Source organism: Triticum aestivum, chromosome 2A (assembly GCF_018294505.1).
Source record: "Triticum aestivum cultivar Chinese Spring chromosome 2A, IWGSC CS RefSeq v2.1, whole genome shotgun sequence".
NCBI classification, from domain to species: domain Eukaryota; kingdom Viridiplantae; phylum Streptophyta; class Magnoliopsida; order Poales; family Poaceae; genus Triticum; species Triticum aestivum.
In genome coordinates, this window is record NC_057797.1 from 351,283,327 (window position 1) to 351,355,415 (window position 72,089).

A 72,089-nucleotide genomic window follows, 5' to 3' on the forward strand; every position below is an offset into this window, starting at 1 on the left:
TGGTCTAAAAACTGCCTAGCCAGAATTTTCTAGACTTAGTTTTTTTTTAAACTGGAACTATTTTTCTACTGCGGGTAGCACGGAAGTTGGGGAGTCCGACTCTATCACGACTCGGAGTATGGCGTGATTTGGGTATCCAAAGCAAAGCAACAAATACTGGACTCGGACTAGGACTGGTGGCGGAGATGAATCTGGTGGAAACTCGGACTGGTGGCGGATATATGTAGGGCGGTGCAACTCGGACTGGTGGCGAATCGGTGATAGAGGTGGACTCGAATTATCGTGATGGCGGTGGATATGTGGTAAAGGCAGTGGTGATGACGATGGTGGTATATGGCAGCGGTGATGACGATGGTGGTATATGACAGCGGTGAGGACGATGGTGGTATATGGTAGCGGTGATGACAAATGGTGCGGCGGCGGCGTGACAACTTGTGAACAGAACTCGAAACTCTAAAGGACTAGACACTAAGACCAGCAACTAGACACGACGATGCAACCGCAAATTCAAAAATGCAAAACCCTAAAAAGATTATGCAAAGGCTCAGATTGGTTAGGATATGATGAACTAACCCTAATTTTTTTGGCTTTTTCGTGGACTGTAGGTATGAAGACTAGACTCGATCTAAACTACGAAAAATTGTAAAATCTCACCGAGCAACCTGGAAATCTGATACCACTTGATAGAGGCAAAGGTGTCCCGATGTTTCGATGAGATAGATATCATTTTATGTGGGAGTCCACTTTGACGATCCGACTACGAACGTGCGAAGATGTCTCACCTTAGCAATCGCTAAACCAACTTCCGAGAGTTATTGACCACGCCGGAGCACGATCAACCTGACCACGAGGGTCTATTTACTGCGATCTAATGAAGAACAAGAAAGAAACTGAGATTGCAATCTGGATATTGCGAATTAAAGAGGAAAGCTTTATTAATGAAGGTGGGGTTCTGTGACGTCTTGGTCTGGTCGTTGGACACAAACGAAGTACCCGAAGTTGCAGCTATGGTGAACTTTAGAATCGTTACTAAGAAACGAAAGTACCTGATAATTCAATTCGCGTGCGCGAGCTCTAGTAATTGGTCTAGTATGTATAGCAGCAGGGGCTGTGGGTGTAACAATGGTATTGATGTCCTCATCAGAGCGTGACAACAATGGGAATCCTCCACGATAAGAGCAACATGAGGTTGTGATGCGGAGCATCCCATGTTCATCCCCATGTACACTCTGACTACTCTCCAAGCCCCAAGAGGACATATGACGAGACCTCGAACATATGCCATTGGACACAAGGTGAACTCGCTCCTCTCCGAACTTTCACTTTCTACATGTGAGACATGGCTACTACCTCCAACATGTGTGCTATGCATGATCAGGTACTTAGAGGAAAGCCACGGAGCCACCACATCCAACGGACGAGCTAGCGAGGACGCCAAGTACAAGGACCAAGAGAAGAAGCTCCAGCCACTAGACGACCGGTCGGGACCGGATGTCCGATGCCAGAAGACCCACCGGACGACCAGCCTGGACCGGACGACCGGCCCGGACTGGACGACCGGCGATCCCGCACCCGAGCCAAAATGAGCGGACGTCCGACAAGTCCCGGACGTCCGACACAGTCCAGCGTCTGGACGTCCGACCATCCCCGGAAATCTGGCGCCACCTCAACCGAGCCAAAACACTGGACGTCCAACAAGTACCGGACGACCGGACCCTCGCTAGCCACCGGACGTCCGGTACCTGTCGGACGACCGGCGCCTGTCCGCTGCCATGTGTTGGGCCGCAGCCCATGTACCCCCCACTTCACCCCCTTTTGCACTAAGACTATAAATAGACCTCCTATTCATCCTAGCTAGAGTTAGCAAAGGGTTAGCTCATATTTTGTGTGAGAGTTTGCTCATCCACTTGGTTACCTTCTCCTCGGAGATTCGAGCCTCCACCGGAGAAGATCCCCTAAGCGGATTCAAGACCCCTTTTAGGGAAGAACTCAAGACCTCCTTATGGAGAAGACCGGCTACCTATGTATCATCCCTAGTCGATCGTGTATCATGTATCTTCCTTTGTATTCGAGGATCTAGCAGATGTGTGACTTGTTCATTTTGGTTTGAGTGTTCATCTCGTGTTCCTCTTGTGTTTTCCCTCGTTTCCCTCCTCGTGTTCTTCGTGTTCATCGCGGGATCCGCTCCTTTCGTGAAATATCGGCCGATTAGGGTTCCACCCTATATCATCTTGGTATCATGAGCCACGTTGATCATGATTTCGGAGCCTCTCCGTTGTATTTTCTAGCCTAATTTTGTTGTGTTCTTCCCCAATTTCGGAAATCCCCACCAAAAATAGCCTCAGATTTTTTTGTGATTTGTTGGTTTGACGAAGTTTTGTTGGATTTGATTATAGATTTGCTTGGTTTCAAGTGGATCTAGCATCTCCCCAATTTTCCCCACTTTCCATCCACGAAATCTCATTAATTTTGACCCCAAAATCATCATTTTCCGCCCAAAATCGTGCCCCAGATCTCGCATCTCGCGCTGACCCCGTCCCACCGGACGATCGGCCCTTTACGGACGTCCGGAGCACCTGGACCGACCAGACATCCGACCTTTTCCGGACGACCGGAACCCCGAACCCGAGCTTAATTTACGGACTTCCGAGCCCGCCCGGACGTCCGGCCCCGGACATTCGACCTTGTCCGGACGTCCGTAACCTGTAGATATCACTTTCGGCTGATTTTTGTTTCGGCCATAACTAATTCATCCGGAGTCCGATTTTCACGTTATTTAGCTCGTTGAAAAGATCTTGACATCCCCCTTCCCACAAAAATACCACCAACATATTTTGACTCCATAAAATTTTGTGAACTTTGGCATCTTTTCCTAGGGCTTCCACCACATCATCCACTAAACCACCACCGACTTCCGCAACCTAACCAATCTTGATCCCCATTTGTATATGTGGTTGCTTGAGTAGTGATTCGAGTCTCCTAAGGTATTTTGGCTACTTAGGGACGGTAGCTTCCTCATCAACCACCACCACCACCGCATTGGCTTACCCACCATAGACTTCCGCCACCCCAACTTGACCCAATTTTGTTTGTGTTGTGAGTTGTGTCTCCAAAGGTGTTTCGGCTACTTAGGGACCGCGCTTCCATCTCCGACACCGTGTATAGTCCACCACTTTACCCTCCATTTCCACAGTCCCATTGAGCTTCCGCCAACACCACCGCATTCCGCTACCACCACTTGACATTTGAGATTTTGAGTTCGCGGTTTTTCCGTTTCCTAAGGTGTTTCAGCTACTTAGGGACGAGTCTCCATCATCTTGGTATCTCCATCAAGATCATCGCCACTCATCATCGTGAAGGACGGTAACCTCCATATCATCTTGGCATCGTGGTATCCCTCCATTGTATATTCCCTTGCCATTGCGTTGATAACCCCTAGCCCATTTTGTGTTACTTGCCTATCGAGACTAGCCATTTGAGTATTGTCGGCAACGTTACTTGTGCACATTAGTGATCTACACCATACATTGCATATATACCATATCATATCGGTATCATATCATCCCTTGTGCCTCAAGTTTGTTCCCGCATAGACACAATTACTATCTTGGTTTGTGCATTTCGCAAAGTGACCATACAAAAAAATAAGCTTTTTAAGCAAAGAAAAAGAGAGACCAAAGAAGCTTGTAAGCAAGTGCCATAGCATCATACCACATTTCATAAGATTGTCATATCCGACCATCTTCGATCATACTACCGGAACATCATACATAACATACTTGGGATAGAAGTCGTTGCATTTTTGTCTCCTATAGGTTGTGCACAAGTCGTATCCGCCGATTGAGCAATTGTGCTAGCGTCTCTCTAGAGTTGTGCAACAAGAGCATTTTCCGTGGATTCCACATTTTGAGCTCATTCCTTGGTTGCACGACCCCATTTATCTATCCGTGTGTGTGTTTCCGTGTGCCACATATTGCTATTGGTCTACTTGTTTCACTTGTGAATTTGTGAATCTCTTTCAACATTATTGACTCTTGCTAACATTTTGCATTAAATTTTTGTGCCACTATCCTCACCGAGCTCCACCATAAGCCGTACTTCTGTAGGTGCGAGAAACCGATAAGAATTGGTACCAATTGTGCTATTTCCTTGTCCACATTGGAGTGATCATTGATCCACTTTCAACTTCGGTCAAGGTACATTTGGTATTCATTCTTCTCTTTCTACCACTCACATTTTTCTCTTCGAGTGATGGATAGACAAGGCATTTCATCTCCAGTCTTCAACAACAACGACGGCGTGAACAACTACATCACCAAAGCGTCAATCTTCGATCTACAACGACAAATGCAAGGCGCACAATCACGATTGCGAGAGCGCATTAGAACCTCTCCATCGACATTCGTCACTACGAAGCTAGGAGAAGGGACTACATCGACAACAAGATTTCCGCACAAAAGGAGGAGCAAGATGCAAGGATGGAGGAGATTCGGACCTTGTTGATCAACCGTTCTTCCCCTTCAGCATCCTCAAGGCGGTGACGCTCAAGTCACAAGTCTTCGGAGCGCAAAACTGAAGCAAGCGCAAGTCGTCCATGTCCACATCTCCATGGAGACCAACATCACGTTCGTGATCCACATCGTCATGAAGGGAAAGTCACCTCCAAGCATCATGTGCATGACGACGACGAACACCATCAAGCTCAAGAACAACAACGACAACATCATCATGAAGATGCTCGCCAAGCGCAAATGCACAAATCCCAACAAGCCCTACTTCACACCAAGTCCAAACTTCATGAGCACAAGAGAAGACCGCGAGACAAGCACCACTAAGATGGAGCTACGGCTACACCAACCACTTTGGTATCTTCACCAAGTGCCATCAAGGCATCTTCGCCTTTGGACATACGGCATCTTCGCCAACTTCCCATGAGTTCGCCTACATCGACATCTTCAACAACAAGGCGACCACCTACGAGCGAGGGCGACACTTCCATCTTCGGAAGCCCCCCAAGGAAGATGGACGAGCATGGGACATTCCCTTCGGTCATGGAGACGAGCTACAAGGTGCCACATCATATGGGCCTCCTATAACAACACGGCGACAAGAAGGTCGAGCAAGGGGCATCCCCTTCGACCACGATGACGCGCACGAACCTCTTCAACAACATGAAGACGACGCCCATATTGGACTCATACTCCGAGTCAAGTTACGAGACCGCACATGAGACCTTACCTTTGGTCTTAGAGGAGAGTGATGATGTGCCATTTTTGGCCTTCATCCACGGCTACGACTACGACATGATTAAGCATGGAGACATTTGCACCTACATCTCTCCGACACCCACATATGTTGAAATGCCCCAGTTGCCATGTGAGGAGATCCACCACCACATGAGTGACATGAGTGACTCCACCACACGTGACATTGAGAGCATTTCCTATGAGAGGATGAGTGTGACCACCATTAGCCCCACACTTCAGAGCATTCCACACATCCTATGTGAGGTTGAGAGCCATTTGAGTGACTCCACCAACCATATGAGTGAGAGCATCCGAGAGGGAGTGAGTGAGCCACAACACTTAGTGAGTGAGGTAGTTGACACGGCACGTGAGGCCACTATGATTTCTAACGACTTAATCTCTACTCCGAATGTGTTTTCTTCTTTGGTGCTAGGTCTCCTACATGACGACATGCCTATCCTCGATGAGTCCATGCCTCCAATGGAGACAACGATGGCCATGGTGGACGATGATGCACCCCCCACATGGTTCCATCATGATGAAGATGACCACGACTCGGTCTTCGACACCTCACCTACAACACATGAGCGATGCTCCAAAGGTATCATAGGTGATGGTGCTTCTCTTATTCCACTAGTGGACTATTTTATGAATGATTGCTTGCATGATGTTGACACACCTATTCCCATGCTTCATGCTAGTGCCACTTCTTCATGTCATGACTTACTCATTTATGATGAATATGATGATGAGCATGTTGATTTGCCTAGTTGTGATGCCATGCTACATATGATATCATGTGAAAATTCTTTTGGTCACATCATGTTTGACAATCCATTAACCTTGCCATATTCTATGAGTGAGATCTCCCATATTCAATCTCAACATAGTAACTATGCATGTCCCATTAAAATAAATCCTATTTGCACTTATGGCATAGATGACAAGATGATGGTCATTGGCTTTTATTTTCCATGTGATGATATTGCCATGCTTCCTTTACATGATTTGCACAATTCATCTACTATGCCATGCCATGATCACATTGTTCCAAATATGCATTGTTTTGGATGTTGTCAATATTCTTCATGTGATGTTTCCACTAATGATCATGAGGAGACTCCCATAGTTTCCTCATACATATTAGGAGATTTTGATGCATTCCAAACTTTGCATGTTTGCCATCATTACTTGCACCGTATTCATTCCATGAATAACAATGCTCTACATATTTCTTGTGATGCATTACACAAGTTGAGTATCTGTTATGCTATACATAACAACAAACCTATCATGATGGATGACATGTTTCTATATCATGCACCTCATTTATTTGAGCATTGGATATTTTGTGCTAACCAACACAAGCACGTGCGCATCATGATGGATGATGTGTACATCTACCACGCACACACAATTTTCCCTTTGTCTTTGTTTTGTGTAGGTACTCACGTATACTCGTCAACCTCTCAATCCCAAGGGTTGATGAAACGAGCTCTTAAGAGCAAAGATGACTTGGGATCCCGTGAACTATCCCTCCCACCGCCCTCTTCGCGCAATGACTACGTGCACCTCTCTCACTTGGCTCTCACACGACTATGGGCTATATACCGCTTATCGCTTCATGCTCATTTTACCGTGTTCACTTTGGATGCTATGCTTGCTTCTATGCCTTTGCCATGCAATAGTGACCCTTGCTTGCATCTACCCATGATCACAATTATGCTACTCCTATGTGTATTTGCATGCTTGGTGGAGATCCTTGTTGCTATTTCCATGTTTATCATGTGCCTCATGCTATTGATGCTTGTTGTGTTGGGAGAGTCATGATGTCCCATTGCTATTTACATATGGCCTCTCGCCAGTACATTGATGATATTTTGCTCATATCTTGCTTTCATGCTTGTGATATGTCTTGTGCATTATTCATGACTACCATTTGCACACATGACATACTTGACATGATTCCTTCTATTACGTTGCATCTTCGCACTACTAGCTTGCTTGCCTTGATTCATATGATTGCTTGCTTTGTTGCATCACCCATGTTCCATTATTACTTGCTTTCTTGGGTTGATGACGTATATGTTCATGCCTCTCACATGATATATTTTGTTCATTGTCGCTTGCCTCCAACTGTTGCATCTATGATTATTGATCGTGGAGACTTGGACACCTTACTTGTGATGCATGCCTGCTTGATTACGCTTATTCTATTAGGTTGTTCTCACATCATATGCCTCCATACTATGAAATGCTCCCTTGTCCTTTCTTATGACGAGCATGATGCATAAACTTGTTGGGTATCTTACCACACGAATGATAGGTTTTGCACTTCCGCTAACTTCATTTGTTTTTCCAAGTGTTTGTCATGTTCTTTCATTTTGGAGGATTCACAAGGCGGTGCCTTTATGCGACAACTTGGTCATGCGAAGGCATACACGATGTGCAACAACAACATTTGCGATAATCTCCAAAAGGTGACCTCCTTACCTTTGAGCCATCCTCACATATGCATATTGGATGGGTCATTCTTTCGTTGTTGTTTCCTTTTTGTTGTCTACATGGCACATCTCACGAACGGAGGAGCGACATTGAAGATTGGCTCTAAGGACCTTCACATTGAGGAGCGCTCGGACTTAGTGGATGCACCTTCGAACCTCCACTCATGCCTTGATGTCGAGCATTAGTACACCAACACCTCCATATTTGTTGATTATGCTCACACATGTCATGATCAATGGACATATCATACACACGAGAAATTTGCATCTTATGCATGGATTGAATCACATTATGATTGTCTCGTTACATCTTGTATTCCCATGTCATCCGTGATATATGAGCTTGTGCATTTCCTTAGCAAAATTTTTGTGATCTTTCTTGAAGGCATATTCTTACATCATGATCATATTGCCTATCATCAATTGCATGATCACATAGTCACATTGAGCACCAATTTCCATATTCATGCTATTGATAAACCATCTCACTATGACATCATTTTGCACTGAGGTTGCATTGATCATATTCACGACACATTCGTGTGCACAATGATTGCATTTGCCAACATGAATGCTTTACATGTCATTTTACATCATTTGGAAAAGCATCTTGTGCCTTGCTATGAACAACTTCATTGGACGACATTATGCTTACTTGATGGACACCTTTTGAGTGCTAACTATTGTATTTCCGAGTGTCGTTTCTGTTTGCTCTTTTTGCATGTATATCACTCTGGCGACACCTTGGAGTACTTGGATTGCGCCATGTTTTCAACTCCATCCAACTACAAGTTCGTCCCTGACAACCGTTTCAATGGTGATGAGTATCACGATCCATGGTCGGATCTTTCCCAAGGGGGGGGAGATGATGCGGAGCATCCCATGTTCATCCACATGTACACTCCGACTACTCTCCAAGCCCCAAGAGGACATATGACGAGACCTCAAACATACACCATTGGTCACAAGGTGAACTCACTCCTCTCCGAACTTTCACTTTCTACATGTGAGACATGGCTACTACCTCCAACATGTGTGCTACGCATGATCAGGTACTTAGAGGAAAGCCACGGAGCCACCATATCCAATGGACGAGCTAGCGAGGACGCCAAGTACAAGGACCAAGAGAAGAAGCTCCAGCCACCGGATGACCGGTCGGGACCGGACGTCCGACGCCTGAAGACCCACCGGAGGACCGGCCCGGACCGGACGACCGGCGATCCCGCACCCGAGCCAAAATGAGCGGACGTCCGACACACTCCAGCGTCCGGACGTCCGACCGTCCCCGGAAATCCGGCGCCACCTCAACCGAGCCAAAACGTCGGACGTCCGGCAAGTACCGGACGACCGGACCCTCGCGAGCCACTGGACGTCCGGTACCTGTCGGACGACCGTGACTGTGCGCTGCCATGTGTAGGGCCGCAGCCCATGTACCCCCCCCCACTTCGCCCCCTTTTGCACTAAGACTATAAATAGACCTCCTATTCATCCTAGCTAGGGTTAGCAAAGGGTTAGCTCATATTTTGTGTGAGAGCTTTCCTCATCCACTTGGTTACCTTCTCCTTGGAGATTCGAGTCTCCACCGAAGAAGATCCCACAAGCGGATTTAAGACCCCTTTTAGGGAAGAACTCAAGACCTCCTTACGGATAAGACGGCTACCTATGTATCGTCCCTAGTTGATCGTGTATCGTGTATCTTCCTTTCTATTCGAGGATCTAGCACATGTGTGACTTGTTCATGTTGGTTTGATTGTTCCTCTCGTGTTTCTCTTGTGTTTTCCCTCGTTTCCCTCCTCGTGTTCTTCGTGTTCATCGCGGGATCCGCTCCTTTCGTGAAATATCAGCTGATTAGGGTTCCACCCTACATCAGGTTGACAACCTCCTCGCCAAGAGCAGAACGAGTTTGACAATCATCAACAACATGGGCGTCATCATCCTCGACCCCAACACAATGAAGAGAAACGCTACGGCAAGCTCAAATTCACCATGCCCAAGTTCAATGGAAGCAGCGATCTCGAAGAGTACCTTTCATGGGCATTGAAGGTCGACAAAATCTTCTGTTTGCACAACTATGAAGAAGAGAAGAAGATCGCGATGGCATCTCTTGAGTTCCAAGACTATGTCCTCATTTGGTGGGAACAAGTAATCGAGCGCTGTGAGGCAAGAGGTGAACCACCCATTACAACTTGGGCGCAAATGAAGGATGTCATGAGAGCATGCTTCGTGCCTACCTACTACAACCGCGACCTCTCCAAGAAACTTCAACTACTAAAGAAAGGAGCCAAGAGCGTTGAAGAGTACTACAAGGAGATGGAGATTGCCATGATACGATCCAATGTCACGGAAGATGATGAGCAAACTACGGCACATTTCTTTAATGGACTCAACCATCCTATCAAGAAGATCGCTGACTTCCAACCATACTTGAACCTCATCGAGCTAGTGCATCAAGCTACCAAAGCGGAACATCAAGTGCAAGACGATTACAAGTATGCCAAGTTCTCATCCAAGTCATGGTGCTAGTGCATCAAGCTACCAAAGCAGAACATCAAGTGCAAGACGATTACAAGTATGCCAAGTTCTCATCCAAGTCATGCCAAGTTCTCATCAAAGCGGAACATCAAGTGCAAGTCCACATCGGATCTACTCCACGAGAGAGACCGCGGCCCCTCTTCGGAGAAGATCCCTTTGGATTCAAGACCTCCTTGCGGAGAAGAACATCAAGACCTCCTCACGGAGAAGACCAGATAGCTTTGTATCGTCCCTAGCTATCTGTGGATCGTGTGATCTCTTATGTACTCGAGGATCTAGCATATGTGTGACTATTTTCTTGTTGGTTTATTGATTTTCTCGTGTTTCCACTCATGTTTCCCCTCATGTTCTTCGTGTTCTTCGCGGGATCCGCTCCTTTCGTGAAGATCGGCCGATTAAGGTTCTACCCGACATCACTGGGGCCATGCGAGTGTTTTCGGCAAGGAGCCTTATCGGGGCCTAGGGGGCATCCTCATCAAGGGGGCTTGTGATTGTCTTGTCTTCTGGTCATAGTCTAGTCTTGTGGGCTCTTTGTCTTCACAAAGATTTGCATGTCACCATGGAGGTGCCTCCCGAGCCTTGGTTCCAATGTGGTTGATGGTGTTGGAACCCTTGGGCTCAAGGGTGGCGCGCTCTGCTGGCGTTGGGCAAGTTGCCTCGGCAAGGCTCTTGCTGGGGCTGCGGAGGCTGCCCCGGCAAAGGGTATTGCCGGGGGAGTCCACCTCGCCCTCTTGCTCCTTGTGTCTCTGGTCTTGGCGTTGTTCTGGTTGTCTTGTGCTTCTGCTTCCTCTGCCCCCGATAGGTATGGCCGCAGGCGCGGCTCTAACTGTCCGCGCACAAGTAAAGGGGTACAAAAGAGAGCCCCTACTTTTGTGCACCGACAAAGATATACTAGAGATGCTGTCCATTTGTTATTTTTGGTGGATGCTAACCCTGTTGTACTTAACACGCCTTTCCATGTACTTATGCAGGGCCATAACGGGCGATGTTTGTGTTTGCCATTGAGGTTAGCTGCATCCCATGTCTTACAATATTTTACATCATTTGTGCAATTGGAGTTTGGCTTCTAACATTTACTTGCTTCTTGTAGGTACACATGTCGGCGGCACTGATCCACGCTTCGACCCAGAGGAAGAGCTCGCCTCCGCTGCCGTTGACTTTGGGCAGGCTCTGGCCAACATGAAGTGCCCAAACAACTACCTCTCAGGACTTACCAAGTATGAACTCACCAGTTCAATCTTACAAATACCAATTGCAATTAATGGCTATGTTTTGTACGGGCGATGTATTAAGCATGTTCTAGTAAACATGCCTAACACATTTTAGCTATTTTCTGATGTGGAGCATCCCAAGATCATCACCATGGACGCACCTACACCTCCAACGACACCACTTGGACCAATGACACGAGCCCGAGCCAAAGCTATCGAAGATAAGGTGAACTCACTCCTCTCCGAACTTCCACTTTCTATGCATGAGACATGGCTACTACCTACGTCCGATGTGTTGTGCATGATTAGGCACCAAGAGGGACCTCCCGAAGATGCGCATGAAGATGTACAAGTCCCCAAGTCCACGGATGAGGAGAGCCAACAGAAGGAGCCAAGAGCATCTCCCAGGCCCCGGACATCCAGCCCCGGCAGCCCGGACATCCGAACTCTCCCGAGCCCCCGGACATCCGGCCACCGGCCCAGAAATCCGGCCCCTCCGAACCCGAGAGCAGCAAATGCCACCACTCCAGCCCGGACATTTGGCCCCCCAGCCCGGACATCCGGCCCCCAGCCCAGACATCCAACGTCGTCTGAAAGCCCAAACATCCAGCCCGACCAGCCTAGACATCCGGCCTCCCCTGTCTGCACACAGTGAAGGGCCGAGGCCCGTGTATCCCTTCTCCCCCTAGACTATATATACTCCACCCCGTACAACTTTCTAGGGTTAGAAAAGGTTTAGCTCATGTTTGTGTGAGAGCTTTGCTCATCCACTTGGTTACCTTCTCCACGGAGATTCGAGCCTCCACCGGAGAAGATCCCCCCAAGCGGATTCAAGACCCCTCTTTAGGGAAGAACTCAAGACCTCCTCACGGAGAAGATCGGCTACCCTTGTATCATCCTTAGTTGTCCGTGGATCGTGTATCTTCTCTTATCTATTCGAGGATCTAGCACTTGTGTGACTTGTTCTTGTTAGTTTGAGTGTTCCTCTTGTGTCTCCCCTTGTGATTTCCTTCGTTTCCCTCTTTGTGTTCCTCGTGTTCTTCGCGGGATCCGCTCCTTTCGTGAAAGATCGGCCGATTAGGGTTCTGCCCTGCATCATCTTGGTATCAAGAGCCACGTTGATCACGATTTCAGAGCCTCCCCGTTGTGTTTCTAGCCTTGTTTTGTTGTTTTTCGTCCTTATTCGAAAATTCCCCACCAAAAATAGCCCCAACTTTTTTGGTGATTTGTTGGTGTGTTGAAATTTTGTTGGTTTGGATCCGTGGATTTGCTTTGTTTTGAGTGGATCTAGCTTCCCATCCTTTTCCCCCAATTTCCATCCACAAATTCTTCCGAATTTCGCCCGGATTTAACCTCTCCACGCGGTGTTCATCCCGTTCGTCCCCGGATCCAAAGCCCGGACATCCGGCCCCACCCGGACATCCGGCCTTCCACCCGGACATCCGACCCCTGGCAGCAACATCTCCATCCACCACCCCGTTTTCCGCCCAATTTCCACCAAATTTTGTTCCGGTGCCCAACATATACCATATATACTTCCGCATAGCTCCACCACTTCTGCATAACCCAACCATTTTTGGACCGTTTCGCTCTCCGACACATTTGCTACTTCGAGGTTTGAGAATTTGAGTGCGGCTCCTTATCCTTTTGTCTTTCGGCTATCTAGGTACGGTTCGACATCGACATCACCGCCGCTCATCTTCGCCACGGATGTGTCCTACATCATCACTATCGTCCTACATCATCATCAACAACGACCACCTCAACTACATCTTGGTATTCGTGCCACCATTTTGACACCATACTAGAATCAAGACCGGTAACCTCATCTTGGTATTGGACATATCACTCTTGCCATTACATTGATAGCCATCATAGCCTTACTCCTTTGCGTTGCTTACCCATCGAGACGAGCCATTAAGTATTGTCGGCAACGAGACTTGTGCACATTAGTGATCATACTTCCCATAGCATACATACATCATTGTTGCATATATTGTTATCATCTCTTGTGTCACAAAGTTGTCATCCCATTCTCATTTGCTATCTTGGTTCATCAAGCATTGCATGAGAAAAGAGCTCAAACATCAAAGAGCCAAACAAGCTTTTAAGCAAAGAGAAATGATAAGCAAAGAGCTTTTAAGCAAGAACCATAGCATCTTACAACATTAAGATTGTCATACTCGATCATATTGGATCATAACATAGCAACACCTTGCATAAAGAAATATTTGGGATAGAAGTCATTGCATTTTTGCTAAGTAGGTTGTGCACAAGTTCTTGTATCCGCCTATTGTGCAATCGTGCTAGCGTCTCTCTAGTGTTGTGCAAGAAGAGCATTTTTGTGGATTCCACATTTTGGCTCACCCTTGGTTGCACAACCCCACTTATCTTTTTGTGTGTGTGTTTCCGTGTACCTTATATGCTTGGTCTACTTGTTACATTGCATCTTGCGAATCTTTTCCAACATTATTGAAGCTCACTTACAATTGCATCAAATTTTGTGCCACCATCCTAACCAAGCTCCACCAAAAGCTTTTACTTGTGTAAGTGTGAGAAACCGACAAGAACTAGTAGCAATTGTGCTATTTCCTTGTCCTACGCTGGAGTGATCCTCGATCCACTTTCAACTTCGGTCAAGGTACATTTGGTACTCGTTCTTCTCTTTCTACCACTCACATTTGTCTTGGAATGATGGATAGGCCAAGTACTTCTACCAACCCACTCTTCATGGAGAAAGACGACGACATGAACTCCTTCGTCACAAAGAGTCACCTCTTTGGTGCACAAAGTGCTTTGCATCAAGAGCAACAAGCTATGAGTGAACGCATCAACAACCTCGCCGCCGACTTGCGACTTTCCGAACAACGTACAAGGGACTACTTCGACCACAAGCTCGAAGATCACAAGCAAGAGAATGACACAAGGATGGATGAAATTCGTGCTTTGTTGCTCAACCACTCGTCTTCCACTTCAAGAAGGAGCCGTTCAAGCCGCCACTCCGACTTTACCCTCTCTGGCTCAAGTACACCGACATCGAATACCCTTCGCCGAGCCACGCGCACCAACCGTCAAGCAAGCCTCAATCCCCTACAAGACACCGACTCTCAAGGGCGCCGACAACGTCAAACTCAAGAGGCCTTTGTGCTAGCACGAGAACGGCAATGACAATGCCAACATGAAGAGGAAGAGCGAGCACGTCTACACCAAAATGATCAAGATGCCGAGGCACAACATCAAGAACAACAACTCCGTGACGCTCAAGCACTTGCGGCGCAACAAGCTCTACGCGATTCGAGTCGAGCCATAGCCGACCGAAGCCGATAAGCCTGTGAACAAGAGGAAGCACTTCGCGAAGAAATTCATGAACGAAGATTTCAAGCTCGCGTGCATCGTCAAGTTCCTCCTCGAGCTCGACGAGCTCCTCCACAAGCTCGCCAGGAACAACAATTCAATCCAGAGCATGAAGACAATGGAGATCCTCCACGACAAGAACAACATGACGATAACAACCCTCCGCGCCAAGAGCACCACGAGTTGATCAATCATCAACAACATGGGCGTCATCATCCTCGACCCCAACACAATGAAGAGCAACGTTATGGCAAACTCAAGTTCACCATGCCCAAGTTCAACGGAAGCAACGATCCCGAAGAGTACCTTTCATGGGCATTGAAGGTTGACAAGATCTTCCGTTTGCACAATTGTGAAGAAGAGAAGAAGATCGTGATGGCGTCCCTTGAGTTCCAAGACTATGTCCTCATTTGGTGGGAACAAATCATAGAGCGCCGAGAGGCAAGAAGTGAACCACCCATCACTACTTGGGCGCAAATGAAGGATGTCATGAGAGCACGCTTCGTACCTACCTACTACAACCGCGACCTCTTCAAGAAACTCCAACAACTCAAGCAAGGAACAAACAGCGTTGAAGAATATTACAAGGATATGGAGATTGCAATGATAAGAGCCAATGTCACGGAAGATGATGAGCAAACAATGACACGTTTCTTGAATGGACTCAATCATCCTATCAAGAAGATCGCCGACTTCCAACCATACTCAAATCTCATCGAGCTAGTGCACCAAGCTACCAAAGCAGAACGCCAAGTGCAAGATGATTTTAAGTATGCCAAGTTCGCATCCAAGTCCTACGGCTTCTCCAACAACCAAGCTTCAACGATTCCAACACCGACTATAAGACCTTCTACTTCCAACATCGACAAGTCAACTTCCAAGAAAGCTTCGTCAACTACAAGCCATCCTCCTACGAGCAACTTCAAGCCGAGAGCTTCATCATCATCAACCCCAACCGATGAGACCATCAAGACGAGTTCCTTCAAGTGTTTCACTTGTGGAGGCCGAAGCCACAAGTCCTACGAGTGCACCAACAAGCAAACCATGGTATTCAACGACGATGGCACTTATGACTCCATGAGAGAAGGCGAAATGGAAGCCCTCGAGCAAGTCGCCATGCACCGCCAAGTGAACAATGAAGAAGAACAAGTCTTTTGTGATGAAGACTCAAGTCCCGCACTTGTTGTCTCCAAAGTCTTGACTCTCCAACATCACCAAGAAGAAGACCAACGATGCCACATATTCCACACCAAGGCCGGCATCAATGAACGATCCATCAAGGTCATCTTTGATGGAGGGAGTTGTCATAATCTCGCAAGTGAAGAACTTTGCTCCAAGCTCCAATTGCCCAAGACGAAGCATCCACATCCATACAAAGTGCAATGGCTTAGTGACTCCGGCACCATCCAAGTCGAGAACCGAGTACAAGTCTCGTTCAAAATCGACACCTACGAAGACACCTTGGAGTGCGACGTCATTCCAATGACCATTTGTCATCTTCTCCTTGGACGGCCATGGCAATTCGATAGAGGAGTCGTCCACAACGGCTGAACGAACCACTACATCTTCAAGATGAAGGGCAAGGAGTACGTCCTCCGTCCAATGTCGCCAAGTCAAGTGATCACCGACAAGCAGGCCACCCATCGTGGAGATCATTGTGAGAGAGCGAGCCACCAAAAAGAGAGTGAGTGCCACAAGCCAAAATCGAGTGCCTCCACGATGAGCGAAAACAAAAACCTAGTTCTATTTGGCACCAAACGTGAGATAAGAGAAGTGTGTGAGAACCCACCTAGTGCCCTACACTACGTCCTCGTGTGCAAGGGCAATGCACCACAAACTAACACTTCTCACACTTTTCCTCTAGTGTTGTCTTCTCTTTTGCAGGAATTTTAAGATGTTTTCCCCGATGAGCTACCTCCGGGTCTACCTCCTCTACGAGGGATTGAGCACCGAATCGACCTCATCCCCGGAGCACCTCTTTCGAACAAAGCTCCATACCGTGTCAACCCCGACGAAACAAAAGAAATACAAAGGCAAGTAAAACATCTTATCGACCATGGACATGTGCGTGAGAGTTTGAGACCTTGTGCCGTCCCGGTCATTCTTGTGCCAAAACATGACGGTAGCTTTCGCAAGTGCTCCGATTGTAGACCTATCAATGCTATCACCGTTCAATATAGGTACCCCATTCCACACCTAGATGATATGCTTGATGAGCTTAGCGGTGCCACTATTTTTGCCAAAATTGATCTTAAGAGTGGTTACTATCAAATCCGCATACAAGAGGGTGATGAATGGAAAACCGCCTTCAAAACCAAGTTTGGTTTGTATGAGTGGTTAGTCATTCCTATGGGTCTTTCGGAAGCACCAAGCACTTTTATGCGCCTTATGAATCATGTATTTCGCCCTTACATTTGTATATTTGTCATGGTTTACTTCGATGAAATTCTTGTGTTTAGCAAATCTATCAAAGAGCATGTCACCCATGTCTGCACCGTTTTGCAAACTCTTAGAAAATAGCGCCTCTATGCTAATATGGAGAAATGCCTTTTTGGTGTTGATAAGCTCGTTTTCTTGGGTTTTGTTGTTTCTTCTAAGGGTGTTCATGTTGATGAGTCCAAGATTGATGCTATTAAGACTTGGCCACAACCAACCAACTTGCATCAAGAAAACTAGTTTTCTTGGCCTTGCGGGTATCTATCATCGCTTTGTGAAGGATTTTAGCACCATTGCTTCGCCTTTGCATGCTTTGAGCAAGAAGAATGCGCCTTTCGTTTGGGGACCATCCCAAGATACCGCTTTCAATGAGCTTAAGAACTTGCTTACTCATGCTCCCGTGCTTGCCTTACCCAACTTTGACAAACCTTTTGAGATTCATTACGATGCTAGTGGTAATGGCATAGGGGGTGTGTTAACGCAAGATAAGCGCCCCATAGCTTACTTTAGTGAGAAACTTTCCGGAGCGCAACTCAATTACCCCATCTACGACAAAGATCTATATGCTTTAGTCCGCGTTTTGCATGAATGGGAACATTACCTTCGTCCCCATGAGTTTATCATTCATACCGATCATGAGACCCTCAAGTATCTTAAGGGTCAAACCAAGTTGGACAAGCGTCATGCTAAATGGAGTGAATTTATTGAGTCTTTTCCTTATGTCATCAAGTACATCAAGGGTAAAGAAAACATAGTAGCGGATGCTCTTTCCCGCATATGCATGCTTGTCATGCAACTTGAGTTAGATGTCATTGGCTTCGAGCATATCAAAGACTTGTATGCGCATGATGCAACTTTTGCTACTCCTTATGCCAAGTGTTTGTTGAATACATCTTGGGAACGCTGTTACATCAAAGATGGCTATCTTATGAGAGCTAACAAACTTTGCATCCCCGAGTCGTCTCTTTTTTGTTGCTTTTGCAGGAATCGCATGGAGGAGGCTTAATGGGACATTTCGCCACACTCTCGAAGAACTAATTTTGGCCCAAGATGTTTCGGGACGTCAATTGTTTCACCAACCGATGTTCTACATGTCGCAAAGCTAAGTCCAAAGCTCAATCTCATGGCCTCTATATGCCTCTACCAATTCCTTACCAACCATCGGAAGACATTAGCATGGACTTTGTACTCGGTTTACCTAGGACTCGAAATGGGAAAGATTACATATTTGTCGTTGTGGACCGTTTCTCAAAAACGGCACATTTTATTCCTTGCAAAAAGATAGACGATGCTTCACATGTTGCTAATCTCTTTTGTTGGGAAATATTGTGTCTCCATGGTGTGCAAAAGACCATCGTCTCAGACCGCGACGTCAAGTTCCTTAGCTACTTTTGGAAGACCCTATGTGCCAAACTCGGAATCAAGCTACACTTCTCCGCGACGTACCATCCTCAAACCGACGGCCAGGAGGTGACAAACCGCACAGTCTTTGCTCTACTTCGAGTAATCATCAAGAAGAAAATCAAGGAGTGGGAGGAGTGTCTACCCATCGCCGAGTTCGCCTACAACCGAGCAAGACACTCAACAACCGGCAAGTCCCCTTTCGAGGTCGTCGACGGATTCAACCATTTTTAACAATTGGATATTCTCCCTCTACCACTCCAAGAGCGTATCAATTTGGACATAAGTGCACGAGCGAACCATCTCAAGAAGGTGCATGAAGATACAAGAAACACCATCGAGCGCCAAGTGCAACGCCTTGCGACCAAGCTCAACGTCGACAAGCACCCTATGATATTCGACATTGGAGACCTCGTGTGGCTACACCTTCGCAAGGACCGCTTTCCCCAAGAACGCAAGTCCAAACTTCGAACACGCGTGGATGGACCATTCAAGGTGCTTGCACGTTACAACAACAACGCATACAAGATTGACATCCCTCGTGACAAGTACTCCGTGAGCGACATCTTCAACATAAAAGATCTCTCTCCCTACCATGGTGATGAGGATTTCGATCCGAGGACGGATCTTCCCCAAGGGAGGGGAGATGATGCGGAGCATCCCAAGATCATCCCCATGGACGCACCTACTCCTCCAACGACACCACTTGGACCAATGACACGAGCCTGAAGCAAAGCTATCGAAGATAAGGTGAACTCACTCCTCTCTGAACTTCCACTTTCTATGCATGAGACATGGCTACTACCTAAGTCCGAGGTGTTGTGCATGATTAGGCACCAAGAAGGCCCTCCCGAAGATGCGCATGAAGATGTACAAGTCCCCAAGTCCACGGATGAGGAGAGCCAATGGAAGGAGCCAAGAGCATCTCCTAGGCCCCGGACATCCAGCCCCTGGAGCGTCTTCCACTATAGTAGCACAGCCGCCGGAAGCTACAGGCCTCAGACATCCAGCCCCGACAGCCCGAACATCCGGCCCCTCCGAACCCGAGAGCAGCAAATGCCACCACTCCAGCCCGGACATCCGGCCCCCAGCCCGGACATCCGGCTTCGCCTGAAAGCCCGAACATCCGGCCCGACCAGCTCCGACATCCGGCCTCCCCTGTCTGCGCACAGTGAAGGGCCGAGGCCCGTGTATCCCTTCTCCCCCCTAGACTATATATACTCCACCCCGTACAAATTTCTAGGGTTAGCAAAGATTTAGCTCATGTTTGTGTGAGAGCTTTGCTCATCCACTTGGTTACCTTCTCCACGGAGATTCGAGCCTCCACCGGAGAAGATCCCCCCAAGTGGATTCAAGACCCCTCTTTAGGGAAGAACTCAAGACCTCCTCACGGAGAAGACCGGCTACCCTTGTATCGTCCTTAGTTGTCCGTGGATCGTGTATCTTCTCTTATGTATTCGAGGATCTAGCACTTGTGTGACTTGTTCTTGTTATTTTGAGTGTTCCTCTTGTGTCTCCGCTTGTGATTTCCCTCGTTTCCCTCTTTGTGTTCCTCGTGTTCTTCGCGGGATCCGCTCCTTTCGTGAAAGATCGGCCGATTAGGGTTCTACCCTACATCATTTTCCCTACCTTTTTATAGAAAACTGGGCCATTCTCTACTCTGGCAGCACCTGCCTTGTGATGTTTAACTCTGCCAATTGCATTTTTATCAGTACCGGTTTCAATGGCTATTAAGCATGTTGCAATTAACAGTTGTATCCATTTTCAAACAGTAGTATTTCAATGGCTACTAACTTACAAAACATGACTTAGGATGCTATTAAGCCTATTGTAGTTAACAGTTGTATCCATTTTTAATCCGTCCCTTTGCTACCGTGCTACTCTTCCGCAGTGAAGATATCACTACAAATGTTGCCGTTTTATTACCATTTTCTATTTTTGGTAGATGTTAACCCTGTTGTAGTTAACATTGGCTTTCCATGTACTTACACAGGGCTACAATGGGCAATGTTGTTATTTGCCGTCGAGGTTAGCTGGATCCCATGTCTTATACACCATCTGTTCCTAAATATAAGTATTTTTAGAGATCCCAATATAGACTACATAAGGAGCAAAATGAGTGAATCTAGATTCTAATCTAAACTATATATAATTCTATATACATCCATATGTAGTTCATACTGAAATCTTAAAAATACTTGTACTTAGGAAAGTAGGTAGTTGTATTTTACATCATTTGTGCAATCTCTGTTTAGCTTCTAAGATTTACTGGTTGCTTGTAGGTACATATATGAGTGGTACTGATCCATGCTTCAATCCCTTTTGCATATGGGGCAATGAGATATTCTTGAACAAGCATCAAGTGAGGAAACTAAGAAAGATTGTTAGGCGGAAGAAATAGGTGATGGGAATTAAGCTCTTTATTAACACATTGTCCAAGACAACAGTGAACTTTAGGATGGTAAGTAATGTGTTTCCTTTCCCCCTACCCACCACAAGTTACTCTTTTAGACCTCAATATCTGAAATTTTTTCTGTTTTCAGTGGTTTTCGAAGCTATTTACTGAGGATTACCTTGCAAACTACATGATCAGAGTGGAGGCAACTAAGGTTAAAGTATATAATTCATGATACCATGATAATGATCTAGAAGTCTCCCTGAAGGCGGTGAAGGATGGCCAGGTGATCGTCACAAGGGGTTGGACAAAAGTTGTTAGTGCTTATGGCATGTAGGAAGGCACATTATGGGCATTCTACTTCTTCAACACCATCGGCGGTAAAAATGATTTACAGTTGTCTCTTCACCTTTACCGCCTATAAATATTGTGGTTCACCATAGTTATTGATGTCTAATCCTGTAATTACTAAACATATTATACTGATAATTTTATTTATGGATTCGTTGTTGAACCATTGTGTTGAGAATTTGAATTCCACGTTTCATATTTCAAATTTCCAGTTCGAATAATAAATTATATGGAAAAATAAAATTATATAGGAGCGAATAAAATAATGTGCACACGGTTAGAAAGAAAATAGCGTATGCGATGAAAAATAGAGAACATACGGTTCTTTGACATGAAAAGTTTGTGATGCCCGACGGACGCACACATAGTTTCATCTCATATGCGTGTGTAATTCATGGTAATACGACAAATGTTTCAAACCAGTGTGCGTGTGTGATAGGAATACCAATTGCACACAATTATGAAAATGGACACATTGGCGTTAGTAGACGCACCGCATACATTTTACATTCTTGAACCATGTGCGATAACATACCTATCGCAAACATATCGGTAGATTAAATGTTGATGTCCACCCTTTTCACACGACTATAGCGGCGTAATCATTAGGGGTGTCTCTCGGATCAGAAACGTAACATCAAGATGTAACGTGTGGGACTAGGGCGGCTTCTCATACGTTTATTCTATGGCGATCGTCAGTAGCCGCTCGCCTAACCCCGATGGTTTCTGGGTCGTGTGGGAATGACCCCCCCTATCGTAGTCACTCACTTGGCAACGGTACCAAATGTTGTCTCAGAAAGGGGTTAAAAGCCGTTTGTATAGCACCTTACGGTACAAGTGTTGCCTTTTGAAATTATGTGTGATGCTAGTGATTATGTTGTAGGTGTTGTTCTAGGACAAAGAGTTGATAGGAAATTAAATGTTATCCATTATGCCAGCAAAACTCTAGACAATGCCCAAAGAAATTATGCTACCACCGAGAAAGAAATTTTAGCAGTTGTGTTTGCTTGTGATAAATTTAGATCTTACATCGTTGATTCTAAAGTAATTATTCACACTGACGATGCTGCTATAAAATATCTTATGCAAAAGAAAGATGCTAAACACAACTGCTAAAATATCCTTGCTTGTGATAGGAAAGGAGCTGAGAACCCCATAGCCGATTACCTGTCTAGGTTAGAAAATATCCTTGATGACCCACTAACTATTGATGATAGCTTTCCTGATGAACAATTTGTTGTAATAAGTGCTTCTCATAATACTCCTTGGTATGCTGACTGTGCTAATTATATTGTTGCTAAATTGATACCACCTAGTTTGACATACCAACAAAAGAAAAAAATTCTTCTATGATGTAAGACATGACTTTTGGGATGACCCTCATCTTTATAAAGGAGTAGATGGTATTATTAGATGTCGTGTACCTGAGCATGAACATGAACAAATCCTACAAAAATGTCACTCTGAAGCTTATGGAGGGCATCATGCGGGAGATAGGACTGCGCATAAGGTATTACAATCTTGTTTTTATTGGCCTACTCTTTTCAAGGATGCCCGTAAGTTTGTCTTGTCTTGTGATGAATGTCAAAGAATAGTTAATATTGGTAAGCATTAGGAAATGCTTATGAATTACTCACTTGTTGTTGAACCATTTGGCGTTTGGGGATTTGATTATATGTGACCTTTTCCTTCCTCTAATGGGTATACCCATATTTTGGTTGTTGTTGATTATGTTACTAAGTGGATAGAAGCTATTCCAACTAGTAGTGTTGATCATAACACCTCCATTAAAATGCTTAAAGAAATTATTTTCCCAAGGTTTGGAGTCCCTAGTTATTTAATGATTGATGGTGGTTCACACTTTATTCATGGTGCTTTCTGTAAAATGCTTGTTAAGTATGATGTTAACCATAGAATTGCATCACCCTATCATCCTCAATCTAGTGGTCAAGTTGAACTTAGCGATAGAGAAATAAATTTAATTTTACAAAAAATTGTCAATAGGCCCCAAAAGAATTGCTCTAAGAAATTATATGATGCACTTTGGGCCAAAGAACAACTTATAAAAATCCTATGGGTATGTCTCCTTATAAAATGGTTTATGGTAAAGCTTGTCATTTGCCTCTTGAGTTAGAACATAAAGCATATTGGGAAATCAAAGAACTCAATTATGACCTCAAACTTGCCGGTGAAAAGAGGTTATTTGATATTAGCTCACTAGATGAATGGAGAACCCAAGCTTATGAAAATGCCAAACTATTTAAAGAAAAAGTTAAAAATGGCATGAGAAAAGAACCCAAAAGCGGGAATTCAAAGTTGGTGACATGTTCTATTGTACAACTCTCGTTTTAGATTTTTTGCAGGAAAACTACTTTCCAAATGGGAAGGACCTGATGCCATCGAAGAAGTTTATCGCTCTGGAGCTACTAAGATCATTAATGCCTAAGCTACCAACACGAAGGTGGTCAATGGACAAAGAATTAAACACTACATCTTAGGTACGCCTATTAATGTTGAAATCAATATTATTAAAACCATGACACCGGAGGAACACATAAAAAACCTCCCGGAACACTCTGGAACCCTGAAAAGGAAGAGGTACGTGATACAGTAAGTAACACACTTCGAAAAACTCGCAAAAATATTTTCTGTCAGCTTTGGAATATTTTTTTTAGGAAAATAAGAAACAATTGGGAAGGCAATCCAGGTGCCCATGAGACACCAGGGGGCGCCTGCCCCTCCTGGCACGCCTGGTGGGTGGTGGGCCCCTCGGGCAACTTCTCGACTTCGTTTTCCTTCCGTTTGCTTGTTTCCCAAGATAAAAAATATATATTTATATACTCCCCCAACGTATTGACCACCGCATCACAGAGAAATCCTCTGTTCTTGTTTTTGTGTTGTTTCTTTGTCAGATCCATCAAGCTAGGCATCATGTATTCTTCCTCCCCCAACAACGTAGAAGAAGATGCTTGGCTGATGAAGATGGAATTGAAAAAAGAGGGACCCACAGAAGCCATCGAGGAGGACAAAGGCAAGGAAGCTATGGGAGATCAAGTCCAAGCAGGAGGGCAAGCCATGTTGGCAAAAGAAGAAGATATCCTTCAGCCATATTATAATCATCTCACTCCTATTGAAATTGAAGCTTTTAGGGCTTTTGAGATGGTTCGTGGTCAAAATAAATATCTCACTTGTGAAAATATTGTATTACAAGAACAAATCATCGCCCTCCGGAGCATCATTCGTATATTGGAGTACCTTTTCAGCCTGAAGTGTGACGGTACTTCCTCATCATCACCACCATCACCATCTTCACCACCAAAGGAGACTTGAGTTCATGGGTATGGGCACTCCCCTTGGATTTTGACAAGCTTGGGGGAGATGCCCCGATATCGTATCATGATAACTTTTATTACCTTTACCTATCTTAGTTTGATATTTAGCTATCTCATGATTTAGTTGAATAAAAAGTTTAGTGTGATCTATTTTCGAGTGCTAGTTTCGTGATCTATCTATCTATGTAATCGAGTGAGAGTTATATAATAAAGTTTAGTTTGTGTTTTGCTTCTTTACCTTTTTGTTTCAATCAAAATACAAGGAAATAAAATTAAAAAGATCAGATGCTAATCTTATGGTAAGTAATGACATCACATAAGGAAAAGTATAAGTGATAAAATTTGTTGGAAGTTGACAAACATAGCATTGGTCAATAATGCAATTCATGAAAAAATAATGAGGGAAGAAAAGATTCACATGCAAATACACTACCTTGGACATATTTTGTGATTGTGGCCCCCCACTAAATATCTTATGCCAAAATTGTAACCTTGGACAAGGAAGACAACGTAATGATTTATGTTTGTCCATATTCACATAGAAGTTATATTGTCATAGATCCTTTAACATGTGGTGCTTGCCCAATATCTTTGCTAGCCAAATTTCCACACTAAGTAGAGATACTACTCGTGCATCCAAAAACCCTTAAACACAAAATCTTGTTTTGAGAGTCCACCACAAGTAAGTTGTCATCGGTGCAATAAGGCAATAAAATTACTTCTAAATGTGTTTGATCATTTAATGTAAGAGAAATTAAGTGTTGTACGAACTTGTGATGGCAAAGTAATAAAAGCGACGGACTACATAATAAAGGTTTCTATCATAAGGGGCAATATAACGTGATGTTCTTTTGCATTAAGAGATTGTGCATACAAACCAAAAAGCGCATGACAACCTCTACTTCCCTCCGCGAAGAGCCTATCTTTTACTTTTATGTATTTTCTTTTTATGCAAGAGTCAAAGTATTTTCCTCTATTCCTTTTTATTTTCTCTTTGGAAAGCATCATGTGGTGGGGAAAGATCTAGGCACATATATCCAGTTGGATATGGGTGAGCATGAGTTATTATTGTTGACAACACCCTTGAGGTGAATAAGTTGGGAGGGGAAACTATAAGCCCATATCTTCCTATGTGTCTGGTTGAAACTTTTTGCTCATATATATGTTGTGAGTGTTAGCAATTATAGAAGATTAAATGATTGTTGAGTATGTGGACTTGCCAAAAGGCTCCGATACGAGACCCTTCCTGAAAATATGATGAATTGTAGTTGCAAAGTTGACAAAAAACATAGTTTGTTGGTTTTCAATAAAGTTTACACTTTCTACTTCGATGTTGTGATGAATTGTTACTTGTTCATGAGAAGTTAAATGATATAGTTCTATGATAAAGTTTGTTGCTGTTATAATAATATGCATGATGCTACTATGTCTGTATTTTGTTTTTATTGACACCTCTCTCTCTAAGCATGTGGACATGTTTTTCGATATCGGTTTTCGCTTGAGGACAAGCGAGGTCTAAGCTTGGGGGAGTTGATACGTCCATTTTGCATCATGTTTTGCTGCTGTTATTCTTAAAGTTTTTATGCATAATCATGATTTATGGAGTAATTCTAATGCCTTTTCTCTCATAATATGCAAGGATTACACAAAGAGGGGGAATACCGGCAGTTGGAATTCTGGACCTGAAAAAGCTACGTCAGAGTTACTTATTCTACACATCTCCAAATGAGATGAAATTTTACGAAGAATTATTTTGGAATAAATAAAATATACTAGAGAAAAGAGTTACCAAAGGGGAGTTGCCAAGTGCCCATGAGACACCAGGGCACGCCCTGGTGGGCGGTGGGCAGCCCAGCCCACCTCCGATGCCCATCTTCTGGTACATAAGTCATTTTGACCTAGAAAACATAAGAAGAGGACTTTCAGGATGGAGCGCCGCTGTCTCGAGGCAGAACTTGGGCAGGAGCACTTTTGCCCTCCGGCAGAGCGATTCTGCTGGGGGAACTTCCCTACCGGGCGGGGGGGAATCGAAGCCATCATCATAACCAACAACCTTCTCATCTTTGGGAGGCCAATCTCCATCAACATCTTCAAAAACACTATCTCATCTCAAACCCTTGTTCCTCTCTTGTGTGCAATCTTTGTACCGGAACCTCAGATTGGTACATGTGGGTTACTAGTAGCGTTGATTACATCTTATAGTTGATTACTATATGGTTTATTTGGTGGAAGATTATATGTTGAGATCCATTATGCTATTTAATAGCCCTCTGATCTTGAGCATGAATATCATTTGTGAGTAGTTACTTTTTTCTTGAGGTCACAGGCGAAGTCATGTTGCAAGTAATCATGTGAATTTGATATGTGTTTGATATTTTCATGATATGTATGTTGTGATTCCCTTAGTGGTGTCATGTGAACGTCGCCTACATGGCACTTCGCCATCTTTGGGCCTAAGGGGATGCATTGTGGAGTAGTTATTAGATGATGGGTTGCTAGAGTGAAAGAAGCTTAAACCTTAGTTTAAGTGCTATTTCGTAAGGGACTGATTTGGATCCATATGTTTAATGCTATGGTTAGATTTTATCTTAAGACATTTCTCGTAGCTGCGGATGCTTGTGAGGGGGTTAATCATAAGTGGGAGGCTTGTTCAAGTAAGAACAACACCCAAGCACCGGTCCACCCACATATTGAATTATCAAAGTAGCGAACACGAATCAAACCAATATGATGAAAGTGACTAGATGAAATTCCCTTGTGCCCTTAAGAACACGTTGCTTATTATAAGAGACCGTTTTGGCCTATCCTTTGCTACAAAAAGGATTGGTCTACCTTTCTGCACTTTATTTACTATTACCGTTACCTGTCCATTACAAATTATCTTGCTATCAAAATACCTATTACCAACAATCCCAGTGGTTGCAGAAATTACCTTGCTGAAAACCACTTGTCATTTCCTTCTGCTCCTTGTTGGGTTCGACACTCTTACTTTGACAGTCTTACTTATCGAGAGGACTAGATTGATCCCCTATACTTGTGGGTCATCAGGGAGAAATGTGATTGTCATGTCTATATGTCATGTTATCTCGAACACGCAGTTCCAACACAAAAAACCAACCCTAGGACACACCCTTTCTTTTTCCTGTCGGATCCTCCCCTTCCCACTGTAGCGGGACATTTCTCATTGGAGTCCTTTCCTTTAAAACCAGATGACATCCAGATCACCTTCACCATGGCGCCCTGTCTCCTTCAGACAGTGTACTCACCCGCGGACCGCTGATAACCCACAAGTATATGGGATCACAACAGTTTTTGAGTGTAGAGTATTCAACGCAAATTTATTGATTCGGCACAAGGGGAGCCAAAGAATATTCGCAAGTATTAGCAGTTGAGTTGTCAATTCAACCACACCTGAAAGACTTAATATCTGTAGCAAAGTATTTAGGCCTCATTTGTTTCATAGGATTTGCATGTCATAGGAATAGGAAATGTATAGGAATAGGGTGCCCTGTCTAGCCAAATCCTATGGGAAGCAAAATCCTCAGGAATAAAGAATAAAGAGCATTCGGTTTACACCACAGGAAAAGTACAGGAAACTTCTAGTCTTTGGTTCATTTATTTATTATTACTAGGTACTCAACTAGCCGTTAGCTCAAGCGCATCAACTAGCCATTAGCTCAAGTGCATAAATGGCATTCTTCTCTCCATTTCTTTCCTCTGTCTACTCTTTTCTTCTTCTCTTCACACAAATCAATCATCAGCCTACTCTTTTGTTCTTCTTTCATCCAATGTCATTTTCTGGAGAGCTTTCGCAGACATTGAATCCCTGTGATTGTGAATGATGGCCTACTTGGTCATAGTTCCGACCTACTTGGTCATAGTTCTGATAATTAGCCATCTGCAGTAGGATAGAAATAGATCGACAGAGAAGAAATTTGTTAGAATATAAACATGTAAGTGCTTGTTGCTAGTACTAGCTTATTTTTACGTGCTAGTCTCCCAAAAATCAATCAACCTGCTTCCAAGCACTTATACGTGCTTGTTGCTATGGCCGAACGCTATTGAGCAATCACTACAAGAACTGATTAAAATTTCACTTACTAGGATCTACTCTGTATCTGATAGGACATGGCCAGATCGATTCTTTCACTAAATAAATTGCAAAGAGCTTTTCTAATCTGATAGGATCTGTCCAGATCAATTCATCACGACATAAATTGCAAAGAGCTCTCGAACTAACAAAGACATGAGGCGGCTTGTTTTCTAATTACTCTCGAACCAACATACAAGTGAAGAGGAGGAGCAGCCTGGGAGCGCCCGACGGAGACGAGATGGCTGCTGCTGGTAGGGGTTGATGCCTACTGTAGTATGTAGAAGAGGGGATCCAGAATAGAGAGAGGAGGGGAGATTCAGAGGAGATGGATGCGGATGGTCGGTCGCCTCTGCCGCTCGTCCTCTACAGTCCTCCAGTTCTCCCTCCTTCTATTTTCCACCTCGGATTCATAAGATTAATGAAGCGGAAGCGAAATCGCTATCTTTTTGCCGCGGAAAGGAGAGGGCGGCGCGCCACTTCGCGCGCTCTTTTCGCGCCAGGATTTTTTTCGAGGGGTCTGACTGGATGCAACAAATCCTCTGGAATAGGGTAGTTAGGAATAAAATCCTTAGGATTTTGTAATTTCAATTCCTGTAAACCAAATGACCAGTACAGGAAAAAAACTTGAGATCTAAAATCCTGTAAAAATCCTATAAGAATCCTATGAAATGAATGAGGCCTTAGTAGCAAAGTAGTATGGAAGTAACGGTAACGGTGGCAAAATAACAGTAGCAGTTTTGTAGCAACTGTAACAGTGGCAACGAAAAAGTAACTTAGCAAGGATTAATATGTGAAAATCTCATAGGCAATGGATCAATGATGGATAATTATGTCGAATGACATTCATCATGCAACAATTATAACCTAGGGTGACACAAAACTAGCTCCAATTCATCAATATAATGTAGGCATGTATTCTGTATATAGTCATACGTGCTTCTGGAAAAGAACTTGCATGACATCTTTTGTCTTAATGGAAACTAAGGGATATTAAGGCCTCCTTTTAATAGAGAACCAGACCAAGGCATTAGAACTTAGTGAATACATGAACTCCTCAAACTACGATAATCACCAGAAAGATCTCAATTATTGTCACCTTGGGGTATGCGGATCACAACTCATAATAGGTGTCTACAACTTGCAAGATAGGATCAAGAAAAAAATATTCATGAAACCATAAAAGGTTCAAATCTAAAATCCTGGCACTCGGGCTCTAGTGACAAGCATTAAGCATAGCAAAGTCATAGCAACATCAATCTCAGAACATAGTGGATACTAGGGATCAAACCCTAACAAAACTAACTCGATTACATGATAAATCTCATCCAACCCATCACCGTCCGACAAGCCTACGATGGAATTACTCACGCACGACGGTGATCATCATGAAATTGGTGATGGAGGAATGTTGGTGATGAGGATGTTGATGTATTCCCCTCTCCGAAGACCCGAACGGACTCCAGATTTGCCCTCCCGATGAAGAACATGAGGTGGCGGCGGTTCCGTATCGTAAAACATGATGAATCCTTCTCTCTGTTTTTTCTCCCCGAAAGTGAATAGATGGAGTTGAAGTTGAGGTCGGTGGAGGTCCAAGGGACCCACAAGGCAGGGGGCGCGACCTAAGGGGGGGCGCGCTCCACCCTTGTGGACAGCCGGTGGGTCCCTTAGTTTTATTCTTTTGCCAATATTTTTTATTTATTCCAAAAATATTTTACGTAAAGTTTCAGGTCATTCCGAGAACTTTTATTTCTACACAAAAATAACACCAAGGCAATTCTGTTGAAAACAACGTCAGTCCGGGTAGTTCCATTCAAATAATGCAAACTAGAGCCCAAAACAAGGGCAAAAGAGTTTGGAAAAGTAGATACGATGGAGACATATCAACTCCCCCAAGCTTAACCCATTGCTTGTCCTTAAGCAATTTAGTTGAAAAACTGAAAGTGATAAAGAAAAACTTTTACAAACTCTGTTTGATCTTGTTGTTGCAAATATGTATAGCCAGCATTTAGGTTTTCAGCAAAGATTATGAACTAACCATATTCACAATAACATTTAGGTCTCACATTTACTCATATCAGTGGCATAATCAATCAATGAGCAATAATAATAAATATCGGATGACAACACTTTTTCAAATCAATCATGATATGATATAACAAAATGGTATCTCGCTAGCCCTTTCTCAGACCGCAAAACATAAATGTTGAGCAACCCTGAAGATCAAAGACTGACTAGACATTGTAATTCATGGCAAAAGAGATCCAATCACAGTCATACTCAATATCAAATAATAACAACGCATACAAATGAAAGTGGTGCTCTCTAACTGGTGCTTTTTATAAGAGGATGATGACTCGGCAATAAAAGTAAATAGATAGGTCCTTCACAGAGGGAAGCAGGGATTTGCAGAGGTGCTAGAGCTCGAGCTTTTAAAACAGAGATAAATAATATTTTGAGCGGTATGCTTTCATTGTCAACATAACAACCAAGAGATCTCGGTATCTTCCATGCTAGATACATTATAGGCGGTTCCCAAATAGAATGGTAAAGTTTTACTCCCCCTCCACCAACAAGCACATTCCATGGTGATAGAGGCAAAGGTGTCCCGTCTTTCGATGAGATGATGGATATCGCTTTGGTGGAAGTCGACTTTGACGATCCGACTACGAACGTGCGAGGACGTCGCGCCTTAGCAATCGCTAAACCAACTCCGAGAGGTTATTGACCACACCGGAGCACGATCAACCTGACCACGAGGGTCTGTTTCCTGCGAGCAAACGAAGAACAAGCAAGAAACTAAGATTGCAATCTGGATATTGCGAATATAAGATGAAAGCTTTATTGATGAAGGTGGGGTTCTGTGACGCCTTTGTCTGGTCGTTGAACACAAACGAAGTACGCGAAGTTGCAGCTATGGCGAACTTTTAATCTAAACAAAACCCAAAGTCTAAACGATGCCCTAAGGGCTGTATATATGGAGGAAGAGGGGGGAATTTCGTGGCCCTTGGTGGAGGGGTCCGAAATCAACCCTATCTCTTGTTTCCCCACACATACGGACTCTAAAAATAGCCTATACTTATGTATTTCGAAATTACATGGGCCTGGCCCAATAATAAGGTGACGCAGCACCTAAAATAGCCTCGGGACGAAATTTATGAAGTGGCATCTTGTATATTTCGTCCAAGGCTTCATGCACCCATTATGGTGGCTTCAAAGTCCTGAAATCATCACTTGTAACTCCGTTCTTGTTCCCCTTGCGCATGCCATCATCTCCATGCTTGTTCTTGCTCCAATGTTCATCCTTCTCCAAGCTAGGCCCTTCATTTGTAAGCAAAACAAATGTATCCAATTTAGGCAGCATCATATTCTCATGAACATTAGAATCATTACCAAGAAACGAAAGTACCTGGTAATTTAGTTGGCGTGCACGAGCTCTAGTAATTGGTCCAGTATGTATAGCAGCAGGGGCTGTGGGTGTAACAATTGTATTGATGTCCTCATCATCCTCCCCTTCTTGAAATGAAGTCGTCCTCGACGGAAGTTCATCTTCCTCACCCAAATAAGGCTTCAAATCTGCAATGTTAAAAGTGGGACTAACCCCAAAATCTGCAGGCAGCTCAAGTTTATATGCATTATCATTTATTTTCTCTAACACCTTAAAGGGACCATCAGCACGTGGCATTAGCTTTGATTTGCGCAAATCAGGAAATCTATCCTTACGCAAATGTAACCAAACAAGATCTCCAGGTGCAAACACAACATGTTTTCTACCCTTATCTCCAGCAAGTTTATATTTAGCATTCATACGCTCAATGTTTTCCTTAGTTAACTCATGCATTTTTAAAATCAATTCAGCACGTTGTTTAGCATCAAAATTAACCTTCTCCGAAGATGGAAGAGGCAACAAATCAATAGGTGCACGAGGTAGGAAACTATACACAACTTCAAAAGGGCACATCTTAGTAGTAGAATGCAATGAACGATTATAAGCAAATTCAATATGAGGCAAGCATTCCTCCCACATTTTCTTATTATTCTTCAAAACAGCCCTAAGCATAGTAGACAACGTTCTATTGACTACTTCTGTTTGTCCATCAGTTTGGGGGTGACAAGTAGTACTAAAAAGCAGTTTAGTCCCCAACTTAGCCCATAAACATCTCCAAAAGTGGCTAAGAAATTTAGTATCACGATCTGAAACAATAGTATTTGGCACACCATGCAAGCGAATAATTTCACGAAAGAACAAATCAGCAACATTAACAGCATCATCGCTTTTATGACATGGTATAAAGTGTGCCATTTTCGAGAATCTATCCACGACAACAAATATGCTATCCCTCCCCTTCTTTGTTCGAGGTAAACCTAAAACAAAGTCCATAGATATATCCTCCCAAGGAACACTAGGTACAGGCAAAGGCATATATAAACCATGAGGATTGAGTCGTGACTTAGCTTTTTGACATGTAGTGCAGCGAGCAATAAAACGCTCAACATCCCGTCTCATCTTTGGCCAAAAGAAATGTGTAGCAAGTACGTCCTCCGTCTTCTTCACGCCAAAGTGTCCCATTAATCCTCCTCCATGCGCCTCCTGCAACAACAAAAGACGAACGGAGCTAGCTGGAATGCATAGCTTGTTAGCACGAAACACAAATCCATCGTTAACAACAAACTTGTTCCACATTCTTCCTTCTTTACAATTCTGCATTACATCTTTAAAATCAGCATCATGCACATATTGATCTTTGATGGTCTCCAAACCAAATATTTTGAAGTCAAGTTGTGAAAGCATAGTATAGCGACGAGACAATGCATCAGCAATAACATTTCTTTTCCCTTCTTGTGTTTAATGACATAAGGGAAAGTCTCAATGAATTCAACCCATTTAGCATGTCTACGATTCAGTTTAGCTTGACTTTTAATATGTTTCAAAGATTCATGATCAGAATGTATAACAAATTCTTTGGGCCATAAATAATGTTGCCATGTTTCTAAAGTCCGAACAAGAGCATATAATTCTTTATCATAAGTAGAATAATTCAGACTAGGCCCACTCAATTTTTCAGAAAAGTATGCAACAGGTTTGCCATCTTGTAATAACACACCTCCTAATCCAATTCCACTAGCATCACATTCAAGCTCAAAAGTCTTATTAAAATCAGGAAGTTGGAGTAAAGGAGCATGTGTCAACTTATCTTTCAATACCGTGAAGGCTTCTTCCTGTGCGGTACCCCAAAGAAAAGGCACATCTTTCTTTGTAAGCTCATTGAGAGGTGCAGCAATGGTGCTGAAATCTCTCACAAAACGCCTATAGAATCCAGCGAGGCCAAGAAAACTCCTCACTTGTGTGACCGTTTTGGGCTGCGGCCAACTCTCAATAGCTTCAATCTTGGCTTTATCAACTTCAATTCCCTGTGGAGTAACAACATAGCCAAGAAAAGATACTCGGTCGGTGCAAAAGGTGCACTTCCCAAGGTTACCAAACAAACGTGCATCACGTAGAGCAATAAAAACAGCACGTAAATGTTCCAAATGTTCTTCCAAAGATCTGCTATAAATCAATATGTCATCAAAGTAAACTACCACAAATCGTCCAATGAAAGCACGTAAAACTTCGTTCATTAATCTCATGAAAGTACTAGGTGCATTAGTTAACCCAAAAGGCATGACTAACCACTCATATAATCCAAACTTAGTTTTAAATGCTGTTTTCCATTCATCTCCCAATTTCATACGAATTTGATGGTAGCCACTACGCAAATCAACTTTGGAGAATATTGTAGAGCCACTCAATTCATCAAGCATATCATCTAGCCTAGGAATAGGATGACGATAACGAATAGTAATATTATTAATGCCTCTACAATCAACACACATACGTGATGTACCATCCTTTTTCGGCACTAGAATAATAGGAACAGCACAAGGACTAAGGGATTCGCGTATATAACCTTTGTCGAGAAGCTCTTGTACTTGACGCATAATCTCCTTCGTCTCCTCTGGATTGGTACGGTATGGTGCACGGTTTGGCCGTGAAGCACCGGGAATTAAGTCAATCTGATGCTCAATCCCTCGAATAGGCGGTAATCCCGGTGGCACGTCTTGTGGAAAAACGTCAGCGAACTCCTGCAAAATGTTAGTGACAGCAGGAGGCAAAGAGGAAGGCACGTCCTCGAATGAAAATAATGCCTCTTTGCACACAAAAGCATAGCAAACAGATTTGCTGAAATCTAGCTCATCAATATCAGATTTGGTGGCAAATAAACATGCACTTTTCAATTTAATTTCAGAAGCAACACTAGATGGTTTATTATTAGGCTTCATTTGTTGCTCAAATTCTTTTGCCACAATCTGATTTTCACTCTTATTCGTCTCCTGTTTTGCTTTATTAGCTCTATTAATATCATCTTTCAAAATGGAATCAGGAGTCATAGGAAGCAAAGTAATATTTTTATCCTTATGAACAAGAGTATAGTGATTGTTTCTACCATGGTGTACAGAATTTTTATCAAATTGCCATGGTCTACCAAGTAATAAGGAACATGCTTGCATAGGTACCACATCACAATCAACATAATCAGCATATGTAGAGATACTAAAATGCACACGAACAGTACGTGTTACCTTAACCTTGCCGCTGTTGTTGAACCATTGGATGTAGTAAGGATGTGGATGTGGTCTTGTGGTGAGAGAAAGCTTCTCCACCATCTCCATGCTAGCCAAGTTGTTGCAGCTCCCTCCGTCTATGATGACGCGCACAGAACGTTCCTTCACAACTCCCTTGGTATGGAACAAATTGTGCCTCTGATTTTGCTCAGCTTGTGTGACCTGCACACTCAAAACACGTTGAGCAACTAAACATTCATACCTGTCAGCGTCTTCAGGAGCCATGTATTGCGTCTCATGATCAGAATCATCTCCACCATGTTCTTCACGTGTAATAAGAGCCAAAGTCTCCTCATCATAGTCACTAGCGGACTCATATCCACCATCCGCGGTAGCAATCATCACACGCGGAGATTTGCATTCTCTCGCATAATGACCTCCTCCCTTACAACGACGACAAATAATATCACTTGTGTGCCCTGTTGATGCCCTGGAAGAAGAAGAACTCTGTGCAGGCCCGGCAGGTGCGCTCTTGGCAGATAATGGTGGTTGTTCCTGTTTTCTTGTATCACGGCTGTAGGAGGCACCTGATTGAGGTGCTCGTGCAGTTGAAGTAGAAGATGCACGCGGTGTCCATGATGAAGGTCGGCCTGCAGAAAAGTTAGTTCGCGCCAATGCTTGTCGATCCTGCACTTCACGTTCAGCTTTACAAGCAAGATGGAATAAACGAGTGATATTAGTATACTCCTTATAGTCTAGAATGGTCTGAATCTCTCTATTTAATCCACCCAGAAAACATGCAAGCATAGCTTCATTCTCCTCAACAATACCACATCTAATCATGCCAGTTTGTAATTCCTGATAATATTCTTCTACGGAATTTTTCCCTTGTCTTAAACGCTGCAATTTTTGAAGCAATTCACGTTGATAATATGGTGGAACCCAACGCGTACGCATAGCAGTTTTCAAAGCAGCCCAAGTAGTTGGAATAGGATATAATCTACAATGTTCAGACCACCATACACGTGCAAAACTAGTGAAAGCACAAACAGCAGCAGCAACTCGTCTCTCCTCAGGATATTGTAAACATGTAAATCGTTGTTCAGTTTCTAACTCCCAAGTAAGATATATATCAGGAACATATCTACCCTCAAATGGTGGAATATTCAATTTCAGTTTAGGAATATGGACATCATCGCGTACCTGAGGTGGTGGTGCAGGCCTACCATTACGAATATATACCTGAGGTCGACCTGCTGGTGGTGGTGCTGGTGGCTGCTCGTAGATCTGATTTTGATCAACCTCATCCTCATAATCGCCTGCATAGTCATCATCCTCCTGGGTACCAGCAACAGCAGTAGCAGGAGCCACAGAAGTATCAACAGCAGCACCAACAGTTTGGCCAAACGCAAGAGGAACACGGCTCGCTCGGCGAAGGTCTATTTCGCGACATGGAGGTAGTCGTTGTTGTTGTTGAAGAGGTGCGTTAGGTGCAGCGGGTGGTGGTGGTGGAAGACGCGCGAGCAATTCATTAAATCTGTTATCGAGCTTTGTTTCGAACGTCTTCTCAAGGCCAGTGATCTTCTCCATGGCCTCTTCAAAATTGTTCAGCACATCTTGCACATGTTCAGTCATCATTTGCTGAAACTTATCATGAAGCTCCTTGTTCGATAAATTCTCCCAGTCAATCTCGTCGGCTTGTGATCCTGGCATGGTTAGCAGCAATAGAAACACACAAGAATATGATCCTACAGACTACTAACAAGTGGTGGTGGTGGGTGTCACAAATCCGTCAAGCAAAACTCAAATTCTTACCAGTTCTTACCCAGCAACAGGCGGTGATCGGCAACCGTTGTAGTCAAAACTCTCAAAGCTTGGATAGAGCGATTACCAGGGAGAGTCAAACGCACGACGTAGATGTATGTGGAGCTGGGAAGGCTTATACTATGGTAGCAAAAAGGGTCAGCAATAATCAATTCAGAGATGCAAAGTTGAATAAACGCTCAACGACGGTACTGTGCTGGTCCTAGGCTAGACTGTGCTAGAGACGCGAGCCTAGAACACCAACAAAATCACGGCGCGGCACGTAAACAAGGGAAAAGCACACTCTGATTTTTTTTCGCTCTTTTTTTTTGTTGCGCTCTCTTTTTTTTGCGCTGCTTTTTTTTTGCGAAAAATCACTATAATGGCGAGTATCTCAAAACTCTTCCTAGCGGAAACTGACAGGATGGGCACGAAATTTTTCGACCAATTTTTTTTTTCGACTGCCCGGACCCAAAAACTGGAAACGGGTCAAAAAAAACTTCCTATAATGGCACCTGTCTCAAAACACTCAGAAACACCTAAAAATAGGATAGCCAGAATTTTTTTTCCCGAAACCTACTCCGGCAAGGAAACACGAATCGGAATCTAGATGGATCCCGAAAACAAACCTAATAAGCAAGGAACTCGGATTGGTGGTGGATATATGGTGGTGGTATATGGCAGCGGTGGTGGTAGCGGTGGTAGTATATGGATATGGATCAGTGGTGGTATATGGGCACGGATTGGTGGTGGTATATGGATACGGATTCGGAGCGGTGGTGGTAGATGGCAGGGGCGATGATGATGGTGCGGCGGCGGCGTGACAACTTATGACCAGAACTCGAAACTCTAAAAGACTAGACTCTAAGACCAGCAACTAGACCGACGATGCAACCGCAAATTCAACAAAGCAAAACCCTAAAAAGATTATGCAAAGGCTCAGATTGGTTCGGATATGATGAACTAACCCTAATTTTTTTTTTGTGTGGCTTTTTCGTGGACTGTAGGTATGAAGAACAGACTCGATCTAAACTACGAAAAACTGTAAAATCTCACCGAGCAACCTGGAAATCTGATACCACTTGATAGAGGCAAAGGTGTCCCGTCTTTCGATGAGATGATGGATATCGCTTTGGTGGAAGTCGACTTTGACGATCCGACTATGAACGTGCGAGGACGTCGCGCCTTAGCAATCGCTAAACCAACTCCGAGAGGTTATTGACCACACCGGAGCACGATCAACCTGACCACGAGGGTCTGTTTCCTGCGAGCAAACGAAGAACAAGCAAGAAACTAAGATTGCAATCTGGATATTGCGAATATAAGATGAAAGCTTTATTGATGAAGGTGGGGTTCTGTGACGCCTTTGTCTGGTCGTTGAACACAATCAAAGTACGCGAAGTTGCAGCTATGGCGAACTTTTAATCTAAACAAAACCCAAAGTCTAAACGATGCCCTAAGGGCTGTATATATGGAGGAAGAGGGGGGAATTTCGTGGCCCTTGGTGGAGGGGTCCGAAATCAACCCTATCTCTTGTTTCCCCACACATACGGACTCTAAAAATAGCCTATACTTATGTATTTCGAAATTACATGGGCCTGGCCCAATAATAAGGTGACGCAGCACCTAAAATAGCCTCGGGACGAAATTTATGAAGTGGCATCTTGTATATTTCGTCCAAGGCTTCATGCACCCATTATGGTGGCTTCAAAGTCCTGAAATCATCACTTGTAACTCTGTTCTTGTTCCCCTTGCGCATGCCATCATCTCCATGCTTGTTCTTGCTCCAATGTTCATCCTTCTCCAAGCTAGGCCCTTCATTTGTAAGCAAAACAAATGTATCCAATTTAGGCAGCATCATATTCTCATGAACATTAGAATCATTACCAAGAAACGAAAGTACCTGGTAATTTAGTTGGCGTGCACGAGCTCTAGTAATTGGTCCAGTATGTATAGCAGCAGGGGCTGTGGGTGTAACAATTGTATTGATGTCCTCATCACATGGCCGGTCTAAAACAACGGGTACCGTCCATACAAACAACAGTCCTGGGGGAGTTTTGTTTGAAGTTATGTTTTGATTTGATTTGAGTAGGGAACTGGGCATCCCGAATATGAGCCACTTTCTCATGAATGACAAGTGAATCAACACTCATCGTGAGAATAACCTACCTACCATGGAAGATACTAACAGCCCCCATTCGCTACATGAGTGATTCGGGCATACAAAATAGGTTATTATTTGAAGGTTTAGAGTTTGGCACATGCAAAGTTACTTGGAACGGCAGGTAAATACCGCATATAGGTAGGTATGGTGGACCCATATGGAACAACTTTGGGTTTATGGAAGTGGATGCACAAGTAGTATTCCCGCTTAGTACAAGTGAAGGCTAGCAAGATATTGAGGAGCGACCAAATAGAAAGCGACAACAGTCATAAACATGCATTGAGATTAACCAACATTGAGTGCAAGCATGAGTAGGATATAAATCACCATGAACATAAATATCGTGGAGGCTATGTTGATTTTGTTTCAACTACATGCATGAACATGTGCCAAGTCAAGCCTCTCGAATCATTCAAAGGAGGATACCATTCTACCCTACTACATCACAACAATTTTAAGCGCATGTTGGCACACAAGGTGAACCATTATGAACTCCTAGCTAATTAAGCATGGAATGAGTAACTATAATATCTAGTTCTCATTGCAAACATGTTTCATTCCTAATGGGCTGAATCAAGAACGATGAACTAATCATATTTACAAAAAATAGATCGAGTTTATACTAGCTTTTCCTCATCTCAATCATTTCATCATATATCGTCATTATTGCCTTTCACTTGCACGACTGAATGGTGTGGATAATAATAATAGTGCGTGTGCATTGGACTAAGCTGGAATTTGCAAACATTTATCAAAAGGAGAAGACAAGGTAATATGGGCTCTTTGTTAGATCAACAATAATGCATAGGAGAGCCACTCAACATTTTCATTGTGGTCTTCTCCTCTCGACCCAAAGAAAGGAAAAAGAATTTCAAAGAAACACATTGAAATATTTTTGGAGTTTTTGTTTTTCTAAAGAAAGTAAAACAAGAACGAGAAAAACTATTTACACGGGAAAACTCCCAACAAGCAAAAGAAGAACGAGAAATCTTTTTCGGTTTTCTTTTAATACTACTAAATAAATATGGAAAGGAAACTAAAAAGAAGCTACAACTTTTTTTTGGTTTTCTCAAAGTTTTTTAAACACACAAGAAGAAAGCGAGAAAAAGAAAAACCTACCATGGATAATACAATGAAAAATTATGAACACTGACAACTGGAATGAGTGTGTGAACATGAATGTAATGTCGGTGAGAAATACATATTCCCCCAAGCTTATGCTTTTGGCCTAAGTTGGTCTACGGCCATGGCTGGCCTGGCGGATATCCAAAGTTGTAGTCGAGGTTTTACTAGGATGTAAACTCAAATATTTGCACAAATAAATCAGTGAGGTGGTGATGAGGACATCAATACCATTGTTACACCCACAACCCCTACTGCTATACATATTGGACCAATTACTAGAGCTCGCGCACGCCAATTAAATTACCAGGTACTTTCGTTTCTTGGTAACGATTCTAATGTTCATGAGAATATGATGCTGCCTAAATTGGATACATTTGTTTTGGTTACAAATGAAGGGCCGAGCTTGGACAAGAAAGATGAACCTTGGAGCAAGTTCAAGCATGGAGATGATGGTGTGCGCAAGGGGAACAAGAACGGAGTTACAAGTGATGATTCTAAGACTTTGAAGCCACCATAATGAGTGCATGAAGCCTTGGACGAAATATATAAGATGCCACTTCATAAATTTCGTCCAGAGGCTATCCTTGGTGCCGCATCACCTTATTTTTGGGCCAGGCCCATGTATTTTTGGAATACTTAAGTATAGGCTATTTTTAGAGTCCGTATGTGTGGGGAAACAAGAGTTAGGGTCGGTTTCAGACCCCTCCTCCAAGGGCCACGAAAGTCCCCCCTCTTCCTCCGTATATACAGCCCTTAGGGCATCGTTTAGACTTTGGGTTTTGTTTAGAGTAAAAGTTCCTCATAGTTGCAACTTCGCGTACTTCCTTTGTGTTAAACAACAAGACCAAGGCTGTAACGCCCCAGATATACTTTCCATATTTGTATCCAACTCTTGCCGTCCCCGGCGCTAAGTTATATTTATTTCTCGGGTTGGGTCTTTGTCTCCGTGTGTTGTTTTTCTTTTTCGTGCATCTCTTATCATGTCATCACGTGCATTGCATTTGCATGCATGTTCATCTCATGCATTCGAGCATTTTCCCCGTTGTCCGTTTTGCTTTCCGGCGCTTCGTTCTCCTCCGGTGGTCATTTCTAGTCTTCTTTCGTGTGTGGGGTTTAAACATTTCCGGATTGGTCCGAGACTTGCCAAGCGGCCTTGGTTTACTACCGGTAGACCGCCTGTCAAGTTTCGTATCATTTGGACTTCGTTTGATTCTCCAACGGTTAACCGAGGGACCGAAAAGGCCTCGTGAGTGTTGCAGCCCAACACCCCCCAAATTTGGCCCAAAACCCACCAAACTCTGCTCCTTGTCCTAGAGCGTTCGATCACGATCGTGTGGGCGAAAACCGCACCTCATTTGGACTCTCCTAGCTCCCTCTATGCCTATTTATACCCCCTCCATTCGGATCTCTTCTTCCCCCGTCCGAAACCCTAGTCCAAAAAAAAACCTCCTCCGATTGCATAACCGGAAAGGTTCGGGAGTTTCATAGGTGGGAATTCTAGTAGCTCTAGTTCTTCTTCCACGGATATTGGTTTGAGATTGGGATTTCTTACCGATTATTCGTTCTTGATCCGTACCTTGTTGATTTATTTCTCTTCCTTAATTCTTCGTGGCTTCTCAATTTATGGATATGTGATCATTTGAAGAGGAATGCATTCGTTCATTTTGTTCGGATGTGAAGACTACATGTTGCAATTTTCATTCCGTTGGATTCAGCTTCTATATTGTTGTCTATCTATGTGCTAAGCTCCCACGTGTCGAGGCACGACTTAGAGGCATAACCGCATTGAAAGCAATGTCGCAAGTCAGGCAATCATTACAACATCCCATGTAATATATAATAAAAGGGGGAGATAACATAGTTGGCTTACACTCGCCACGTCACATCAGAGTACATAAATAACATCCATCAAACAAACACTCATGGCCCGACTACGGCGCCAAAATAGAAAAGAACCCAACATGCGACAAGGTCCGGAATCGATAACCCCAACTAGGCACCACTACTGATCATCCGGAAAAGATACGTAGTATCGCTGAGAGTCCTCGTCGAACTCTCACTGGAGCTCGTAGTCGTCAACTGGAGCAGAAACACCTGGACCTGCATCTGGAGTTGTAGTATCTGTGAGCCACAGGGACTCAGCAATCTCACACCCACGCGATCAAAACTATTTAAGCTCATAGGAATGGATAAGGCAAATATATGTGGAGCTGCAGCAAGCGACTAGCATATGTGGTGGCTAACTTATACGCAAAAGAGAGCGAGAAGAGAAGGCGAAGCACGAGCGAGAAGCTAAAAGAACATCCTGCGCAAGCATAACTCCAACACCGTGTCCACTTCCCGGACTCCGCCGAGAAGGGGCCATCACGGTAACACACACGGTTGATTCATTTTAATTAAGTTTAATTCAAGTAATCTACAACCGGACATTAACAAATTCCCATCCGCCCATAACCGCGGGCACGGCTTTCGAAAGATCAATCCCTGCAGGGGGGTCCCAACTTAGCCCATAACAAGCTCTCACGGTCAACGAAGGAATAGACCTCCACCCAAGACACACCGATCAGACTCGGTATCTTGGTACAACAAGATGATTCGACAGGTTAAAACAAGTCCAGCAACACCGCCCGAATGTGCCGACAAATCCCGATAGGAGCTGCACATATCTCTTTCTCAGGGCACACTCAGATGAGACTAGCTACGAGTAAAACCAACCCTCAAGTTTCCCCGAGGTGGCCTCGCAGGCAGCTCAGTTCGAACCAACACTCAGAGGGAGCACTGGCCCAAGGGGGGCTAAAATACGATGACCCTCGGGCTCCGGAAACCCAAGGGAAAAGAGGCTAGGTGGCAAATGGTAAAACCAATGTTGGGCATTGCTGGAAAAGCTTTAATCAATACGAACTATCAAGGGGTTCCCATTATAGCCCAAGCGTGTAAGGGACGCAACAATCCGGGAACATAACACCGATATGACGGAAACTAGGGCGGCAAGAGTGGAACAAAACACTAGGCGAGAGGCCGAGCCTTCCACCCTTACCAAGTATATAGATGCATTAAGATAACATAGCAATATAATGATATCCCGACACGTAAATAAATGTTCCAACAAGGAACGGCTCCAATCTTCACCTGCAACTAACAACGCTATAAGAAGGGCTGAGCAAGGCGGTAACATAGCCAATCAATGGTTTGCTAGGACAATGGTGGGTTAGAGGTTCAACATGGCAATCGGGAGGCTGACAAGCAAAAGGTAGGCATCGAAGCATTGGCAAAGCAAAAGAGCGAGCAAACTAGCATAGCAAAGATAGTAGTGATTTCGAGGGTATGATCATCTTGCCTGCACAGTTGTCGGAGTTGACTGGATCCTCACAAGCAAACTCAACGGGCTCCTCGGTAGCGAACTCGTCTCCTGGCTCTACCCAACAAGACAAACAAGCAACAAGGATACAATCAACCACGGGCAAGACCAAGCAATATGATGAAATGACGATATGCTATGCGGGATGCGATGCGGGATGCAAAATGCAAGATATGACAGGAAATGCATGAACCTGGCATCAACTTGGAAAACCAAGTGTGCCACTGGATAGAGGGGATGAAATCGCTTGAAAATGATATAAAGATCATAGGAATCGGAGCTACGGTTTAGAAATGGCAAGCGTTTTAAGATATGACACCGGTCTGCGATTTACAGCAAGTAGGCATCTAAATGCAACGAAATGAACATGCTACAGCCACCAAACATGAAAACAAAATATATGGCAGTGATGTACACAAGATGGTTGACAAAACACTAGCACTGAGCCATAGGCAAATTCATCCATTAAGAGGTTCAAACAAGCATGGCTAAAACGCAAATGCAAAACAGATTTCAGACTTAGTGAAATTAACACTAGTCTGAAATTTCAGACCACGATGCTCTCTTCGGAGCAGAAAAACAACATGATAGAAAACCTGAACATGACAAGTAAGAACATGGCATGGAGCTACTCAACAAGCTTAATAAAACACCCAAAGTGACCTGGGGCCAAAAGGGTTCACAAAATACTCTACCGAGCTCACGAACATCGCTCGAACACAATCAGTTTTCAGACTTAGTGAAAACCGAGACATGCTGAAATTTAACTCACGAAGGCACGTAAACGAGCTCTATGCACTCACTACGGTGCAAGTCATGGCAAGGAAAGCATATAACCAGCAAGAAGGCACAAAGTGCTAGCTACACATGGCAAGAACGAAGGCATAGCATGCATGGAACACTAACGGTAGCATCGGCGAAATCGCAAACAAGTTGACGATCTGCCCAGATTAACAACGAAGCAAAAGTTGAGCTCGATTGAGTCAACCTAGAGCACTCAACATAGTGCATGACATAAATATCAAAACTCCCTTACTGATCATCCTCAAAAGAGGCACGGATCATTAGGAAACAAGCTGGACATATAGCATCATGAACTAAAAATATCCCAGACTTAGTGAAAACTACTAAGTCCCTGAAATCTGCATTCTCAGGTACCCTACTTCGCAAGCTTGCACAAGACAACACACACATCCTAAAAATGCATGGGTGACACCTCTGGAAAGAAGACAAAATGCTTCACAATACATCCCAAAGGGGCACAGGCATATCATGCACGAATTAAACATAGCAAAAATGACAAAAGTGCATGATGAACTACCGGATCTGCAATTTAACTCACGAAGCCTCCTTCTAACAGCATTTTGGGTATCAAGATGACCTCAAATGCAAATGATGCAATGGAATGAAATGATGTACATGTCGAGACGAAGATTTTGATATATCATATGCCCAAAACGGAGCTACGGTTGCGGAGATATGAGCAGTCAAAGTAGCAAGAAAAATATAATGGGAGAGGGAGAAAGTCAACGGGGGGCGCTAGGGTTTACTGTAGCTACCCGCTCCCGATCCGATCTCGCGGCCACGAAGATGCCGGCGATGGCGCGGCGGCCGGAGAGAGGTGGAGGGGCGCCGGGGTAGCTCGCCGGCGTGGAGGAGGTGGTCGCCGGGGGCCGGATCCGGCGACCCGGGGCGGCGCGTGGCGGCGGAGGGCGCCGGACGGGGCGGCGCCGGGCGAGGAGGCCGGCTCGGGCGCCCGGGGAAGCTCGCCGGCGACGAGGGCCCGCGGCGGCGCGGCGGCGGAGGGCGTCGCCGGGCGCGGGGGAGAGGAGGCGGGTGGCGGCGCGGCGGATCTGGGCCGCGGGGGCCCCTCCTGGGCCTCCCGGGCCGGCGGCGGCGAAGTGGGCGCGCGCCCACGTGGCAGCGCCTGAGTGGCGGAGGCGGGCGGCGGCGGACGCGTCCGGCGCTGGGGCGGACGTGTCCGTCGGCGGCGGAGGAGGTTTTTTTTTGGACTAGGGTTTCGGACGGGGGAAGAAGAGATCCGAATGGAGGGGGTATAAATAGGCATAGAGGGAGCTAGGAGAGTCCAAATGAGGTGCGGTTTTCGCCCACACGATCGTGATCGAACGCTCTAGGACATGGAGCAGAGTTTGGTGGGTTTTGGGCCAAATTTGGGGGGTGTTGGGCTGCAACACACACGAGGCCTTTTCGGTCCCTCGGTTAACCGTTGGAGTATCAAACGAAGTCCAAATGATACGAAACTTGACAGGCGGTCTACCGGTAGTAAACCAAGGCCGCTTGGCAAGTCTCGGACCAATCCGGAAATGTTTAAACCCCACACACGAAAGAAGACTAGAAATGACCACCGGAGGAGAACGAAGCGCCGGAAAGCAAAACGGACAACGGGGAAAATGCTCGAATGCATGAGATGAACATGCATGCAAATGCAATGCACGTGATGACATGATAAGAGATGCACGAAAAAGAAAAACAACACACGGAGACAAAGACCCAACCCGAGAAATAAATATAACTTAGCGCCGGGGACGGCAAGAGTTGGATACAAATATGGAAAGTATATCTGGGGCGTTACAAAGGCGTCACAGAACCCCACCTTAATCAATAAAGCTCTCATCTTAAATTCGCAACATCCAGATTGCAATCTCAGTTTCTTGCTTGTTCTTCGTTTGCTCATAGGAAACAGACCCTCGTGGTCAGGTTGATCGTGCTCTAGCGTGGTCAATAACCCCTCGGAAGTTGGTTTAGAGATTGCTAAGGTGCGACGTCTCGCACGTTAATAGTCGGATCGTCAAGGTCGACTCCCATAGAAAACGATAGCCACCATCTCATCGAAACATCGGGACACCTTCGCCTCTATTAGGTGGTAGTACTATTGACACTTATCTGACACGAAGTCCTCCAGATCAGCATTTTGGATGTACGCATCAAATTCCTCCTTGAAACCTGCATTAGTCATGAATTGATTCAACGGTCATTCGCAAGGCCGTACTTGAGCTTCCCTTGGTGGTTCAAGGTCCGGCTCACGTATCACGAGCCTTGGGGCTTGCTTCCTTGAGGAACCACCATGGTATATCCTCCTAAACATTTTTATTCCTATGAAAAATTTCTAAATTTTTTAGTGACTCAAAATAAAAGTGAACCAAACTCAACAAAATTGATAGCAACTACTCCTACAAGTGTCTAGAGGCTATATCATGCATAAAAACAACTTTGGATCATATAAATTTGACATGCAAGCTCAAGAACAAGGTCACCACAGCAGCAAAAACTTGCAATAGATAAAGCACTAGAACAAAAACTAGTTCGACCATTGGAGGAGTCACATACCGAAGAACAATCCCCCAAAACTGTTTTGCAAATGGAGCTTTGCACAAGGAGATCGAAAATGGCAGTAAGATGAGCAAGAACACGGGTTTGAGAAACGGGATGATTTTTTCCGGAGGAAGATGAAGTGGATGGGTGCTGGAATAAGTGAGGGGGGCCTATGTGGGACCCACAAGGCAGGGGGTGCGCCCAGGGGGTAGGGCGTGCCCTCCACCCATGTGGTCCACTGGTACCGCCCCCTGGTGTGTTCTTAGTGTAAAAAATTCTTAAATATTCTATAAAAATTCATACTAAATTTTCAGGGTATTTGGAGAACTTTTATTTTCGGGACATTTTTTATTGCACAGATAGTTCAGAAAACATACGGATAATACTATTTTTTCTTTATTTATTCTAAATAACAGAAAATAAAAGGTGGGTACAGAAAGTTGTGCTTTCTAAATTCATCCATCTCATGCCCATCAAAAGGAATCCATTAACAAGGTTGATCAAGTCTTATGAACAAACTTCTTCCGAATGAGATGAAACCGGAGAATTTTCGAATAACACTAGGTTACCTCAACGGGGATATGCATGTCCCCAACAATAAGAATATCATATTTTTTTTGAAAGTAGGAAGAGGGTATTCAAAACCTCCAATAGTAATAGTTGAAAATTTTCCAATAGAATTGATACTATGAACTTGAGGTTGTTTCTTCGGAAAGTGTACTATATGCTCATTGCCATTAACATGAAAAGTGACATTGCCCTTGTTGCAATCAATAACAGCCCCTACAATATTTAAAAAGGTATACCAAGGAAGATCGACATACTAACATTATCGGGAATATCAAGAATAACAAAGTCCATTAAGATAGTAACGTTTATAACCACAATAGGCACATCCTCACAAATACAAATGGGTATAAAAGTTGATTTTCAGTCATTTGTAAAGAAATTTGAGTAGGTGTCAACTTATTCAATTTAAGTGTACGATACAAAGAGAAAGACATAATGTCATGGTTCTAAGTCTGACAGTAGAATAGGGGGTAGGAATGTAGCGGCAAGATCCTAGCTATGGAGGAGTTGTACACGCAGGTTTAACGAGTTCAGGCCCTTCTCAGAGGAAGTAATAGCCCTATGTCTCGGAGCCTGGAGGCGGTCGACTGGATTATGAGCGTGTGTGTCATAGGGGGTGCGAACCCTTGTCCCAGAGGAGGGGGTGGCTTATATAGAGTGCGCCAGGACCCCAGCTCCCCTCCGTTACATATGATTCAATGTACATAAAGGGGTGGCGTTACAGGTAACACCTGTATTAAAGTTCTACAAATGATCATTAAATATATGAGTAAATACCCGACCGTTGCTGCGTAGAGCGGCTTTAGGTCTTCTTATATGTCGAGTGGTTTCATGGTCGAGTGACCTGGATTAAGAGAGATCTCCGAGTGAATGGTAGGTCGAGTGGACTTCACTAGACACCTTTGTTGGATCCCTTCTTCTGATTCTTGAACTTCTTTTGTTCATAGGATAAGGACCTTAGGTAGGACGTATAGGTCAGGCCTATTACCCTACCCCAGGTTCGTGTCCTCAACATTAACCCCCGAATGGATCAGGTTTGAGTGAAAAAAGAAGGATGGAGTTGACCTTGCTTCTGCTCTGGCTTTGCCTTGTCTTCATCTCATGGTGGAGGCCAGTTGTTAGAACTTCGGCTTCGTTTTAGTCGCCTTGATCGATTCAGAAATTGCCGACTGGCTTATACAATTACATCTGTCGAGTGACATCTTTGACATGAAATCTTTGGCGTGATCGGTTGTAGAGGATCCTGGATTTCACAGGATTTGAAATTTTGGTGGAAGCGCGTCAGGCGGAGCGCTCCGTGGTAAGTGGAGTAGACAAATAGGACGTTTCGATTTCCATCCACCTTTTTCACCACGTATCCCGTGTGCGAATGTTGGGGGGATTTGACAGGATAGCTCGGGCCCACGCGTCAGCCACTCGGAAGCGGGCCTTTAAAAGCGGTGAGGTCGAGGCATTTGCACTGTGCGCATCCATTTCCCTTCTTCTTCCCCTCGCATCTCCACTCCGTCTAGCCCAACCGCTCTCGACGCCACAGCTTCGCTGCCATGGGGAATGACAAAATGGCGGTGCTAGAGCGTGCGAAGAAGGCGACGGGGGCAGCGAAGAACAAGAAGATGAATCGGGGGTCTTCATCATGCTCGGGGCTGCCGTCGGGTTGGATCCAAGGAGATTGGATCCGATCTTCGCTTCAGCAGGTGGACTTGGATGATATGGCAGAGTTAGGGCTGATCGTCCATAAATCTGCGCGTCTGCCGAGGGGGGAAGCAGAGCCGCGGGCGTGACCGGGTGAGTGTGTTCTGCTCGCCACCCATGACGACCGCGGCTTCTCGCTTCCACCACACCCCTTCTTTCGAGGTTTCCTGAATTTCTTTGGTGCCCAACTCCACCATTTTACTCCCAATACCATCACATATCTTGCTGCATTTGTCTCCATGTGTGAGAATTTCCTGGGGTGCCGACCGCACTGGGGTCTTTTCAAGCACATTTTTACCATCCGATCCCAAACTGTGAAGAAAGCAAACTCGAACGATGAGAAGACCCACGTTATTCACATGCGTGGGGGTCTGGGCATTCAGAGGAGGAAAAGGAGTTATTTTCCCCTGATGACACTTCCGGAGTCGGTCAGGGGCTGGCAGTCGACCTGGTTCTACTGCCAGGATATCGTGACCCCAGGCTAGTCGACCGGGCTCCCCCCTTTCTCTCTTGGCCGCGTTCAAACTCCATCTTCATTGAAAGTGACCACTACGGACAATGCGGAGACAAGCATGCTAGTCAAGAGAGTAGACCAACTGATCAACCAAGGTGTCACCAGTATGGATCTGCTCGAGGTGTTCCTCAGTCGGTGGATCCAACCTCTCCAAGCTCGCGACCACTCCATGTGGATGTACTCCGGGGCTGGCGACACTTTTCGGGTTCATCCGGAGGAGGTGGAGGACAAAACAGTGGCCGAGTGGTTGATGGGTATCACCGGAAACAAGGACAACCCCAGAGGTGCTAGGAGAGCCGACCCCTTCAGCAACAACAACCTGCCAGATAAGTTCTGGTCATGATAACTGAGTTTTTGAACGTATTTTCCGACTGACTGTTGATCCGACTGACTTATGATCGGTCCCTTGTTTCGCAGATCTACACGGAGATGTATTCAATGCCCAACGGTGAACAAGCTCTGGAGCAAGACCACGAGGGCGAGGACAGTGCCGAGGAGAGCGGCGAGTGGGAGTTCCCTGCTGAGGATGATGAAGACGAGAGCGACGAGTCGGACGATGAGGAAGTGGCCGACTCACCGCCTCGTTTTGAACGTCGATCGAAGTTGCGCCATGATCCCTCGAGCAAGCGCGGCAAAGCTGTGGAGTCGAATGATCCATCTCACAAGCGCGCCCGGTCCTCAACTCCAGAATTGACTGAGAAGGTCACCAAGCAGCCCAAAATTAATCCTTCGAAGGCTCGGAAGACCTTGCCTAGAATCAAGATGGACGCCCCTGTTGCCTGTGGGTAAACGTTCTTCTCGTATTTACTTGTTCCGACCGATTTCCTGTTCCGACCGGTTTTTCTTGTTCTAACCGAGTGGATGATGAACCTGTATAGCCTGACCTCTACTGCGACTGATATGGATATTGACAAGACTCCAGCCGACGAGAAAGCTGACGACGATGTCACCTCCAAAGCCAGTAAGCCTGCCTGATTCGAATTCATTAGGTCGACTGGTCGGTTTGTCAATTATCCTTGCACCCGGACATCCGACCCCTGGCAGCAACATCTCCATCTACCGCCCTATTTTCCGCCCAATTTCCACCAAATTTTGTTCTGGTGCCCAACATATACCATATATACTTCCGCATACCTCCACCACTTCCGCATAACCCAACCATTTTTGGACTGTTTCGCTCTCCGACACATTTGCTACTTCGAGGTTTGAGAATTTGAGTGCGGTTCCTTATCATTTTGTGTTTCGGCTATCTAGGTACAGTTCAACATCGACATCACCGCCGCTCATCTTCGCCACGGATGTGTCCTACATCATCACCGTCGTCCTACATCGTCATCAACAACGACCACCTCGACTACATCTTGGTATTCATGCCACCATTTTGACACCATACCGGAATCAAGACCGGTAACCTCATCTTGGTATTGGACATATCACTCTTTCCATTACATTGATAGCCATCATAGCCTTACTCCTTTGCGTTGCTTACCCATCGAGACTAGCCATTGGGTATTGCCGGCAACGAGACTTGTGCACATTAGTGATCATACTTCCCATAGCATACATACATCATTGTTGCATATATTGGTATCATCTCTTGTGTCACAAAGTTGTCATCCCATACTCATTTGCTATCTTGGTTCGTCAAGCATTGCATGAGAAAAGAGCTCAAACATCAAAGAGCCAAACAAGCTTTTAAGCAAAGAGAAAAGATAAGCAAAGAGCTTTTAAGCAAGAACCATAGCATCTTACAACATTAAGATTGTCATACTCAATCATCTTGGATCATATCATAGCAACACCTTGCATAAAGAAATATTTGGGATAGAAGTCGTTGCATTTTCGCTAAGTAGGTTGTGCACAAGTTCTTGTATCCGCCTATTGTGCAATCGTGCTAGTGTCTCTCTAGTGTTGTGCAACAAGAGCATTTTTGTAGATTCCACATTTTGGCTCACCCTTGGTTGCACAACCCCACTTATCTTTTTGCGTGTGTGTTTCTGTGTACCTTATATGCTTGGTCTACTTGTTACATTACATCTTGCGAATCTTTTCCAACATTATTGAAGCTCACTTACAATTGCATCAAATTTTGTGCCACCGTCCTAACCAAGATCCACCAAAAGCTTTTACTTGTGTAGGTGTGAGAAACCGACAAGAACTAGTACCAATTGTGCTATTTCCTTGTCCTACATTGGAGTGATCCTCGATCCACTTTCGACTTCGGTCAAGGTACATTTGGTACTCGTTCTTCTCTTTCTACCACTCACATTTGTCTTGGAATGATGGATAGGCCAAGTACTTCTACCAACACACTCTTCATGGAGCAAGACGATGACATGAACTCCTTCATCACCAAGAGTCACCTCTTTGGTGCACAACGTGCTTTGCATCAAGAGCAACAAGCTATGAGTGAACGCATCGACAACCTCGCCGCCGACTTGCGACTTTCCGAGCAACGTACAAGGGACAACTTCGACCACAAGCTCGACGATCACAAGCAAGAGAATGACGCAAGGATGGACGAAATTTGTGCTTTGTTGCTCAACTGCTCTTCTTCCACTTCAAGAAGGAGTCGTTCAAGCCGCCACTCCGACTTTACCCTCTCCGGCTCAAGTACACCGACATCGAACACCCTTCGCCGAGCCGCGCGCACCAACCATCAAGCAAGCCTCAATCCCCTACGAGACACCGACTCTCAAGAGTGCCGACAACGTCAAACTCAAGAGGCCTTTGCGCTAGCAGGAGAACGGCAACGACAACGCCAACATGAAGAGGAAGAGCGAGCGCGTCTACACGAAAATGCTCAAGATGTCGTGGCACAACGTCAAGAACAACAACTCCATGACGCTCAAGCACTTGCGGCGCAACAAGATCTACGCGATTCGAGTCGAGCCGTAGCCGATCGCAGCCGACAAGCCCATGAACAAGAGGAAGCACTTCGCGAAGAAATTCATGAACGAAGATTTCAAGCTCGCGTGCATCATCAAGTTCCTCCTGGAGCTCGACGAGCTCCTCCACAAGCTCGCCAGGAACAACAAGTCAATCCAGAGGATGAAGACAATGGAGATCCTCCAAGGCAAGAACAACATGACGATAACAACCCTCCGCGCCAAGAGCACCACGAGTTGATCAATCATCAACAACATGGGCATCATCATCCTCGACGCCAACACAATGAAGAGCAATGTTATGGAAAACTCAAGTTCACCATGCCCAAGTTCAACGGAAGCAACGATCCCGAAGAGTACCTTTCATGGGCATTGAAGGTTGACAAGATCTTCCGTTTGCACAATTGTGAAGAAGAGAAGAAGATCGTGATGGTGTCCCTTGAGTTCCAAGACTATGTCCTCATTTGGTGGGAACAAATCATAGAGCGCCGAGAGGCAAGAAGTGAACCACCCATCACTACTTGGGCGCAAATGAAGGATGTCATGAGAGCACGCTTCGTACCTACCTACTACAACCGCGACCTCTTCAAGAAACTCCAACAACTCAAGCAAGGAACAAACAACATTGAAGAATATTACAAGGATATGGAGATTGCAATGATAAGAGCCAATGTCACGGAAGATGATGAGCAATCAATGGCACGTTTCTTGAATGGACTCAGTCATCCTATCAAGAAGATCGCCGACTTCCAACCATACTCAAATCTCATCGAGCTAGTGCACCAAGCTACCAAAGTGGAATGCCAAGTGCAAGATGATTTCTAGTATGCCAAGTTCGCATCCAAGTCCTACGGCTTCTCCAACAACCAAGCTTCAATGATTCCAACATCGACTACAAGACCTTCTACTTCCAACATCGACAAGTCTACTTCTAAGAAAGCTTCGTCAACTACAAGCCATCCTCCTACGAGCAACTTCAAGCCGAGAGCTTCATCATCATCAACCCCAATCGATGAGACCGTCAAGATGAGTTCCTTCAAGTGTTTCACTTGCGGAGGCCGAGGCCACAAGTCATACGAGTGCACCAACAAGCGAACGATGGTCTTCAATGACGATGGCACTTATGACTCCATGAGCGAAGGCGAAATGGAAGCCCTCGAGCAAGTCGCCATGCACTGCCAAGTGAACAATGAAGAAGAACAAGTCTTTTGTGATGAAGACTCAAGTCTCGCACTTGTTGTCTCCAAAGTCTTGACTCTCCAACATCACCAAGAAGAAGACTAACGATGCCACATATTCCACACCAAGGCCGGCATCAATGGACCATCTGTAAAGGTCATCATCGATGGAGGGAGTTGTCATAATCTCGCAACTGAAGAACTTTGCTCCAAGCTCCAATTGCCCAAGACGAAGCATCCACATCCATACAATGTCCAATGGCTTAGTGACTCTGATACCATCAAAGTCGAGCACCGAGTATAAGTCTCCTTCAAAATCGGCGCCTACGAAGACACCTTTGAGTGCGACGTCATTGCAATGTCCGTTTGTCATCTTCTCCTTGGACAACCATGGCAATTCGATAGAGGAGTCGTCCACAACGGCCGAACGAACTACTACATCTTCAAGATGAAGGGCAAGGAGTACGTCCTTCGTCCAATGTCGCCAAGTCAAGTGATCGCCGACAAGCAAGCCACCCATCGTGGAGATCATAGTGAGAGAGCGAGCCACCAAAAAGAGAGTGAGCGCCACAAGCCAAAATCGAGTGCCTCCACGATGAGCAAAAACAAAAACCTAGTTCTATTTGCCACCAAACATGAGATAAGAGAAGTGTGTGAGAACCCATCTAGTGTCCTACACTACATCCTCGTGTGCAAGGACAATGCACCACAAACTAACACTTCTCACACTCTTCCTCTAGTGTTGTCTTCTCTTTTGCAGGAATTTCAAGATGCTTTCCCCGATGAGCTACCTCCGGGTCTACCTCCTCTACGAGGCATTGAGCACCGAATCGACCTCATCCCCGGAGCACCTCTTCTGAACAAAACTCCATACCATGTCAACCCCGAAGAAACAAAAGAAATACAAAGGCAAGTAAAACATCTTATCGACCATGGACATGTGCATGAGAGTTTGAGCCCTTGTGTCGTCCCGGTCATTCTTGTGCCAAAACGTGACAGTAGCTTTCGCAAGTGCTCTGATTGTAGACCTATCAATGCTATCACCGTTCGCTATAGGTACCCCATTCCACGCCTAGATGATATGCTTGATGAGCTTAGCGGTGCCACTATATTTTCCAAAATTGATCTTAAGAGTGGTTACTATCAAATCCGCATACAAGAGGGTGATGAATGGAAACAGCCTTCAAAACCAAGTTTGGTATGTATGAGTGGTTAGTCATGCCTATGGGTCTTTCGGAAGCACCAGGCACTTTTATTCGCCTTATGAATCATATCTTTCGCCCTTACATTGGTATACTTGTTGTGGTTTACTTCGATGACATTCTTGTGTTTAGCAAGTCTAGCAAAGAGCATGTCACCCATGTCCGCACCATTTTGCAAACTCTTAAAAAGAGCGCCTCTATGCTAATATGGAGAAATGCCTTTTTGGTGTTGATAAGCTCATTTTCTTGGGTTTTGTTATTTCTTCTAAGGGTGTTCATGTTGATGAGTCCAAGATTGATGCTATTAAGACTTGGCCGCAACCAACCAACTTGCATCAAGTGCGTAGTTTTCTTGGCCTTGCAAGTTTCTATCGTTGCTTTGTGAAGGATTTTAGCACCATTGATTCGCCTTTGCATGCTTTGAGCAAGAAGAATGCACCTTTTGATTGGGGTCCATCCCAAGATACCGCTTTCAATGAGCTTAAGAACTTGCTTACTCATGCTCCCGTGCTTGCCTTACCCAACTTTGACAAACCTTTTGAGATTCATTGCGATGCTAGTGGTAATGGCATAGGGGGTGTGTTAACGCAAGATAAGCGCCCCATAGCTTACTTTAGTGAGAAACTTTCCGGAGCGCAACTCAATTACCCCATCTATGACAAAGAGCTATATGCTTTAGTCCGCGTTTTGCATGAATGGGAACATTACCTTCGTCCCCATGAGTTTATCATTCATACCGATCATGAGACCCTCAAGTATCTTAAGGGTCAAACCAAGTTGGACAAGCGTCATGCTAAATGGAGTGAATTTATTGACTCTTTTCCTTATGTCACCAAGTACATCGAGGGTAAAGAAAACATAGTAGCGGATGCTCTTTCCCGCATATGCATGCTTGTCACACAACTTGAGTTAGATGTCATTGGCTTCGAGCATATCAAAGACTTGTATGAGCATGATGCAACTTTTGCTACTCCTTATGCCAAGTGTTTGTCGAATACATCTTGGGAACGCTATTACATCAAAGATGGATATCTTATGAGAGCTAACAAACTTTGCATCCCCGAGTCGTCTCTTTGTTTGTTGCATTTGCAGGAATCACATGCAGGAGGCTTAATGGGACAATTCGAACGCGACAAGACGTTCGCCACGCTCTCGAAGAACTACTTTCGGCCCAAGATGTTTTGGGACGTCAATCATTTCACCAACCGATGTTCTACATGTTGCAAAGCTAAGTTCAAAGCTCAATCTCATGGCCTCTATATGCCTCTACCAATTCCTTACCAACCATGGGAAGACATTAGCATGGACTTTGTACTCGGTTTGCCTAGGACTCGAAATGGGAAAGATTCCATATTTGTCGTTGTGGACCGTTTCTCAAAAATGGCACATTTTATTCCTTGCAACAAGATAGACGATGCTTCACATGTTGCTAATCTCTTTTGTAGGGAAATATTGCGTCTCCATGGTGTCCCAAAGACCATCATCTCGGACCGCAACGTCAAGTTCCTTAGCTACTTTTGGAAGACCCTATGTGCCAAGCTCGGAATCAAGCTACACTTCTCCATGGCGTACCATCCTCAAACCGACGGCCAAACGGAGGTGACAAACCGCACAGTCTCCGCTCTACTTCGAGTACTCATCAAGAAGAACATCAAGGAGTGGGAGGAGTGTCTACCCATCGCCGAGTTCTCCTACAACCGAGCAAGACACTCAACAACAGGCAAGTCCCCTTTCGAGGTCGTCTATGGATTCAACCCTTTGTCACCATTGGATATTCTCCCTCTACCACTCCAAGAGCGCATCAATTTGGATGCAAGTGCACGAGCGACCCATCTCAAGAAAGTGCATGAAGATAAAAGAAACACCATCGAGCGCCAAGTACAATGCCTTGCGACCAATCTCAACGTCAACAAGCACCCTATGATATTCAACATTGGAGACCTCGTGTGGCTACACCTTCACAAGGACCGCTTTCCCCAAGAACACAAGTCCAAACTTCGACCACGCGCGGATGGACCATTCAAGGTGCTTGCATGTTACAACAACAACGCATACAAGATCGACATCCCTCGTGACAAGTACTCCGTGAGCGACATCTTCAACATAAAAGATCTCTCGCCCTACCATGGTGATGAGGATTTCGATTCGAGGACGGATCTTCCCCAAGGGACGGGAGATGATGTGGAGCATCCCAAGATCATCCCCATGGACGCACCTACACCTCCAACGACACCACTTGGACCAATGACATGAGCCCGAAGCAAAGCTATCGAAGATAAGGTGAACTCACTCCTCTCCGAACTTACAATTTCTATGCATGAGACATGGCTACTACCTATATCCGAGGTGTTGTGCATGATTAGGCACCAAGAGGGCCCTCCCGAAGATGCGCATGAAGATGTACAAGTCCCCAAGTCCACGGATGAAGAGAGCCAACGAAAGGAGCCAAGAGCATCTCCCAGGCCCCGGACATCCGGCCCCTGGAGCGTCTTCCACTACAGCAGCACAACTGCCGGCAGCTACAGGCCCTGGACATCCGGCCTCGGCAGCCCGGACATCCGGCCTCTCCCGAGCCCCCGGATATCTGGCCACCGGCCCGGAAATCCGGCCCCTCTGAACCTGAGAGCAGCAAATGCCACCACTCCAGCCCGGACATCCGGCCCCCACCCCGGACATCCGGCGTCGCCTGAAAGCCCGGACATCCGGCCCGACCAGCTCAGACATCCGGCCTCCCCTGTCTGCGCACAGTGAAGGGCCGAGGCCCGTGTATCCCTTCTCCCCCCTAGACTATATATACTCCACCCCGTACAACTTTCTGGGGTTAGCAAAGGTTTAGCTCATGTTTGTGTGAGAGCTTTGCTCATCCACTTGGTTACCTTCTCCACAGAGATTCGAGCCTCCACCGGATAAGATCCCCCCAAGAGGATTCAAGACCCCTCTTTAGGGAAGAACTCAAGATCTCCTCACAGAGAAGACTGGCTACCCTTGTATCGTCCTTAGTTGTTCGTGGATCGTGTATCTTCTCTTATGTATTTGAGGACCTAGCACTTGTGTGACTTGTTCTTGTTAGTTTGAGTATTCCTCTTGTGTCTCCGCTTGTGATTTCCCTCGTTTCCTCTTTGTGTTCCTCGTGTTGTTCGCGGGATCCGCTCCTTTCGTGAAAGATCGGCCGATTAGGGTTCTACCCTATTGTCCCTACCTTTTTATAGAAAACTGGGCCATTCTCTGCTCTGGCAGCACCTGCCTTAACTCTGCCAATTGCATTTTTATCAGTACCGGTTTCAATGGCTATTAAGCATTGACAACCCACAAGTATAGGGGATCGCAACAGTTTTCGAGGGTAGAGTATTCAACCCAAATTTGTTGATTCAACACAAGGGGAGCCAAAGAATATTCTCAAGTATTAGCAGCTGAGTTGTCAATTCAACCACACCTGGAAACTTAGTATCTGCAGCAAAGTGCTCAGTAGGAAAGTAATATGATAGTGGTGGTAACGGTAACAAAGTAAAGACAACAAAAGTAATGTTTTTGGTATTTTTGTAGTGATTGTAACAGTAGCAACGGAAAAGTAAATAAGCGTAAACCAGTATATGGAAAACTCGTAGGCACTGGATCAATGATGGAGAATTATGTCAGATGTGGTTCATCATGTAATAGTCATAACATAGGGTGACACAGAACTAGCTCCAGTTCATCAATGTAATGTAGGCATGCATTCCGTAAATAGTCATACGTGCTTATGGAAAACAACTTGCATGACATCTTTTGTCCTACCTTCCCGTGGCAGCGGGGTCCTATTGGAAACTAAGGGATATTAAGGCCTCCTTTTAATAGAGAACCGGAACAAAGCATTAACACATAGTGAATACATGAACTCCTCAAACTATGGTCATCACCGGGAGTGGTCCCGATTATTGTCACTTAGGGGTTGCCGGATCATAACACATAGTAGGTGACTATAGACTTGCAAGATAGGATCTAGAACTCACATATATTCATGAAAACATAATTGGTTCAGATCTGAAATCATGGCACTCGGGCCCTAGATACAAGCATTAAGCATAGCAAAGTCATAGCAACATCAGTCTCAGAACATAGTGGATACTAGGGATCAAAGCCTAACAAAACTAACTCGATTACATGATAAATCTCATCCAACCCATCACCGTCCAGCAAGCCTACGATGCAATTACTCACGCACGGCGGTCAGCATCATGAAATTGGTGATGGAGGATGGTTGATGATGACGACGGCGACGAATCCCCCTCTCCGGAGCCCCAAACAGACTCCAGATCAGCCCTCCCGAGAGAGATTAGGGCTTAGCGGCGGCTCCGTATCGTAAAACGCGATGAAACTTTCTCTCCAGTTTTTCTCCTCGAAAGCCAATATATGGAGTTGGAGTTGGCGTCGGAGGGCCACTAGGGGGCCCATGAGGTAGGGGGGGCGCCCAGGGGGGAGGGGCGTGCCCCCACCCTCGTGGACAGGGTGTGGGCCCCCTGGTCTTCATCTTTGGCGAGGATTTTTTATTATTTATTCTAAGATACTCCATGGAGTTTCAGGTCATTCCGAGAACTTTTGTTTTCTGCATATAAAACAACACCATGGCAATTCTACTGAAAACAGCGTCAGTCCGGGTTAGTTCCATTCAAATCATACAAGTTAGAGTCCAAAACAAGGGCAAAAGTGTTTGGAAAAGTAGATACGATGGAGACGTATCAACTCCCCCAAGCTTAAACCCTTGCTTGTCCTCAAGCAATTCAGTTGACAAACTGAAAGAGAAAAAGAAAAACTTTTACAAACTCTGTTTGCTCTTGTTGTTGTAAACATGAAAAGCCAGCATTCAAGTTTCAGCAATTATTATGAACTAACCATACTCACAATAACACGTAGGTCTCACAATTACTCATATCAATAGCATAATCAGCTAGCGAGCCATAATAATAAAACTCGGATGACAACACTTTCTCAAAATAATCATAACATGATATAACAAAATGGTATCTCGCTAGCCCTTTCTGAGACCGCAAAACATAAATGCAGAGCACCTTTAAAGATCAAGGACTGACTAAACATTGTAATTCATGGTAAAAGAGATCCAGTCAAGTCATACCCAATATAAACCAATCATAATGAATGCAAACGACAGTGTGCTCTCCAGCGGGTGCTTTTTAATAAGAAGGGTGATGACTCAACATAAAAGTAAATAGATAGGCCCTTCGCAGAGGGAAGCAGGGATTTGTAGAGGTGCCAGAGCTCGATTTTTGAAATAGAGATAAATAATATTTTGAGCGGCATACTTTCACTGTCAACGTAACAACTATGAGATGGCTGTATCTTCCATACTACATGCATTATAGGCAGTTCCCAAACAGAATGGTAAAGGTTTATACTCCCCCTCCTCCACAAGCATCAATCCATGGCTTGCTCGAAACAATGAGTGCCTCCAACATTCAACGGGTCCCAGGGGGAGTTTTGTTTAATTATTTTGATTTGCTTTGATCTTTTTGGATCATGGGACTGGGCATCCCGGTTACCGGCCCTTTCTCGTGAATGAGGAGCGGAGTCCACTCCTCTTGAGAATAACCCACCTAGCATGGAAGATATAGGCAGCCATAGTTGCACATGAGCTGCTCGAGCATACAAAACAGAATTTCATTGGAAGGTTTGGAGTTTGGCACATACAAATTTACTTGGAACGGCAGGTAGATACCGCATATAGGAAGGTATAGTGGACTCATATGGAACAACTTTGGGGTTTAAGGAGTTTGGATGCACAAGCAGTATTCCCGCTTAGTACAGGTGAAGGCTAGCAAAAGACTGGGAAGCGACCAACTGAGAGAGCGACAACAGTCGTAAACATGCATTAAAATTAATTCACACCGAATATAAGCATGAGTAGGATATAATCCACCATGAACATAAATATCATGAAGGCTATGTTGATTTGATTCAACTACATGCGTGAACATGTGCCAAGTCGAGTCACTCAATTCATTTAAAGGAGGATACCATCCTATCATACCACATCATAATCATCTCAATAGCATGTTGGCATGCAAGGTTAACCATTATAACTCATAGCTAATCAAGCATGGCACAAGCAACTATAATCTCTAAATGTCATTGCAAATATGTTTACTTCATAATAGCTGAATCAGGAACGATGAATCATCATATTTACAAAAACAAGAGAGGTCGAGTTCATACCAGCTTTTCTCATCCCAATGAGTCCATCATATATCATCATTATTGCCTTTCACTTGCACGACCGAACGATGTGTATAATAATAAGAGTGCACGTGCATTGGACTAAGCTGGAATCTGCAAGCATTCAACTCAAGAGAGAAGACAAGTAATATGGGCTCTAAGTTAAATAAACAATCATGCATATAAGAGCCACTAAGCATTTTCAATATAGTCTTCTCGACCCCCAAAGAAAGGAAAAGAAAAATAAAAACTATTTACACGGGAAAGCTCCCAACAAGCAAAAGAAGGACGGGAAATATTTTTGGGTTTTCTTTTTAATTCTACTACAAGCATGGAAAGTAGACTAACTAATTTTTTTTCTTTTTTTTCTTAAGGTTTATCAAACACACAAGAAGAAAGCTAGAAAAATAAATTTAAACTAACATGGATATTACAATGAAAGAGTATGAGCACCGACATCTAGCAATGAGTGTGTGTGAACATGAATGTAATGTCGGTGGGAAATACGTACTCCCCAAGCTTAGGCTTTTGGCCTAAGTTGGTCTATTGCCAAGGATAACCTGGCTGATATCCGTAGGTGAAGCTGGGGTCGTACTGTGATGAAGAATAGTTGGGATCATAATGTGATGAAGAGGACTCTGACTCCCAGTGGCTGGCAACCGCCTCAGGATCCCAAGAATAAACGGACATTCGTGGAGGCTCCGGTTCCAAGGCTGGTGCAGGATTCCGATAGGCTTGAACAGCCGCCCACGGAATAATGTAAGTACCTGCAGACAAGTTAAACAAAGAGGGAGCAGGCAAAGTAATAGTCTCAGGGTGATGTTGATCAAAGTACAATTTATATTTAAGCGCCCTTTCACGATTGTTAACAAGAAAATCATGCGCTACCATACTCTTATAATCTAAATAAGCACGGGGCAGTGCTGTTTCTTCTTTCTCCTCATGCCTAATAGGTATTTCAAAATGTTCAGCTAGGCGTGAAGCATAAATGCCTCCAAAGATGGGGCCCTTAGTACGGTTCATACTCAACCATCTAGCAACAATTCCACCCATACTAACAGAGTTATTTCGGTATAAACCATGGAGCAAAATAATAATATCAGGAATACTAAGGTTCCCATAGTTCCCGCGACCAATCAAGCAAAGACTAGCAAATAAGGCAAAGTAGCGTAAAACAGGGAAATGTATGCTAGTAATTCTTGCATCAGAAACCTTCCTGGTTTCTCCCACAGTGATAGTGTCAATATAAGCTTCCACTTCATTACGGTGTGGTTCATCTAAAGAACCCTCGAAAGGTATTTTGCAAACCTCGCAAAATGCAGCTAATGTCATCTCCCTAGCAACATCATATAAATGGAACTCTACTGTTGGAGGTGATTTCTTAGGGAAAAAGTAGAAGTTCTGCACAAAAGTATTTGTGAGTAAGAGATACTGATGACGTTGGTCGCGGAGGAAGTTGGTGAGGCCGGCGTTCTCAATCAATAGATAGAAATCTTCATAAATCCCGGCACTCCTCAAGAAGTCATCGGAAGGCCATTCACACGGCCGGACCTCCGCGATACGAGGCAGATTAAATTTGGGCTTCTGTTCTTCTTCCTTTTGTTTCTCCTTAGAACTTCGGCTCGACGAGCCCCTCAAAAGTCTCTTCATTATTTCTGAAACAATCTGAAATTTTTAGTAACTTCAAACAAAGTGAACCAACTTCAATAAGATTGATAGCAACTACTCATACAAGTGCCTAGAGCATATATCAAGCATTAGAACTACTTGGAACCATATATATTTGACATGCAAGCTCAAGAACATGGTCACCTATGCAGCACAAATTTGCAATGAATAAAGCACTAGAACAAAAACTAATTGGACCAATGGAGGAGTCACATACCAAGGAACAATCTCCCCAAGCAGTTTTGCGAGAGGTGCTTTGAGCAAGGAGATCGAAAATCGCAGCAAAAGTTGCTGGAACACGAGCTTGAGTTGGTTTTTCGGGTTTGTGCGAGACAGAGGAAGAAGATGGGTGCAGGAATAAGTGGAGGAGGGCCACCGTGGGCCCACGAGGCAGGGGGCGCGCCCAGGGGGGTAGGGCGCGCCCTCCACCCTCGTGACCAGGTGGCAGCTCCCCCCGCGGTAATTTTTGCACTAAAAATCCTTAAATATTCCCGAAAAAATCATATTAAATTGGCATGGCATTCTGAGGACTTTTATTTTCGGGATATTTTTATATTGCACGGATAAGTCAGGAAACAGACAGAAAAATACTATTTTACTTTATTTCTACTAAAGAACAGAAAATATAAAGAGGGTACAGAAGGTTGTGCTTCTAGTTTCATCCATCTCATGCTCATCAAAAAGAATCCACTAACAAGGTTGATCAAGTCTTGTTAACAAACTCATTCCGATAATCATGGAACCGGAGAAATTTCGAATAACACTATGTTACCTCAACGGGGATATGGACATCCCCAACAATAAGTATATCATATTTCTTTTTGACAGTAGGAAGAGGAAATTCAAAACCTCCAAATATAATCGATGGAATTTTTCCAATAGAGTTGATACTATAAACTTGAGGTTGTTTCCTCGGAAAGTGCACCGTATGCTCATTACCATTAACATGAAAAGTGACATTGCCTTTGTTGCAATCAATAACAGCCCCTGCAGTATTAAGGAAAGGTCTTCCAAGAATAATAGACATACTATCATCCTCGGGAATATCAAGAATAACAAAGTCCGTTAAAATAGTAACGTTTGCAACCACAACAGGCACATCCTCACAAATACCGACAGGTATAGCAGTTGATTTATCAGCCATTTGCAAAGATATTTCAGTAGGTGTCAACTTATTCAAGTCAAGTCTACGATATAAAGAGAGAGGCATAACACTAACACCGGCTCCAAGATCACATAAAGCAGTTTTAACATAATTTCTTTTAATGGAGCATGGTATAGTAGGTACTCCTGGATCTCCAAGTTTCTTTGGTATTCCACCCTTAAAAGTGTAATTAGCAAGCATGGTGGAAATTTCAGCCTCCGGTATCTTTCTTTTATTAGTAATGATATCCTTCATATACTTAGCATAAGGATTTGTTTTGAGCACATCAGTCAATCGCATACGCAAAAAGATAGGTCTAATCATTTCAGCAAAGCGCTCAAAATCCTCATCATCCTTTTTCTTGGATGGTTTCGGAGGAAAAGGCATGGGTTTCTGAACCCATGGTTCTCTTTCTTTACCATGTTTCCTAGCAACGAAGTCTCTTTTATCATAACGTTGATTCTTTGATTGTGGGTTATCAAGATCAACAGCAGGTTCAACTTCTACATCATTATCATTACTAGGTTGAGCATCATCATGAACATCATCATTAACATTTTCACTAGGTTCATGTTCATTACCAGATTGTGTTTCAGCATCAGACATAGAGATATCATTTGGATTATCAGGTGGTTCAGCAATAGGTTCACTAGAAGTTTGCACAGTTCTATCATTTTTCTTTTTCTTCCTTTTAGAAGAACTAGGTGCATCAATATTATTTCTTTGAGAATCTTGCTCGATTCTCTTAGGGTGGCCTTCAGGATACAAAGGTTCCTGAGTCATTCTACCAGTTCTAGTAGCCACTCTAACAGCATAATCATTTTTCTTACTATTCATTTCATCAAGCATTTCTTTCTGAGCTTTAAGTACTTGTTCTACTTGAGTGGTAACCATAGAAGCATGTTTGCTAACAAGTTTAAGTTCACCTCTAATATTATCCATATAATCACTCAAGCGTTTAATCATAAAGGTATTCTGCTTTAATTGTCTACCAAAATAAGCATTAAAGTCATCTTGCTTAAACATAAAGTCATCAAACTCATCCAAGCACTGACTAGCAATTTTAGTAGGAGGGACTTCAACTTTATCATATCTATAGAGAGAATTTACCTTTACTACCTGTGTCGGGATATCGGGAGGTTCTTCAGTAAATAAGTAATTGAGATCATATACTTCTTCAACAGGCGGTAAATTAAGACCATGTATTTCTTCAATAGGAGGTAAATTCTTAACATCTTCAGCTTTAATACCTTTTTCTTTCATAGATTTCTTTGCCTCTTGCATATCTTCGGGACTGAGAAATAGAACACCTCTCTTCTTCGGAGTTGGTTTAGGAATAGGCTCAGTAATTGGCTCAGGAGCTGGCTCAGGAGTTGGCTCGGGAGGTGGCTCAGGAGGTGCCCAATTATTTTCATTTGCCAACATATTATTCAATAAAATTTCAGCGTCATCCGGTGTTCTTTCCCTGAAAAGAGAACCAGCACAACTATCCAGGTAATCTCTGGAAGCATCAGTTAGTCCATTATAAAAGATATCAAATATTTCAGGTTTCTTAAGAGGATGATCAGGCAAAGCATTAAGTAACTTGAGAAGCCTCCCCCAAGCTTGTGGGAGACTCTCTTCTTCAATTTGCACAAAATTGTATATTTCCCTCAAAGCAGCTTGTTTCTTATGAGCAGGGAAATATTTAGCAGAGAAGTAATAAATCATATCCTGGGGACTTTGCACACAGGCAGGATCAAGAGAATTAAACCATTTCTTAGCATCACCCTTTAATGAGAACGGAAATATTTTGAGTATATAAAAGTGGCGCGATCTCAGATTATTAGTAAACAGGGCAGCTATTTCATCTAACTTACGAAGATGTGCCACAACAGTTTCAGATTCATAGCCATAAAAAGGATCAGATTCAACCAAAGTAATTATATCTGGATCAACAGTAATATCATAATAATCCTGATCAGGAACACAGATAGGTGAAGTAGCAAAAGCAGGGTCGGGTCTCATCCTACCTCTAAAAGATTCCTTACTCCACTTAATTAGTAACCTCTTACGTTCAGGTTTATCCGGACAAGCAAGAATAGCTTCATAAGATTCATTATTAAAAAGATAACCCTCAGGAATAACAGGCATAGGTTCATCATCACTAACATCATCGTGTTCAGGTTCACTAATTTCTCTTTCTCTAGACTTAGAAATTTGCTCATCTAGAAATTCACCAAGTGGCACAGTAGTATCAAGCATAGAAGTAGTTTCATCATAAGTATCATGCATAGCAGAAGTGGCATCATCAATAACATGCGACATATCAGAATTCATAGCAGTAGTAGGTTTAGGTGTCGCTAGCTTACTCATAACAGAAGGTGAATCAAGTGCAGAGCTAGATGGCAGTTCCTTACCTCCCCTCGTAGTTGAGGGATAAATTTTTGTCTTAGCGTCTTTCAAGTTCTTCATAGTGTCCAGCAGATATAAATCCCAAGTGACTCAAAGAATAGAGCTATGCTCCCCGGCAACGGCGCCAGAAAAAGGTCTTGATAACCCACAAGTATAGGGGATCGCAACAGTTTTCGAGGGTAGAGTATTCAACCCAAATTTGTTGATTCGACACAAGGGGAGCCAAAGAATATTCTCAAGTATTAGCAGCTGAGTTGTCAATTCAACCACACCTGGAAACTTAGTATCTGCAGCAAAGTGTTTAGTAGCAAAGTAATATGATAGTGGTGGTAACGGTAACAAAGTAAAGACAGCAAAAGTAATGTTTTTGGTATTTTTGTAGTGATTGTAACAGTAGCAACGGAAAAGTAAATAAGCGTAAACCAGTATATGGAAAACTCGTAGGCACCGGATCAATGATGGATAATTATGCCGGATGTGGTTCATCATGTAACAGTCATAACATAGGGTGACACAGAACTAGCTCCAGTTCATCAATATAATGTAGGCATGTATTCCGTAAATAGTCATACGTGCTTATGGAAAAGAACTTGCATGACATCTTTTGTCCTACCCTCCCGTGGCAGCGGGGTCCTATTGGAAACTAAGGGATATTAAGGCCTCCTTTTAATAGAGAACCGGAACAAAGCATTAACACATAGTGAATACATGAACTCCTCAAACTATGGTCATCACCGGGAGTGGTCCCGATTATTGTCACTTCGGGGTTGCCGGATCATAACACATAGTAGGTGACTATAGACTTGCAAGATAGGATCTAGAACTCACATATATTCATGAAAACATAATAGGTTCAGATCTGAAATCATGGCACTCGGGCCCTAGTGACAAGCATTAAGCATAGCAAAGTCATAGCAACATCAATCTCAGAACATAGTGGATACTAGGGATCAAACCCTAACAAAACTAACTCGATTACATGATAAATCTCATCCAACCCATCACCGTCCAGCAAGCCTACGATGCAATTACTCACGCACGGCGGTGAGCATCATGAAATTGGTGATGGAGGATGGTTGATGATGACGACGGCGACGAATCCCCCTCTCCGGAGCCCCGAACGGACTCCAGATCAGCCCTCCTGAGAGAGATTAGGGCTTGGCGGCGGCTCCGTATCGTAAAACGCGATGAAACTTTCTCTCCGATTTTTTTCTCCTCGAAAGCCAATATATGGAGTTGGAGTTGGCGTCGGAGGGCCACCAGGGGGCCCAAAAGGTAGGGGGCGCGCCCAGGGGGGAGGGGCGCCCTCCCCCACCCTCGTGGACAGGGTGTGGGCCCCTGGTCTTCATCTTTGGCGAGGATTTTTTATTATTTATTCTAAGATATTCCGTGGAGTTTCAGGTCATTCCGAGAACTTTTGTTTTCTGCACATAAAACAACACCCATGGCAATTCTGCTGAAAACAACATCAGTCCGGGTTAGTTCCATTCAAATCATACAAGTTAGAGTCCAAAACAAGGGCAAAAGTGTTTGGAAAAGTAGATACGACAGAGACGTATCAAGCATGTTGCAATTAACAGTTGTATCCATTTTTAAACAGTAGTATTTCAATGGCTACTAACTTACAAAACATGACTTAGGATGTTGTTAAGCCTATTGCAGTTAACAGTTGTATCCATTTTTAATCTGTCCCTTTGCTACCGTGGTACTCTTTCGTAGTGAAGATATCACTACAAATGTTTCCGTTTTATTACCATTTGCTATTTTTGGTAGATGTTAACCCTGTTGTAGTTAACATTGGCTTTCCAAGTACTTACACAGGGCTACAATGGGCGATGTTGTTATTTGCTGTCGAGGTTAGCTGGATCCCATGTCTTATACACCATTTGTTGCTAAATATAAGTATTTTTAGAGATTCCAATATAGACTACATATGGAGCAAAATGAGTGAATCTAGATTCTAATCTAAACTATATATAATTCTATATACATCCATATGTAGTTCATACTGAAATCTTAAAAATACTTGTACTTAGGAACGTAGGTAGTTGTATTTTACATCATTTGTGCAATCTCTGTTTAGCTTCTAAGATTTAATGGTTGCTTGTAGGTACATATATGAGTGGTACTGAACCATGCTTCAATCCCTTTTGCATATGGGGTAATGAGATATTCTTGAACAAGCGTCAAGTGAGGAAACTAAGAAAGATTGTTAGGCATAAGAAACAGGTGATGGGAATTAAGCTCTTTATTTACACATTGTCCAAGACAACAGTGAACTTTAGGATGGTAAGTAATGTGTTGCCTTTTTCCCCTACCCACCACAAGTTACACTATTAGACCTCAATATCTGAAAATTTTATCTTTTCAGTGGTTTTTGAAGCTATTTACTAATGATTACCTTACAAACTACATGATCAGAGTGGAGGCAACTAAGGTTAAAGTATATAATTCATGATATCATGATAATGCTCTAGAAGTCTCCCTAAAGGCGGTGAAGGATGGGCGGGCGATCGTCACAAGGGGTTGGACAAAAGTTGTTTGTGCCTATGGCATGCAGGAAGGCACATTATGGGCATTCTGCTTCTTCAACACCATCGGCGGTCAAAATGATTTACAGTTGTCTCTAAACCTTTACTGCCTATAAATATTGTGGTTCACCATAGTTATTGATGTCTAATCCTGTAATTACTAAACATATTATACTGATAATTTTATTTATGGATTCGTTGTTGAACCATTGTGTTGAGAATTTGAATTCCACGTTTCATATTTCAAAATTTCCAGTTCGAATAATAAATTATAGGGAAAAATAAAATTATATAGGAGCGAATAAAATAATGTGCACACGGTTAGAAAGAAAATAGCGTATGCGATGAAAAATAGAGAACATACGGTTCTTTGACGTGAAAAGTTTGTGATGCCCGACAGACGCACACACAGTTTCATTGCATATGCGTGTGTAATTCATGGTAATGCGACAAATGTTTCAAACCAGTGTGCGTGTGTGATAGGAATACCAATTGCACACAGTTATGAAAATGGACACGTTGGCGTTAGTAGACGCACCGCATACATTTTACATTCTTAAACCGTGTGCGATAACATACCTATCGCAAACATATCAGTAGATTAAATGTTGATGTCCACCCTTTCCACACGAGTATAGCGGCGTAATCATTTGGGATGTCTCTCGGATTAGAAACGTAACATTAAGATGTAACGTGTGGGACTAGGGCGGCTTCTCATACGTTTATTCTATGGCGATCGTCAGTAGCCGCTCGCCTAACCCCGATGGTTTCTGGGTCGTGTAGGAATGACCCCCCCTATCGTAGTCACTCACTTGGCGACGGTTCCAAATGTTGTCTCAGAAAGGGGTTAAAAACCGTTTGTATAGCACCTTACGGTACAAGTGTTGCCTTTTGAAATTATGTGTGATGCTAGTGATTATGTTGTAGGTGTTGTTCTTGGACAAAGAGTTGATAGGAAATTAAATGCTATCCATTATGCCAGCAAAACTCTAAACAATGCCCAAAGAAATTATGCTACCACCGAGAAAGAATTTTTAGCAGTTGTGTTTGCTTGTGATAAATTCAGATCTTACATCGTTGATTCTAAAGTAATTGTTCACACTGACCATGGTGCTATAAAATATATTATGCAAAAGAAAGATGCTAAACCTAGACTCATTAGGTGGGTTCTCTTACTACAAGATTTTTACTTACATATTACTGATAGGAAAGGAGCTGAGAACCCCGTAGCCAATTACCTGTCTAGGTTAGAAAATATCCTTGATGACCCACTACCTATTGATGATAGCTTTCCTGATGAACAATTAGTTGTAATAAGTGCTTGTCTTAATACTCCTTGGTATGCTGACTGTGCTAATTATATTGTTGCTAAATTGATACCACCTAGTTTGACATACCAACAAAGATGTAAGATGACTTTTGGGATGACCCTCATCTTTATAAAGGAGTAGATGGTATTATTAGATGTCGTGTACCTGAGCATGAACATGAACAAATCCTACGAAAATGTCACTCCAAAGCTTATGGAGGGCATCATGCGGGAGATAGGACTGCGCATAAGGTATTACAATCTGGTTTTTATAGGCCTACTCTTTTCAAGGATGCCCATAAGTTTGTCTTGTCTTGTGATGAATGTCAAAGAATAGTTAATATTGGTAAGCGTTTAGAAATGCTTATGAATTACTCACTTGTTGTTGAACCATTTGACGTTTGGGGATTTGATTATATGTGACCTTTTCCTTCCTCTAATGGGTATACCCATATTTTGGTTGCTGTTGATTATGTTACTAAGTGGATAGAAGCTATTCCAACTAGTAGTGTTGATCATAACACCTCCATTAAAATGCTTAAAGAAATTATTTTCCCAAGGTTTGGAGTCCCTAGTTATTTAATGATTGATGGTGGTTCACACTTTATTCATGGTGCTTTCTGTAAAATGCTTGCTAAGTATGATGTTAACCATAGAATTGCATCACCCTATCATCATCAATCTAGTGGTCAAGTTGAACTTAGTGATAGAGAAATAAATTTAATTTTACAAAAAATTGTCAATAGGTCCTGAAAGAATTGGTCTAAGAAATTATATGATGCACTTTGGGCCAAAGAACAACTTATAAAATCCTATGGGTATGTCTCCTTATAAAATGGTTTATGGTAAAGCTTGTCATTTGCCTCTTGAGTTAGAACATGAAGCATATTGGGAAATCAAAGAACTCAATTATGACCTCAAATTTCCGGTGAAAAGAGGTTATTTGATATTAGCTCACTGGATGAATGGAGAACCCAAGCTTATGAAAATGCCAAACTATTTAAAGAAAAAGTTAAAAATGGCATGTCAAAAGAATCCAAAAGCGGGAATTCAAAGTTGGTGACATGTTCTAGTGTACAACTCTCGTTTTAGATTTTTTGCAGGAAAACTACTTTCCAAATGGGAAGGACCTTATGCCATCGAAGAAGTTTATCGCTCTGGAGCTACTAAGATCATTAATGCCTAAGGTACCAACACGAAGGTGGTCAATGGACAAAGAATTAAACACTACATCTCAGGTACACCTATTAATGTTGAAACCAATATTATTAAAACCATGACACTGGAGGAACACATAAAAGAAACCTCCCGGAACACTCTGGAACCCTGAAAAGGAAGAGGTACATGATACAGTAAGCAACAGACTTCAAAAACCCCGCAAAAATATTTTCTGTCAGCTTTGGAATATTAATTTTTTTAGGAAAACAAGAAACAACCGGGAAGGCAATCCAGGTGCCCATAAGACACCAGGGGGCGCCTGTCCCTCCTGGCACGCCTGGTGGGTTGTGGGCCCCTCAGGCACCTTCTCGACTTTGTTTTCCTTCCGTTTGC